The sequence below is a fragment of the Mastacembelus armatus genome, chromosome 13, assembly GCF_900324485.2.
Source record: "Mastacembelus armatus chromosome 13, fMasArm1.2, whole genome shotgun sequence".
In the NCBI taxonomy this organism is placed as follows: domain Eukaryota; kingdom Metazoa; phylum Chordata; class Actinopteri; order Synbranchiformes; family Mastacembelidae; genus Mastacembelus; species Mastacembelus armatus.
This window is the reverse complement of record NC_046645.1, coordinates 25,005,431-25,077,519: the sequence shown is the minus strand read 5'-3', so window position 1 is coordinate 25,077,519 and position 72,089 is coordinate 25,005,431. Positions and strand designations below refer to the sequence as shown.

Genomic DNA, 72,089 nt, shown 5'->3' with positions numbered 1-72,089 from the left:
GAGGAGGAATTGTATCGCGGGATTTACCCAACATCATCACCGCGTCCCCGAGATGAAGAGCAGTCAGTGGCCTTCGTGAAGATGATGACGCAAGCTGTGGTGCACCTGCTGTATAGAGCGCTAGCTCAATGCTGGATCGACCGAGAGAAATGGTGCCAAGCCTGCGAGGTTGACTGTTTGTCCCAGGAAAACCACGAGTGTCTTTACGGGTTCCCTGCAGAATTCATGGAGCGTCGTGTCGACTTCGTTATGGAGAAACTGTGGACGGCGCGATTCATTCCTGCTCTCTCAGCATACCTGCGCAAAAATGGCATGGTTGTTGAAAATGCCAGAATCGCGGGGGCTGCCAAGGTTATTCTGCAAAACCAGAAGACTTCAGAGAAGCGTATCAAAGGTGAAGAAGTCTGGGGCTTCAAGAATTTTGCTGAAATTGAAAATCTGTCAGTCCTCGTGGACACCTGGGCAGCAGGGCTAGTGTGAAAACAGCATTGTATAATGCCTATCCGTTGTTGTCATTAAATACTTTTGTTATTGTCTTTTTTCATTAAATATTTGTGAAGCTTTCCATCATTATCTGTTTTCATTAAACGCCTCTGTATTCATTAAATATCTGTGAAGCTCTCCATCATTATCTGTTTTTGATGTTTGTTCATTAAACGTTTCTGTATTCATTCATTAAGCATTATGGTATATATGTTTTATCATATAACACTGTCTGGGTACCATGCTGATGATGATGATGTGAATAAAAAACATGAGCTTTGAAAAGAAACTAGTCATTATTTTACACAATGGAGGGGGTGATGCACAGAATTTATCATGATCCGTCCCACCCCGGTGGTCTATCAGGTATTAATAAGCTGTGCAATGCAGTTAGAGCAGACGTAGGGGCTAATCCTGCATTATCTGATGTCCAAAAATATTTATGGGAACAAGATGCATACAGTTTACACGCACCCAGCAGGAAAAATTTCCACAGACAACGAGTGCTGGTGGGAGGGATCGACCGCCAGCATCAGTGCGATCTTGTGGACATGTCCGAATATGTTGCAGAGAACGATAAAGTGCGCTATCTATTAATGTGCATCGATGTATTTTCAAAATACGCCTGGGTTCGGTGTCTAACATCAAAGAGCGGGCCTGCTGTAGCTAGCGCAATAAGAGCATACTGGATGAAGGTAGGGTGCCACTTAGGCTGCAGGCTGACCATGGGACAGAGTTTCACAACCGTCACTTTAAACAGTTTTTGAAAAAGCACGACATTGTGCTTTTCTCTACATACAACGAAACTAAAGCCTCCATTGTGGAGAGGTTTAACAGAACGTTTAAAGGGCGGATGTGGCGCTATTTAACAGATGTTAATTCACGAAATATATTGATAAAATAGATGATCTGGTGAGGTCATATAACTCGGCGTATCACAGGTCAATTAAAAGATCTCCAGTATCTGTGAACAGAGAAAATGAGAAAGAGGTGATCAAGGCACTGTACAAGACCAAGGATGAAATCCACCCGCAAACATTCAAATTTGAGATAGGCGACACAGTGAGGATTTTAAAACACAGAGGGGTTTTCAGGAAGGGCTACCACCAAACATTCACAGATGAAATTTTCACTATAAAAGGACGCCGTACGACAACCCCCGCTGTGTACACACTTCAGGATTCATCTGATGAGACTGTGAAAGGGGCATTTTATCACCAAGAGCTCCAGCCTGTGATTGTAGATCCAGACAAGCCCTATAAGATAGAGGAAATAAGAGCCAGACGCCGTGGCAAGTTTCTGATAAAATGGCTCGGATGGCCTGAGAAATTTAACACCTGGGTGGATGCCAGAGATATCCAGAACATCTGAGAGAGATAAACACCATAGGACACAATGGTCACACCGTAATCAAGAGCGCCCCGGCGCCACCACCCCACACCACTGTCATATATCAAATGTTAGGAGAGGTGGATTAACACCTACTGTGATTTAAAGGCTTGAGGGATCAAAAGGAACATTTGTAAACAGTAGAGTGTCAACATCGAGAAGCGTCGGACTGTGACCTTCCATGTAACACTCCCAAGAAATGCATCGACAAAATTATATCCCAACAACAAGATTTGGAGTTACAGAGTACAGTTAGCCAGACCGATACAGTTGGACGACATGTATGAAGTTTGGCTTTCAGAGATCCAGTACCCTGCGACGTGGCTGAGCTTCCCCAAAGATGATGCATCTACAGTGGGTACGGAAAGTATTCAGACCCCTTTAAATTTTTCACTTTTTGTGTCATTGCAGCCATTTGCCAAAATCAAAAAAGTTCATTTTATTTCTCATTAATGTACACTCAGCACCCCATCTTGACAGAAAAAAACCAGAAATGTAGAAATTTTTGCAAATTTATTAAAAAAGAAAAACTGAAATATCACATGGTCATAAGTATTCAGACCCTTTGCAGTGACACTCATGCTGGACTCACATGCTGTCCATTTCTTCTGATCCTCCTTGAGATGGTTCTGCTCCTTCCCTGGAGTCCAGCTGTGTTTAATTAAACTGATTGGACTTGATTAGGAAAGGCACACACCTGTCTATATAAGACCTTATAGCTCACAGTGCATGTCAGAGCAAATGAGAATCATGAGGTCGCAGGAACTGCCCAAGGAGCTCAGAGACAGAATTGTGGCAAGGCACAGATCTGGCCAAGGTTACAAAAGAATGTCTGCAGCACTCAAGGTTCCTAAGAGCACAGTGGCCTCCATAATGCTCAATGGAAAAAGTTTGGGATGACCAGAACTCTTCCTAGACCTGGCCGTCCAGCAAAACTGAGCAATCGTGGGAGAAGAGCCTTGGTGAGAGAGGTAAAGAAGAACCCAAAGATCACTGTGGCTGAGCTCCAGAGATGCAGTAGGGAGATGGGAGAAAGTTCCACAAAGTCAACTATCACTGCAGCCCTCCACCAGTCGGGGCTTTATGGCAGAGTGGCCCGATGGAAGCCTCTCCTCAGTGCAAGACACATGAAAGCCTGCATAGAGTTTGCCAAAAAACACATGAAGGACTCCCAGACTATGAGAAATAAGATTCTCTGGTCTGATGAGACCAAGATTGAACTTTTTGGAGTTAATTGTAAGCGGTATGTGTGGAGAAAACCAGGCACTGCTCATCACCTGCCCAATACAATCCCTACGGTGAAACATGGTGGTGGGAGCATCATGTTGTGGGGGTGTTTTTCAGCTGCAGGGACAGGACAACTGGTTGTAATTGAAGGAAAGATGAATGCGGCCAAGTACAGAGATATCCTGGAAGAAAACCTCTTCCAGAGTGCTCAGGACCTCAGACTGGGCCGAAGGTTCACCTTTCAACAGGACAATGACCCTAAGCACACAGCTAAAATAACAAAGGAGTGGCTTCGGAACAACTCTGTGACTGTTCTTGACTGGCCCAGCCAGAGCCCTGACCTAAACCCAGTTGAGCATCTCTGGAGAGACCTGAAAATTGCTGTCCACCAACGTTCACCATCCAACCTGACAGAACTGGAGAGGATCTGCAAGGAAGAATGGCAGAGGATCCCCAAATCCAGGTGTGAAAAACTTGTTGCATCATTCCCAAGAAGACTCATGGCTGTACTAGCTCAAAAGGGTGCTTCTACTCAATACTGAGCACAGGGTCTGAATACTTATGACCATGTGATATTTCAGTTTTTCTTTTTTAATAAATTTGCAAAAATTTCTACATTTCTGGTTTTTTTCTGTCAAGATGGGGTGCTGAGTGTACATTAATGAGAAATAAAATGAACTTTTTTGATTTTGGCAAATGGCTGCAATGACACAAAGAGTGAAAAATTTAAAGGGGTCTGAATACTTTCCGTACCCACTGTATATTGATAAGAGCCCCTAGAACCGGGAAGGAAAATACACTCACAATTCCTGTAGGACACTATGACAGTGTAGACAGAGTAACACAGAAATTCAACAATGCGTGCGCGCTAGACGGAAGCACTGTGTTTATAAAAATGCGCTACAATTCCAAATATCTGGTGCTGAAGGACTGGTGCTGAAATTTAAAGGCCGGCTTGCTAGGATACTGGGCTTTGATCCGGATGAAGCAGCGCATAGTATCCCATCCTGGGCGAGAATATTTACAGCACCACACCCCACGGATATTCATGCAGGATTGTATAATATTTTTGTATATACAGACATTATCGAACATCAGCTGGTGGGGGACACGTGTGCACCATTACTCAGATGCGTTAATATAACAGCAGAGAAACGAGGGAAGATACACACAGTCCACTTTGACAAGCCCGACTATACGCACCTCGCCAAGCACCGGATCGATTGCATAGAGCTCTCGTTGAAAAACGACCAGGACGAACACGTCCAGTTTCGCTTTGGAAAGGTTATTGTGAAATTACATTTCCGCCCCGTGAGACCATGACGAGGTGCACATGCACGCCCGATAACGGCGACAGACTGCTGAGATATTATCAGAATCAGGCCGGTGGCGAGTTGCACGGTTTTGCCGGTGCACACACCCAATATGGAAACGGTCTCGGCGGGTTATTCCGGAATCTGTTTAGATGGGCAGTACCGCTGCTCAGAAACGGCTTTAATCTAGCGAAACCACATTTAAAATCAGCCGCTGCTAATATCGCAGGAAATGTGATGAGTAATATTTCACGCAAGTTGATGAATGGGAGACAGGAGGGGGGTGGTGTTGCTGTATATGCGTCTCGGGGCCTTAAACACCCTCCTGGGGAGCCGGCTACAGCTCACAGTCAGACCAAAAAGAAGCGCAAAACACCGAGCGGGTCTGTCAGACGGAGCAGAAAGTCTCCAGCTGTCAAGCAGCGCAGATCAAGATCTAACAGCAGAAGTGCGACTAAAGACATATTTTAACAATGTCGCTCATTCACAGCCAGTCTGCTGAATGTGTAAAGACGGAGCTGGATCTGTGCCGTGTACACAGACGAGCATCGAAAAATATACATTTATTGAAATCCCCCCGGTTTCTGCGATTAACGATACGGCACCTATTGATTTTTTCATCTCATACAGTGGTGAAGATTACCTTGATCTAAATGATACTCATTTGTATTTACGCGTGAAAATCACAAATCCCAACGGGACAAACATTGGAAACGGTGTAGACGTGGGGTTTGTGAATTATCCAGGATGCACACTGTTTTCGCAGGTGGATGTGATGCTAGGTGACAGATTAATCACCCAGGCATCAAACACATATCCTTATAGGGGCATGATTGAATGCTTAATAAATTATGGTAGGGACACACTGGAGTCCCAGTTCAGCACCGCTCTATTTGTGAAAGATACATGCGGACATATGAATAACACATATAACACACCCTGAACGGTGAAAACAGGGGCTTAGGGGCCAGAGGCCGCTATACATAAAAAAACAGCAGGATTGTGGAATTAATTGCACCGGTACACGTGGACCTGTTTTTTCAGGAAAAATTCCTGCTAAACGGACTCGACATTTCCATGAAATTCATAAGGGCGAAAGACGAATTCTGCCTGATGGCTGCACCCAACACACAATTCTGTGTTAAAATCCTGAGCGCCAGTCTTTTTGTGAAAAAGGTCACACTTTCACCTCAGATCCAACTCACACACAGCCGAGTGCTGCAGCATGCTAACGCAAAATACAGCATCGACAGAGTGGCGCTGAAAACACACTCGATTCCTCCCGGAACCCGGGTGTGCTGTCAGGACAATCTCTATCTGGGCCACATTCCTAAATTTGTCATCCTGGGGTTCGTCGACAACGAAGGCTATACAGGGAGTTTCACCAGAAACCCGTTTAATTTTGAACATATGGACCTAGAGTATTTATGTCTCTATGCTGACGGTCAGGCCCACCCCGCTAAGGCGCTTCAGCCACACTTTCCCCGGGGACAGTACGCGCGCAAATATTATCAGCTAATCCAGACAACCGGACACCATCTTAAAGACAGGTCGCTGTCCATTACACGGGAAGATTTCGGTCAGGGGTACGCCCTCTTCTGCTTTAACCTGGAGCCTGATGGCGGTGGAGGGGCGAATGTGTCTTTAATCAAAACCGGAAATGTCCGACTGGAAGCGAGGTTCCGGACGCAGTCTACGATTCAGTTATTATATACAGACAGGTGCTGGTAGACTATTATTGAGACATGAACATGATCGAATTGACTGGCGCTGCTAAAAAGATAATCGGCGACAGAAACTATTTTGTGGGTGTGAAGCCCTGTGACCATCTGACCAGACTCAAAATAACCAAACGTCCTGCCGCGCTGATTGTAAACACCGATCCTTCCACCTTGCCAGGGGAGCACTGGCTGGCCATATAATTGACAAGTGGCCGGCGAGCATATTTTTTTGACAGCTTCGGGCACGCCCCCGACAAATTCAATCCCCATATAAACACATTCAGCAGGATAGTAAATATTTCAAAAAATACATTCAACAGGTCAGAAAACATTTCAAAAATAAATTCAGCAGGATAGTAAATATTTCAAAAATACATTCAACAGGTCAGAAAACATTTCAAAAATAAATTCAGCAGGATAGTAAATATTTCAAAAAATACATTCATCAGGACAGTAAAATATTTCAAAAAATACATTCATCAGGACAGTAAATATTTCAAAAATACATTCATCAGGTCAGAAAATATTTCAAAAATACATTCATCAGGACAACAAATACATTCAATATGGTGGTGACATCACAAACACATCTCACATTGACAGTAGCCCTGCAAATACAGCCACAGATGACAAATACATTTAGCATGTCAGGAATTTATTACAAACACACTCAATATGGAAAGTACATTCAATATGTCAGATCATCATCATTACAAATAACAGGGCAGAATAGTCTTAAATGAGTCAGTATTGAGCCCAGGGCACAGAGGAATGTTTGTGACGTGCAGCCCTTATGGGCCTTGGTGGTGCTGTGACAGTTCTGCTTTTCTTTTCACTGGTGTATGAGGAGCTAGATTCTAGCTTATCTTTACCTGTCTTATACTCCTGTATGACCCGTCGTGCCAGGGTGTTTGATACTGCTGATAATGGTACATTCAGATCTGCAAGTGTTTTTAGAAACTGCTCCCAACCGTGAAGAGTCGGAGACCCTGAGACGCGATGGGATGCAGTGACTCTTTTAATTAAATCATATAGGTGTGTGCCTCTGATCGTCTGATTGTTGATTCTGACTTCACCCTGGGCTGACCATGAAAACACATCTGGTGATCTAGACAGTGCAGACATGATGTGCTCTGCATTTTTTCTCTGTCTCTTGGGAACATGTTTCAGCACCTCGTCAGCCACCAAATCACGCACCCTACTCTCATCACCAGGTGCTCTCACACTCTCATCACCACGATCACTACCTCCTGCAGACCCTTGCAGCGACAAAGTCAACACACTCTTTTCACGCTCGCCCTGTCTCACTAGTGTGAGATACCTCTGTAGAATCCCTGCATACTTTTTGGCCTTCTCATGCATATCAAGCTCTTGGTCATATAAAACAGCAGTCATCTCCCGGTCAAGGTCATTCTGAGCAGTCTGTCTTATGTTACCTCTGGCATGGTTTTGCTTTAACATCTCCAGCTGGTGATGCAGTACAAGATACATTTTCTGAGCATGCTCCATATCTATCTATTGGTGATGAGGCTGGTGATTGCAGGTAAGGCTGTTCCTAACAGTGGGATGAGGAAACCTCCTGACTGATTGATAAGCTTCCTCTTCCTGATGCCTGATGGTTTCCTGTCAGCTACAAGTCTGATTACAGATTTGCGCTTTTTCAGCTGTGAATACTGCTTGTCACTCAGAGGAATACTTTCCTTTAACACATTGAGGGCAATCTCACACAGAGCGGTAATAAAGTCCTTGTCACAGCTGTTTATGATAGCACGTCGTTGCCTTGTTGCTGATTTATACACGAGCTCCAACAATGGTAGATTTCTACGCATACGGTGAGACATTGTCACTTACCCCGTCTGGGGATGTACACAACTTGCTGGGTAGAGAGCAGGTTAGTTCTAAGTCTCAGATGGTCAGGTGTCTTTGCTTTATAATCAATTAGCAAGTACCCGTATGGTGCACTTGTGGCATCACTGAATGCCTCTAAAAAGTATTTTGGTATTTTGTGACACCTGGTATCTGTCACGAGGGTTTTTCAAAAAAAACTAGATAATTGGTGTTTAAGCTAATAGTACCGCTGGCTTTACCCTGTATGAACAAATTATGTACTAGATAGATGCAGCTCAGATTTCTGTGATGCACATGTTTCGTGAATACATTCTGCACCTCCAAATTACCGCTGGCATCATTCATCAAATCATCAATAACCAGGAGGTGGTTTTTGTCTGGAGGCAAAAGGGTGTCATCACATAGTGACTCAGGCAGCCCGTTGACAAAATTTATGTCAATAATCTTTAGGAGTTGATCGTACGCTGCCTGCCAGCACGAATAGATGTAGACAATATTATCGATTCTGTGTGAAATAAGACTCTGTGCATTCTCAATGAGTGTTTTGACAAAGACAGTCTTCCCGCTATTAGAGGGCCCGCTTACAATCATGCTAAAAGGGTGCATTACACGCCCATCAAATTCCATCTTAGTATCCATAAGGCAATGTTCTGTAGTCAGGCAGGACCCTGCGTTTGTTGTAGACTACACGAACTTTCTTTGAGACACTGACATTCTGTAAATGGAACTTTCTCTTATCACGTCTGATGGTGTCAGTCTCTGTGATGATGTGCTTGTCTGATTGCTGATCAGCCACAAATGATTTAACAAGCCCTGCTAGAGACTCCTGAGTCACAGCAGATGTGTTAGCTGAATTCAGAGTTACCCCTTTACATTTCACAAGTCTCTTCCCTCTCTGAGTGTGGTAAGCATAGCATTTGGGTCCACCTGAGACAAACTCTGTGATAAAATCATCCTCCCCATCATCATCAACACACAGCTCGTCTGTCAAGTCACCTAGGTAAGGGCCTAGACTCGGCATCCACTCACCGGGTCTAGATGTGAAAATGACAGAATCAGTATCACAGTACAGTACACGCTCCTGCAACTTGTCCAATAGGTCGTATAGCATGAGTCTGGCGTGGGTAGTTGTCACAGCCCCAATAAACACATTCACATCACTGGCTCTGCCGTCTCGGTCATCGCTATGACGCCACTGAACCATAGCTACTTCATCAGATATGAAGCAAAACTGTCTGACATCAAAATGGTCACTAAACATGAGCTCTGTGAATCGCTCAGCCTCAGTGATCAACTCACATGTGCCCATATTGGTCCTCATGCTGAAACACCCCCACAACGAGTTTAGCAGCAGCTTGTTACAGCTCCTGACTGCTTTATTGACCATAATCTTGTCAGGATTTAGTCTTATACCTTCATGGGCTTCGTAGTCCCGGACATACTCCTGCTTTTCCTCCTCTGTCTTGACATTTTTGGGGTACCCAGAGGCCTCCTGTTTACATTTCAAAAAGGTTTTAACATATTCCCGAAATAATGTGTTAGTCTTTTTCGGAAAATGCCACACTTCATCAATGCTCACAAGCTGGTAGCCCTTCTCAATAGCTTTTTCAAGCTCGAAGGACACCCATGTCCCCGTCAGCTGTCTCTCACAGTCGGTGTGACTGCAGGGACTGTCCTGATTCAGCTCCTCGCAGCACTTGCGACAGAGGGGGAACATGAGCTTGTGATGGCACCTGTATGGCAAAACAGGATGGTACAGACCTCTAGGGGGCAAAACAGTACACTTGACAAAGCCAAAATAATTTTCAATGCTGTCAAAATTGCCTACAATTATCTCGGGATGGCCAATTGGATAATCTTTCTTAGCCTGGACGGTAGGATACAGGCTTGTGAAATCATAGTAATGCACTTTTTCTCCCTCTGCACACTCTGTCACATGCAAGAGCTTCATAGCATTTGTCCTCCCGCCGAATAGTGCATTCCTAGGATTCAGACGCTCAGGCTTCTTGTAGTCTGCAAGAAAGGCCCTGATGTCTGGATCTGTCTGCTTTATCAGATTCCACTCACACTCCCACATCACAACCACACTGACACCATGACGGAGCTGTAGGGCTTCAACCTTGGTGTTAAACTGTGCGTAGAGCCCTACATTATTCTCGGAAGCAGATTCTGAGAAGCATTTTATACACCTGTGATAATAGCAGCCTTCAAATTCAAAACATGTGTTTGAGGCAGCATCAAATCCATCAATACAGTAGGAGCCAATCTTGTGTTCACCACCTCTCAGAGCATGTCTGATCACCCTCTTTTCAGAATAGGCCACGTATTCGAGCCATTGCACAGACACATCTGAGAATGCTTTATTACATTCCAGATACATCCCATCATAGGTGAGCGGCAGTGTGTCCTGAGGCAGGAAGAGCTTCTTAAAAACACCCATACAACTTGATGCCAGAGTCGTGAACGCAAAAGGGTCAGTCTCTGTACACTGCATGAATGCTGTGCGGTAAATATTGCAGGCCTTGCGTAATACCGCAACATCATTTCGACAATAATAAGCCAGCTCAGCCTGCATTTTAAAAGTAGCATCTTTAACTCCATTATACCACTGCATGAATTTCACTTGCGCACTCTGAGGCATCTTGTCATACCCATAATGCTCTTCAACAGTGTTGAATTTGTGAGGAAAGTACCCTTTGGCCATGTCTTCAAAGCCTAAGGTGGCAGGTGTTTTAGCCAGACTCATAGGCAGAAAGCTGTATGAATCGATCCACCGCTGTATGTAGTCCTCGTCATACATCATAATGACTCGGCTACCTTTCATGATGACTACGGGAGTAATGCGTTGCCTCACGAGATACTCGAGCACGACATAACTGTCAAAACCTGCTGCATTATGCGCTATGAACGTGTACCCCTTGTACCTGTTGCGTCTAAACTGCCTGATAAATGCTGCCACACAACCAGCACCGGTGTAACAAAACGGGTACGGGTCAGCCTTTTCATCCATCTCCATGGCACAGACATAATTTGCTTCATGTCTCCCATCACGGTATCTGGTTTCAAAGTCATACAGGATGTATTTTTCAGGGGGTTCCTCCTCTTCCTCTTAAGGCAGCAGCGGCTGGATAGGGCACTGATGCACCATGTCCCCTCTAAGAGCACCGCAGTGTCTAGGGCTCTCTCTACATATCCTGTAAATTTTTCCACACCCCTCACAATATTTAACTGTAGCGCAGGGAATCATATTGTGTTTAGGGTCAGGTAATTTGTGATTCTGGAAGCACAGCATTGATTTACAAATGCGCTTGCATACATCACATTTGATTGTGGGGCCAGGTTGCTGTTCACATGTGGTGAAGCATACATTACACCTGTGTAGGCAATTATGCAGCAAGGGTGTCTCGTATGTGTTATAACAAAGTTCACAGACATACGAGCCACCAAAAAAAACCTTTAAGGTTGGTTATCAGGTAATAGTGCTCAGCATGTAGATAAAGCCAGATGGTGCGGGGGTGTGGGGATCCATGTGTCTGGAAACAGATTGGCCGTTTTCTAACAGTACCACCGCCGCCGTGATGAAAAATGATTATCTTTGCTTCTATTTCCCTCTCAAATCTAGTGACATCACTAAAACCCACCTGCTGTTTGGTGGAAAGACCTACAGATTCCTGTAGTTCTTTAGCTCTGTGTAATATTTCCAGAGCCCCCATTGAGGGATTTTCTGCTCTGATAATGCACATACTGAAACATAAATTGTTGTCTGAGGTGTCATTATCAGGATCATACAAATGCTTTCCCTTCCTAGACAGAATTTCACTATAAGGCACACTCCCAAGCTTGAGCCGGGTGCCTCCACCCCTGCCTTCCTGCGCCACGCTGACCACAAACTCTAGGTCCCCGTCTGACAATGAATCGTCATTGCTCTGGATCGCTTGAGCCACTTCATCAATGAAGGTGTCGACGCCATAAGCATTACTGGGCCTCAAAACCACCTGCACATCGCTAACCAGGGAGGGCCCCCTCAACACCACATTCACACTACCAGCTTGTGATACATCAATAGCCCTATTTATAACACTGGTTAGACGTTCCCTAACAAGCGCAGGAATCTGTTCAGGGCGAGTATTGATGTTAATGTCTCTAAAGTGTATAGGCTGTCTCAATTCTAAAGCATCAAATGTCGGAATATCCCTGACTATAATTAAACCGGCACCATGCTGAGGACCATCAGGACTGGAGGGAGTGTTAACAGTAGACCCATCTGTCAGAGGAGGGTCTGAGATCAGTGAACCAGCCACAGAGGCCTGCTGCCCCTGCAGCAGGTGAGGAGGCTCTGAATCAGCATCACCACTACGAGCATCAACATCAGCATCAGCATCACCACCACGAGCATCACCACCACGAGCATCAACATCAGCATCAGCATCACCACCACGAGCATCACCACCACGAGCATCAACATCAGCATCAGCATCACCACCACGAGCATCAACCTCAGCATCAGCATCAGCATCAGCATCACATAGCATACAATGATCATATGGATCCGCAGCAGGTACTAGGGTCTGCTGTCCCTGCTCGTATGTAGGACTAGTGACATGCATCAGATAAGTAGGCTCTGAATCAGCATCAACAACAACATCAGCTACGTCATCATCATCATCTGCAATGTCACATACAGCCCTCTAATCGTATGCTTGCTGAACACTGCAACACCGGGGACATCAGGCGACAGAGCGTTTAGCCGCGCCGCCCTGTGGAAGAAGGCCAATTCTTCTCTTGAGCTGCACAAACTTTTGGCTTGTGTTTTCAGCCTATCTGTCAAAATCTGTGGTGCTTAATGAGGCATTGAGATATTCTGTTTTTGGTGGTGGATGGATGTTCATCATGTTCATGAACTGTGTGTTTTTGGCACGCATCTCAACAGCCCAGCGTGAGAATTGATCATGTGTCATTGCTTTCATTGTTGGACCATTATCAGCAGCAGCACCGCTAAACATGTTATCACACCCTGCCATTTTTGTCTAGAGAGGCGGAATACAGAGTTTGTGCGTCTGTTATGCAGTCGGCTAACACGGGTACTGCATGTGTAAAATACGATTCTAGACGTGTGAGTTTTGTGTCATTGTGCTTCACTGCATCACAGAGATTTGACAATAGTTCTAACACTGCTTGGTTTACCAGGGCCGGCCAATGGTGATAAACCATTGGCCGGTGTGCTAGCATCTGATGCACCACCAGCAGGTGCTACATCTGATGCACCACCAGCAGGTGCTACAGCAGAATCAATATCTAGAGCTGACACACCGCTAATCTCTGAAGCCACAGAATAACAATCACTGTCTGACTCACTATCTGATGAGGAACAAGTCTCAGAGTCACTAGTGTATGCAGCATCAGCTGACCACTTAAGCATAGAAATCTGTTTGCCTCCCTTCCGGACTGGATCAACAGGAGGAGGAGTTAGGAGGACCCTCTAGCAACTTAAGCATAGAGCGTAGCGTCCTCCACCTGAGGACACGTGAGCTGTGGCTCCACCTGTTGCTGCTCCAGAAAGCGTGTGGCGGCTGCAGTCTCCGCAGCCCACTCCGACCCCCACAGCTCGCTCTCCTTATCGACCACCGGTGTCACTGTAACACAAGTATCGGTCTTCTTCTGCTCCTCCTTCTTCTTCTTCTTCTTTGCAGATCTTGCAGGGGCGGCTCTCAGTCTCTTGGCTCAGCGACTCTCGAGCGGCTGGCTAGCACAGGGCCGCTGGGGCTTCCTCTTGTCCCTCCGCTCACCGAGCTCTCGACACCCGCTACATTACCAGATTGAATAAAAGATAATAAGCTACACATCCCCGATAATACAATACTATTTTAAATATAAACCCACCATCACATGCATACTCACCCTGACTGTTTATTCTGGTTAAAATAGCGTGCTCTCTGCGTCTCTTTAAAGACAGACGGCCTCTTTGCGGCCCTCCAGGATTTTCTGTAAAGCACACATTTTGTAAAAAACCACAACTTTCTGCTAACTTTCTGATCCTGCATTAAAACAGGGATACATGTAGGAATAACTCTCACCTTTATCACGCAGGTGTGCACCACCACGTTTATCCGACTCAGCGATGGTCCCTGTTGAGCGGACCCATATTTCCATTAGAATCACCTCAGTAACAGCATCACCCCGAGATAAAACATATTATAAAAAATATCATCATCATCAACAGCCTCTTCTGCCATAAAAGCCTATGGTAAAGCAAAAGCAGCCCGAGCTCAATTAGCCTATGCAGAAAGAGAAGCCGACATGATGAAACAAAGAGCAGACTTGGAAGCTAGCCTTCATCTTCTGCAGTGCCAAAGAGCTGTTGCTGCAGCTGAAGCTGAAGCTACAGTTTATGAGGAAGAGGAAGTGGAAGTCAGGGAGTTCAGCAGAGAACCCTCCATCAAAGCTGAACCTTCTAATCAGGAAAGTTCACAAGGTACACAAGACTTTGCACGATATCTCATCCAAAAAGAAATGGTGAGTGCTGGTCTTCTGCAATTCGATGACAAGCCGGAGAACTATTGGGCATGGAGGGCCTCTTTTCGAAGTGCGAAAGGATTTGAGGATTTGAATCTCTCACCTAGGGAAGAACTGGATCTGTTAACAAGGTGGCTTGGACCCAAGTCTTCAGAACAGGCAAAGAGAATTCATGCAGTACACACCCTCGCTCCCTCAGCAGGTGTTGATACTGTTTGGCAATGACTCGAGGAGTGCTATGGGACAGCTGATGTCATCAAAGAAAAAAATTGAGGACTTCCCGTGGCTGACCAGTAAGGATAATGTCAAACTCAGAGAGTTAAGTGACATTCTCCTAGAACTGGACTGTGCTAAGTGGGACGGGGCTTTACTGGCATATCTGGATACAGCTCGAGGGGTCAAACAAATAGTAGAAAAACGTCCTTTTAACCTCCAGGAAAAATGGACAACTGTTGTGTTATGACCTTAGGGGTCATTATGTGTGAATTTGTGCTATGTTGTTGGTTGTTAGTTCTCTCCTCCCCAGTCTGTGTATGTGCGTATGTATGTGTGGAAGGAGTGGGAGTGGACTACCCGTGGAGCACCGTGATTGGTCGGTTCAAGCGGACCTGACGATCCTGATTGGCTTAACCTTCCGGGATGAGGATAAGAAGCTGGGACCAAGTCCCGGAAGAGAGCTCTTCTCCGATCTCTGCCGCTCCCAAATCAGCAGTAGTCGTATGATCATCGTGATAGTGGAAAGCCATTTTTTTTAAACCGTTTTGTAAATCGCTTCGTAGTGGAAAGATGGTAGTGATTTATTTTGAGTAGGGATGTTTTGATAATCCACACACTGTATATAGTGAGCACTATTCGTTTACTTGTTATTCAGTAGGAAGAAGCCCAGGTATTTTGTTTTCATTTTTCTCCTGTTGATTTGGTTAGGAGACCAGGGAAGGAAACCTGTGATTTTTTTTTTTTTTTTGTTGATTTTCTTTTGTTAGGAAACGTGGGGCTATTATAGCGTTTTTGTTGATAGTTATTTCGGGCTTCGCCGTTCTGTTTCAGTTTCTGTTTTGTGTATTTGAAAATAAATGATTTACGTTAAAGAGTTTTAGTCGTGAGGGTTTGTTGAGAGCGGGAGAGTTTTAGAGGAACACGCACATCATGTTACGTACCGGTAACCCCTAGGCTGGTCGTAATATACAGGGTGGGCCATTTATATGGATACACCTTAATAAAATGGGAATGGTTGGTGATATTAACGTCCTGTTTGTGGCACATTAGTATATGTGAGGGGGCAAACTTTTCAAGATGGGTGGTGACTATGGTGGCCATTTGGAAGTCGGCCATCTTGGATCCAACTTTTGTTTTTTCAATAGGAAGAGGGTCATGTGACACATCAAACTTATTGGGAATTTCACAAGAAAAACAATGGTGTGCTTGGTTTTAACGTAACTTTATTCTTTCATGAGTTATTTACAAGTTTCTGACCACTTATAAAGTGGAGGAGTTTAAGTATCTCGGGGTCTTGTTCACGAGTGAGGGAAGGACGGAACGTGAGATTGACAGATGGATCGGGGCATTGGCAGCAGTAATGCGGTCGGTGTACCGGTCCGTTGTGGTGAAGAAGGAGCTAAGCCAGAAGGCGAAGCTCTCGATTTACCGGTCAATCTACGTTCCTACTCTCACCTATGGTCATGAGCTCTGGGTCATGACCGAAAGAACAAAGCAGATGACTAAAATATGACTAAAACTAAAATTGCATTTTAGTCAAAAGACTATGACTAAAACTAAATTAAAATCCATCCATCCATCTTCTATACCCGCTTTTTCCTGGCTCAGGGTCACGGGGATCTGCTGGAGCCTATCCCAGCTCTCTCTCGGGTGGAAGGCAGGGGTACACCCTGGACAGGTCACCAGTCTGTCGCAGGGCCACATATAGACACACAAAGACAGACAACCACACACACTCACACTCACTCCTACGGGCAATTTTAGAGTCACCAATCAACCTAACATGCATGTTTTTGGACTGTGGGAGGAAACCGGAGTACCCGGAGTAAACCCACGCAAGCACAGGGAGAACATGCAAACTCCACACAGAAAGGCCGGGATGCGAACCCACGACCTTCTTGCTGTGAGGCAACAGTGCTAACCACTCAGCCACCATGCTGCCCTAAATTAAAATCTGCTGTCAAAATTAACACTGGTCTGCAGAACCGAAGGAAGTGGACAGAACACAAACCAGATGTCAAAGAAGGGGATGTAGTCTTGTTGAAAGACAACCAAGCTCATAAAAATGAATGTCCAATGGGACTGGTTGTCAAGGCTTTGCCAAACAAGGACAAGAGGGTCTACAAGAGATGGGACAGTTAAAGTGTATCTGAGACCAGTCTCATAGATTGTAGTCCTCCTTTCAGAGACTCGTTAAAAGGTCTCTTGTGGGTTGTTGCCAGAGCATTATTTTCTGTTACTTCTTTTACTTCATTTGGTTAATTCAGTAATGATATAAGGTTATTATATCAAATGGGGAGTGTGCTGTTTTTAATGTCAAATAAAGTAAAGGTGTGTGTGAACTGCAAGTTCTTGAAGGAAAAATGAATCTGGTATATGAGTAGGAGATGTTATATTAGGAACATCTAAGTTAGCAGCTAACTTGTTGCAATGTATGCTAGCAGTTTGACCTGATTATTAAGAATGAATGGTTCATATTTGAGTTTGTATCACAGTTGTATAGTTACAGAAGTGCAGCATGTGCATATGTACTGAATTTATTTTTCCTGTAATGTTTCAGTTTTACATGCTTGGAAAAAGAAACAGGACCACACCAGTAAAAGATAAGGGAACCAAACCTTATGTGTGTTTATTGGAGGATCCTGATAAGTGTTCGCTGGCTGTCTAGCATCTTATGAGGTACGCATTGTGAGGGCAGCTGTTACGGCCCCTGAGGTGCCGTTTGACAATCTTCTGGTAAACCCTTGAAAGTTGGCTAGTGACGTACGAGGTGCGTCAGCTGAGACGCGCCATTCAATCACTGCACCCGGTATATAAAGACTGGAAAAGCTTTACTCAGGCGGTGAACTGGGATTTTATGTGAACAGTTCTCCCACTTCGAAACTCTCTGACTGTTTGTGTAGCTTTACGCTTAGTTTTGTACTTACGTGTGTGTGCAAACGCCATTTGCACGTGTTGAGTACTTTGTGTTAGTAATCGCTGTTTATTGTAAATAATGTCTTTTGTGTTTTGTTTTGTACTTCACTTATGGTAACGTGTTTTGAGGTGATACTTTCATTGTTTGATTGCGAAGTGGTGTTGTCAGTGTTTTCTCACTATTATTGATAGAATAAATGTCACAACAGAAAATTCATTACGTGAGCCGTACCATCTACCTTCATTCTTCCACCTTCCCTTATCCTTTAACCTTATGTGAAGTCTCACTCGGGCTGGGACGTAACATAAATGGGGGCTCGTCCGGGATATCTCGTACGGGATATCTCGTCCGGGATATCTCGTCCAGGATATCTCGTCCAGGATTATCTCGTCCAGGATCTTTAATTTTTCAAAAGCCAATATAATAGTCAATATATGGTCCCGACCGTAATTCATGCCCGATAGAAGGTATGTCCATACTCACATAATTTCTGTTGGTAACATTACTTCTTTAGAATTAAGGTAAAAACAAAATGGAGACTACAGGCATTGTGAAGTGTTTTATCTCTGCACCCTCACTGAAAGTACTGGAGCAATGTAGGAAAGTTGATCTGGTCGAAATTGCCCGGCATTTTTGCATTCCCTTTCCAACACAATCCCGAAAACAAGAAATCAAGCAAATTGTAATTCAACAATTAAGCACACAGGGAATACTCTTAGATGAGGTTAGTACACATAACGTCACTGTTCATACAGAGGTGAGTAAATCAGCACCCGAAGGGGAGTTCCAGGCTGATGCAGTGACGGAAACTGGAGAAAGGGAAGAAGATGGCGCAGATTTGGTGAAGGGATTAAAAACCCCTGTCATGCTGCCTCGATTTAAACCTCATACTTCCACTTCCTCTGATTCTGGTAGTTCACGGGAGAATGCCCGACTCAAGGTGCGTATAGCTCAACTCAAACTGGAGACGCAGAGACGGGAGAAAGAACACCAGGCTGAGCTAGACTTCCGACTGGAGGTCAAGAGGTTGGAAATAGAGGCTGAAACGGCTGTTCGAATCAGACAGCTCGAACTGGCATCACAACAGGACCCCCGGGGTAAGTCTGAAGCTGAAGTTTCACCCAGTGACATTCCCATTTCTCACAAATTTGACTTTGGCACGGCATTGAAATTAGTACCCATATTTTCAGAGAAGGATGTAGATTCTTATTTCATTGCGTTCGAACGCATTGCTACTACACTTAGTTGGCCGCTCGATACATGGCCGCTCCTACTCCAGTGCAGATTGCAGGGAAAGGCACAAGCAGCTCTTGCTTCACTTTCATTTTCGGACAGTCTGAAGTATAAAGCAGTTAAAAATGCTGTTCTTAAAGTGTACGAGTTAGTTCCAGAAGCGTATCGCCAAAAATTTAGAGGATTAAAAAGATCGAGTGCACAAACATATGTGGAGTTTGCTCGAGAGAAAAGCATTTCCTTCGATAAATGGTGTGCTGCTGTTCAAGCTAATGATGATATTTCTCTTCGAGAAATTGTATTGTTGGAAGAGTTTAAACGATGCTTGCCTGACTCGGTTGTCTCATATTTAAATGAAAAACAGACCTTATCTCTGATGGCCGCTGCAACATTGGCTGATGAATATGAGTTAACACATAAATCAAAACCTATGTTTTATTCCTCAGGAAGTAGCCGTCCTCTTCCGGTTCCTAGGTCATCACTCACTGAACGTAATCGCACCCCTAGAGACAATTCAAGTTGTTTCTATTGTCACAAGTCTGGACATCTCATCGCGCAATGTCCGAGTCTTCAGAAAAAAACACAAATGCAAAAATCTTCCCAGGTAAACGGAGCAGGTGTAGCGTGTGCTCATTTATCCTCAACCTCAGGTAAATTTTCGGTTTTCCCTTTACAAGTTCCTGAACCTGATAGCTCTTTCAAACCATTCATTTACGAGGCGACTGTGTCCCTCTCTGATGAAAATACTGATCGTGTTTCAGTTAAGATGCTTCGAGACACTGGTTGTTCAACATCTATGATTCTTGCTAACTCTTTACCATTTTCAGAAAATTCGTCTTGTGGATACTATAGCGTACTGCAAGGTATTGAGATGCAGTATTCGTCCAGACCCATGCACTACGTATATCTAAACTCCTCCTTGGCCACTGGAAGGTTTCCATTTGCAATATGCCCCGCACTTCCTGTAGAGGGTGTTGCTGTACTGTTAGGAAATTATATCGCTGGAGGTAAGGTAACTCCTACCTTAGAAATACTGGACACTCCTATTCTTTCGTCTACCTCGCCTTCTCCTACATTTCCTGTCTGTGCGTTGACTCGAGCTCAAGCTCTTGAGCAGGAAACAAGGGAGGTAGACTTGGCAGACACTGTCCTGCACCCAATTATGCAAAATGATGTTTTACCTGCCGATTGTGTCAATATTCACTCGAAGAAATTAGATAAATCTGTGCCAAGACAAATAGATACTCCAACTATTTTGTCGAAATTTAAATTTCCCATGACTCGTGAAGAGTTTATCAGTGCCCAAACAGCGGATACCACTCTTCAAGTATACTTTGATGCAGTTGTTACAGACGTAAGTAAGGTAACCGAACGTGTTTGTTATTACCTAGATCGTGGTCTATTAGTGCGTAGATGGTCTTCTCCAGCTTCTTCCGGTAAAGGAGATGCTGAAGGTGTGCAGATAGTAGTGCCGACCAAATGCAGAATGCAGGTGTTAAAATTAGCACACGATGATAAATGGTCCAGACACCTAGGGATACGCAAGACATATCAGTTTATACTTAAGTATTTTTACTGGCCTCGTCTCAAAACTGACGTCGTAAAGTACTGTAAAACCTGTCGTGTTTGTCAGATAGCTGGTAAGCCAAATCAGGTGATTCCACCAGTACCTCTGAGTCCAATTTCCGTCACCTGCGAACCGTTTGAACGCATAGTGATTGACTGTGTGGGACCACTACCAAAATCCAAAGGCGGATATCAGTATTTGTTAACGATAATTTGTGTTGCCACACGTTATCCCGAAGCTATCCCTCTGCGTCAGATAACAGCTCCCATTATTGTGAGAGCTCTCACTCACTTCTTTACCACATTTGGGTTACCAAAAATCATACAAACAGATCAGGGGACGAATTTCACGTCCAAATTGTTCAACCAAGTACTTCGTCTATTGGATGTTACACACTCCACCTCGAGTGCCTATCATCCAGAGTCACAGGGCGTATTAGAAAGATGGCATCAGACGCTAAAAGGTATGCTGACAAAATATTGTTTTCAAAACCAAGCTAACTGGCATGAGGGTTTACCTTTCGTTGTTTTCGCTGCTCGTGACGCTGTCCAAGAGTCCTTAGGATTTAGCCCCAATGAGCTTGTGTTTGGACACACGGTACGCAGTCCTTTAAGTCTTACAGGAGAGCTTACTCACTTCTCAAAAACCTCACGAAAGCTTGTTAGACTATGTCAACCGTTTTCAGCACCGACTTCGAGAAGCTCGCACTCTGGCGCAAACGGAATTGGTTGCTGCTCAGGTAAAAATGAAACACAGATACGACAAGAAAGCACAGCCACGGCAATTCGCCGCAGGAGATCAAGTATTGGCATTACTTCCGGTTTCGGGTAGTTCCTTGTCAGCACGTTTTTCAGGGCCCTATACCATTCTAAAACGGATTAACGACACTAATTACCTCATTGAAACCCCTAAACAGCGACGCAAAAGCCATATCAACCTCCTTAAACCTTACTACTCTAGTTCTGATTTGTGTTCACATCCCGTAGCCATCTGTGTTGCACCTCAGCCTAACATGGTAGCATCTCTCTCTTCCCAAGTTCAGGTAGAAAGTCCTCAGCCCAGAGATATCCCATTCAGACCGCGCTTACCCAACTCTGAAGCCAAGCTTCAACTCCCTTCTAAACTCGCTCATCTAGGATTTGAACAAGCTACAGAGATATTACAGCTTGTTGATAGGTTTCCTACTTTATTTGGGGATCATCCAACCCAGACCCATGTGATTAAACATGATATTCAGTTAAAAACCCCAACTCCGATTAAGCAGGTTAAATCCCACGAAACGGCTAATTATGAAAAAGGAAACTGATTACCTGTTAGAATTAGGTTTGGCTAAACCTAGTCAAAGTCCCTGGAGTTCTCCCTGTCTGGTTGAACTTAAACCAGACAAGTCACCTCGGTTTATTACTGACTTTCGTAAAGTTAACTCAATGACCATACCTGACTCGTATCCATTGCCACGTATGGAAGATTGTGTTGACAGTGTGGGACAGTCTAAATTTGTCACCAAACTAGATTTATTGAGAGGTTATTGGCAAGTACCTCTTACGGACCGCGCAGCTGAAATCTGTGCTTTTGTAACCCCTGACTATTTCTTACAGTATACTGTTATGCCATTCGGGTTATGCAACGCCCCCGCTACTTTTCAACGCTTGATAGATACAGTCCTTAGAGATGTAGACAATTGCAAGGCTTATCTTGATGATCTCATAATCTATTCAAATTCATGGACACAGCACGTTCAAACTCTCACTACTGTATTTGGTAGGTTAGCTCAAGCCTCTCTTACTTTGAACTTAGCAAAATGTCAGTTTGGAGAAGGGACGGTTACTTACCTAGGTAAAACAGTAGGTCAAGGCCAAGTCAAACCAGTAGACTCAAAAATTCAGGTCATCCAGAAATTTCCTATTCCGTGCACTAGGCGTGCATTGAGACAATTCCTGGGTCTAGCAGGCTACTACAGATGCTTTTGTAAAAATTTCTCGTCTGTAGTAAAACCTTTGACGAGTTTACTTAGCCCCAAGACTGTATTTAAGTGGTCGAATGAATGCAACGTTGCTTTTGAACGTGTCAAGTTTTTGTTGTGTCATGCTCCAGTCCTTTCAGCTCCAGATTACCAGAAACCATTCCAGCTGGAGGTTGATGCCAGCGCTGTTGGCATTGGAGCCGTGTTGTTGCAGAAGGATGACCAAGGCCTCTGCCATCCTATCTCCTTCTATTCGAAGAAGTTTACACAGGCACAATACAACTACTCAACGATTGAAAAAGAGACGCTCGCTCTTGTCCTCGCACTACAACATTTTGAAGTTTACCTCGGATCAAGCTCTGTTCCCATCGAAGTGTACACTGACCACAACCCATTGACTTTTCTTTCCCGTATGTACAATCACAACCAGCGATTAATGCGCTGGGCGTTGATAATCCAGGAATTCACGTTGAACATCCATCACAAGAAAGGAGCGGACAACATCATTGCTGATGCACTGTCTCGGTCACCCATACCTTGACTTTCACTACTATTCAACCAGTGGATGAGTATGGATTTCCCCTGTTTATTTTTTTTTTCACAGGTGAAATTTTATGGGGGAGGGTGTTACGGCCCCTGAGGTGCCGTTTGACAATCTTCTGGTAAACCCTTGAAAGTTGGCTAGTGACGTACGAGGTGCGTCAGCTGAGACGCGCCATTCAATCACTGCACCCGGTATATAAAGACCGGAAAAGCTTTACTCAGGCGGTGAACTGGGATTTTATGTGAACAGTTCTCCCACTTCGAAACTCTCTGACTGTTTGTGTAGCTTTACGCTTAGTTTTGTACTTACGTGTGTGTGCAAACGCCATTTGCACGTGTTGAGTACTTTGTGTTAGTAATCGCTGTTTATTGTAAATAATGTCTTTTGTGTTTTGTTTTGTACTTCACTTATGGTAACGTGTTTTGAGGTGATACCTTCATTGTTTGTTTGCGAAATGGTGTTGTCAGTGTTTTCTCACTATTATTGATAGAATAAATGTCACAACAGAAAATTCATTACGTGAGCCGTACCATCTACCTTCATTCTTCCACCTTCCCTTATCCTTTAACCTTATGTGAAGTCTCATTCGGGCTGGGACGTAACACACCTAATCCAGGTATTTAGCAGTAGGAATAGCAGAGATAGTTGGAAAACAAGCAGGGCAGCGGCCCTCAAAGACTGGAGTTTGACACCTGTGAGTTAACTGGTCAGCCGGTTATAGCATTCTATCAGTTACTGTGATAGCTAAGTAGATTGAAATGGCCTCACTGAAACTGTTTCATGGCACTAACATAACATTCTGTACCTATGGAAATGTTAGCTACAGTTACTACAGAAAAACTAAGGGCAGTGTTTGCAGTTTCCTGGTTTTCCACATAAATTGGTCATGACTGTTTGACTTCACCGAAGTCACAAATACTAACAATATTTTTATGTTAATAAAACAGTCAAGTCTGAAATAGTCAACACACCCAATAAACATAAAAAGTGACAGTGGAAAAAGTAATGGCACCAGAGTTTTAATAGCTGATTGAAACACCTTTGGCTCTCGAGGTCATTTCACAGCACCTCTTTTTTTTTTTTTTTTTTGTACCTCTCTCAGCATGTTGATGTGCCTTTGGAGGGATCGTGGTTGGATACTCACTTCTATGGAGAGTAGCTGCAGCAACAATACTGCACATTATCAATCTGTGCAATTATGGCTCCCCACTATGGCAGCCAAGCAGTGTGCCAGGTTACATTACATCACATTTCATAGATATTTTGCACTGCTTTGTACCTTACTCACTGCATCTCTGGTCAGCACTGCAATGTCCTTAATTATGCCCTTTGTCTTGTATATTGTCTAATGTATTGTTTGGACACATGCACCTGTCATGTGTAGTTCTTGAACACTCAAATAATTGTAGAATTTCAATTCAATTCAATTCAATTTTATTTGTATAGCGCCAAATCACAATACAAATCATCTCAAGGCACTTTACAAAAACTAAAACTAAAAACCCAACAATTCCCTTATGAGCAAGCACTTGGCGACAGTGGAGAGGAAAAAACTCCCTTTAACGGAAGAAAAAAACCTCCAGCAGAACCGGGCTCAGTTTGGGCGGCCATCTGCCTCGACCGGTTGGGGTGAGTGGATAGAGCAGAGAGAAAAGAACAGCAAAAATAAACAACAAATAGACACTGCAAGTTGGTGGGGCCAGTAACTGCACATCAGCGATATACAGCTCCAGGACCAGGGACACCTGCAGAAGGTACAGAGAGAGAGAGAGAGAGAGGGAGGGAGAGAGCACAAACTAGGGGAGAGAGAGAGCACAAGGTTAGTAACATTCAATGGTGGAATATACATGAGGTGGGAGAGAAGGGGGGGGGGGGGGGGGGGTAGGGTAGGGGAGCTCAGTGCACCGATGGTCCTCGGGCAGTCTAGGCCTATAGCAGCATAACTAACTAAGGGATGGTTCAGGGTTGCCTGAAGCCAGCCCTAACTATTTGTGTTGTTCTTTGTAGCACCTGGAGGAACACTGCTTCACTTCTTTATGTACAGGTGAAATGACAATAAAAAGTCCTTGAACTTTGAAGCCAAGTACCAAATCATCTCCATTTATGGACGGTATGGCTAACTGTGGTCTGATGAATATCTGAAATCTGTGAGATTACACAGTATGCCTTTCCAGCTACTGTACATGTAAATCAACTCTTCATCTCTTTTTTGCTGATGTTGTTTGTAAATAGTACATTGATACTGTTTGAATGTTTTTATAAGCTGAGATGGTTCAGAACCACACCTGCATTCTCAATTAATTGAGAAGACTTTAAAGTTGCTAACACCTGGGTCCAGTTGACATTAGTCGCATCAGAAGCGTAGTATTGCCATTACTTTGTGTGTTTAATTTGCTTTGCTGGAAAGACGAAAGTTTGTGACCGTGTTTCTTCAAAATATTTCAGCAATTCAGCTTGATATTTGTGACTTTGGTGAAGATCAGATCATAATTCATGACCAATTTAGGCTGAAATTTAAAATTTGAATTTCAAATTACAAAAGCATAACTGCATAACATTAGTGCTTTTCTGATTGACTTGGCTTTTCAGGGTTCCCAAAAACTAAATGGAAAACAGGAATGGACAGCAGCACTAAAGATAAAGGACTTTGTCCCCAGTGACCACTCAGTTGTCTGCAGTTGTTATATGTATATGTCTTCTAACAGTAGGAGTTTACATTTTATTAACCATGATACTTTGACATAAACTACGTATTTTAGACAATTTCAGTCCATACAGCACAGGGTTAAAGAGTGGTTGGCAAGTGACACAATATAATGATAAAAAAATGCGCAGCATATTGGGCACGCTGCTCATATTAAACCTGCTCTGAATTATTTCAAAGAAAGTCCCAAAGGAGAAGTTGAGCAGAGAAGCAAGGTGAGGTGTGCAGGTACTGACAGCTTTCTGTCTGGTCTGTTTAGAACCAGAAAAACACACTTTAAGAATCTTAATATACGTGTAAAGGATTAAACTTAAAGGACCAATTATTATAATAACTGTGTAAACAATTCCATAGATGTTGTTGACAGTGGTGTCAAAACAGGCCAGTTTGACAATAGGATAATTGTCACAGTAAACTTTGTTAATGGTGTTTCCACAGAGGTGTAAAGGGGCGCTCAGAGATATTTTGACAGCAACTTCAGCAAATGGATATAACCATGTTATAGCAAGAAGTTTGGCAACTTGGGTAAATGTCATACGTGTGTTATATTGTAGAGGATAACAGATAGAGAGGTACCTGTCATAAGACATGACGGCTAAGTTTAAAAATTCCACACTTCCATATGTATACAAACAGAAAACCTGCAGGAAACAAAAGGGAACAGACACAGTGTGAATGTCAGAGAGGATCTGAACCAGAAGGAATGGAAACAACCCTGTACTACCATACAGATCATTTACAAACAGGCTGCACAGAAACATGTACATGGGCTCATGTAAGCTTTTGTTCACACAGATCACCACTATCAGCAGCACATTAGAAAAAATAATTAAAACATATAAAGACATAATAATTATGAAATATAAATATTTAAGACGCCCAGTGTCAAAGTAGGCAGTGAGTGTGAAATAAGAGACCCGTGTAAAATTTGCCATGATCCTATTTAGTTATTGAGATTCAGTAGAATGTGAGCTGAGACATTACAGAACAGTCTATGTCACTGTGTGTAACATTCACCTGCTGTAGTCAAACTGAGCCCTCCCCCCTCCAACTGAACCCAAAGTCTGCCTCTACTTCTTATAAACCTTTCACTACAGCAGCCTGAGCTCACTGTCCCAGGACTCGCTGATTCATAGCATCTGATGTCACCTGTCAGGAGAATGTCCAACAATCCAGAATGCATCACTCTGAAAACTGTTTCATTCGATTCATAAATTAAGTCTCATGCTGTCAAACTTAAACTGTCTCATCTTAAAAAAATATAGTATTTGTCAAACATAAACTCCACAAAATTTATTTTAGTCAACTCCTGCCTCTCTGTTTAGATGCCGGAGATAAGCTAGCAGCAGGATAAGCTGACGGACTCTCTGAATCCTCGCATCAAGCATGACTCTTGCCACAGCACCAAAGAAGAGTCATAACGTCTCTGGGCAAAGCACATAGCAACCATACTGCATAGCAACCGTAGTGCATAGCAACCATAGTGCATAGCAACGGCCCACCTGCTTGTCCGCCAATATCGTTAGCATTTTGGAGTGGCCTGGGACGGAGTCAAATTCCTGAATCAATGTTTCAGTCTGCCCCTTGTGTGAGCTCCATTGTGTCTTCTGCTGTGGCTGCATGTGTTAAAACAACTCCAGACTGTCTCTGGACATGATTCGTACGAAACTGTCAGAACATATATTCAATCCACACTGACTCCGACCTGCGTCAAGTCACCTAAACAGCGTTGTGTGTGTGGCGTCTTTACCATCAGATTGGCAGACATAGGGGCTAAAATAAAATAAAATAAAATAAAATAAACCAGGTCAAATACAGAGATGAAGCATAAAAAACCTGAATGAAATCATGACAATAAAGTGCATGTCAGTATGCTTACATTCAAATTCACTATAACATGGAAAAAGTGCGCCTCAGTTCACACAGAGAAGATCACAGTCAGTTGTTTTCAAGTCTTTTGTTACTGAAATAAAATGTTGAATTTGGTGCCACAGAAGACAACAAAAAGGCTGCCCAGTATATTTTACTGGACTCACACTCAGGTGTTTTTAGCAACTGAAATAATCGAGTGCTAAGTCATGACTGCAGTAGGCTTATGCTTTCTTTGATAGGAGATCGGCTGCAGTTAGTTTATTACATTAAAGAATATATATATGTTATATATACAAAGTGCATGTACTGCTACGACTGTTATGTATCTGTAAGTTGGGATAATATAAATCAGTTGCATTGTGTTCACCATTACCCTGAAGCCTGGGTTTTCAACACAATAAGGGCACAGATCTTGGGAGAAGAAAAAATGTACCCCCTAATCTGTAATCTTCTGTGAACAAGCAGAGGTGGATGTAAGGTGGCGTTTGCCTCGGCTCCACAGGCTTTGTGGAGAATGATAACTTTTCAGCATGGTGTCTTGTAGATGAACCCACAAGTTGGTTGTGTTGTCTGAATGTCATATTGAAACACGGGAATGCTTGCAAACGACTTTTGTTTTGGCCCACCTGCTACATTGGCTGGGGAAGATACAGTAAGCCCTTATGGCCAGAGGGAGTATCGGTATTAGGGGCTGAAATATCGATATTTTACTGCTTAAATAATATATATATATATCTAATTATCGATTCTTTTTTTCACAGCCCTATTCTGATACATGTTCAGAAGCTCACAGGACAGTTTCCTTCACTACCTTATATGGGAGGCCTTGCTGCAGAGGAAGTGAAGATACTATCTCCTGAGCTTTTCCCATCAGCTTACAAAATTTAACAAAACTGTCCATTCTTTGGCAAGATCAGTGTTATAGCTGTTCCTTTTAAAACACCAAAATATTTGTGTACTCCAACCTCACAGAATGCACAGAGTAGGGCAATAACCTGGCTAATGTTAGACTTCTTACATGTTAGCTGTTTGTCCAGACAAGTTTCTGAGTGCTTCCATCTATAAGACTTTTAACCAAATCTCTTTCTCCATGCAAACGTCCAGCCTCTGGAGTTGCAATTGGAGCTCATGCCTTTATTCTGTCATCCTTCTCTCCTGCCTCTGAGAGACACACCTTATGCTGGTGTCTAGAGAACCTTCCCATCTCCAAAGAGAATGGCTCAAAGTAAGGCATGGTGGAGCATCCTGCATTCCTTGACGACCGCACCCACCTTGAGGTGGTACTGGATTGTAATGGAACATAACCAAAACCGAGTCAAGTTGAGCCGAACAGTGCTAAAACTGTATAATGGAAAAGTGGAAAGAGACTCCTAACTCGACTAGCTTCACCACATAATAAAAGAACACAGAAGTGAGAAGCTATGTTAAGCAAATCAACTTTGTGATATTTGATTTCTCAATGCCATGTTATTTCAGAAAAACCCATCCTGAAAAAAAACCCATCCAAAAAAAACAAAAAAAATCAACTCTGGCCAAAGTGACCACAGTGACCAAACAGCTGTGAGACAAGTATCGCAGACAAGCTGCTACTGATTGCTTATTGTAATGTCTTGAGGATGTTAAGTAGCATAACACATGGGCTGGATCAAAAGTCCATATTAAGTGATTTATTGCCCAATATTTACAAGGCACAAACAAGGGTCAAGGAATCTGGATATATAGTTGGTATCAAACAAAGACAGAAAAAAAAAACAAGCAAAACTAAAAAATAAAACAGCAAAAACCTGCCTGTTTAATGCTACAAAACAGTGTTTGCCAAAAGTGCACCAACCCCTAAACTGATCCTCTTTCCTTGAAGATTAAAAAATTTGATGTTATTAATCAATATTCACATATGTTTTCTAACAGTAGGAGCTGAACTTTTACCAAAGAGAAGACTTTTACATAAACTATGTATTTTAGACAATTTCAGTCCATACAGCACAGGGTTAAAGAGTGGTTGGCAAGTGAGAAAATATAATGATAAAAAAATGCGCATCATATTGGGCATGCTGCTCATATTAAACCTGCTCTGAATTATTTCAAAGAAAGTCCCAAAGGAGAAGTTGAGCAGGGAAGCAAGGTGAGGTGTGCAGGTACTGACAGCTTTCTGTCTGGTCTGTTTAGAACCAGAAAAACACACTTTAAGAATCTTAATATACGTGTAAAGGATTAAACTTAAAGGACCAATTATTATAATAACTGTGTAAACAATTCCATAGATGTTGTTGACAGTGGTGTCAAAACAGGCCAGTTTGACAATAGGATAATTGTCACAGTAAACTTTGTTAATGGTGTTTCCACAGAGGTGTAAAGAGGCGCTCAGAGATGTCATGACAGCAACTTCAGCAAATGGATATAACCATGTTATAGCAAGAAGTTTGGCAACTTGGGTAAATGTCATACGTGTGTTATATTGTAGAGGATAACAGATAGAGAGGTACCTGTCATAAGACATGACGGCTAAGTTTAAAAATTCCACACTTCCATATGTATACAAACAGAAAACCTGCAGGAAACAAAAGGGAACAGACACAGTGTGAATGTCAGAGAGGATCTGAACCAGAAGGAATGGAAACAACCCTGTACTACCATACAGCTGATTTACAAACAGGCTGCACAGAAACATGTACATGGGCTCATGTAAGCTTTTGTTCACACAGATCACCACTATCAGCAGCACATTAGAAAAAATAATTAAAACATATAAAGACATAATAATTATGAAATATAAATATTTAAGACGCCCAGTGTCAAAGTAGGCAGTGAGTGTGAAATAAGAGACCCGTGTAAAATTTGCCATGATCCTATTTAGTTATTGAGATTCAGTAGAATGTGAGCTGAGACATTACAGAACAGTCTATGTCACTGTGTGTAACATTCACCTGCTGTAGTCAAACTGAGCCCTCCCCCCTCCAACTGAACCCAAAGTCTGCCTCTACTTCTTATAAACCTTTCACTACAGCAGCCTGAGCTCACTGTCCCAGGACTCGCTGATTCATAGCATCTGATGTCACCTGTCAGGAGAACTTCCGATCAATCATCATTGATAAAACCTTTTCTCAACATGAAAAATGAAATACAGTAACACCTAAACCCATATTAGTTGTCTTATAAACTAATCATAGTCAGAGCAGTTGTCTTTTGGTCTAATCAGCTGTGACAGCTGTAATTCTTATTGTTTTATGGATTTTCTCCCCGCTTCAGCTGTGGACTAAAGATTGTTGCACAACAAACCACACCAGCCTTCAGAAACTCCTGCAGGTTAAACTGAACTAACCAATCACTTTTAATGCAGGCTCACTCTGACAGGATGCATAGGTTGAAATGTTGAAGTGTTGAAAAACACAGGGGACAGTCATTTCCCTTGTTTTGGTATAGGAAATACAATATATAATATAATAATATAATATAATATAGGACTAAGCCTTTACTGTTCACTGTAGTGAACAGTTTGAAAATGACTGAAATTCAGCTCATTTAACAATACACTAAGGTGACCCCAGTTAAGCTCTGGTAGTAAACTAGTTTCTGTGATGGCAAAGGCTGCAGCATTAGCTGTGTTCATTTATTGCAGGTATAGGAAGCATCTGCTGAATTTTATCTCTAATAGTTGTGATTTTATTTGTGAAGAAACTAAAATTCATCACTGCTGAGAGCTAAGGGAACACTGGGCTCAACAGAGCTGTGACTTTCTGTCAGCCTGGCTACAGTGCTGAAAAGAAAAGAAAAGAATTTCCTAACCCTAACCAAGATGTTTTATTTCCTAAACCTTATTGAAACGTTTTATTTGCGAAACCTAATCTAACCAACGTTTTAATACTTAAATATAACCGAGCAATTGTCATGCTTACATTTAAAGACATAACTTACATAATGTATGTTATGACAATGAGGATCTGTAGGATGAAAAAGACCTACTGAATCTTCCAGTAGGTTCCAGTAGATGAGTAGAGACCTACTGACCCATAACTATAGTCTGAAGGGAAGCACATGACAACGTTCCAAACGGGTGAATTGAATGACTAGGTATGATACTACTGTAACACAGAGTAGTTGTATTTACTATTTTGTTATTAATTGATCAGAATGACGCTGAACATGGTTTAAAAGACTTTTAAAACTTTTTGTAACTCTAAGGAAACTTTACCAATATTGCTATAAAATAACTGATAATTTACCTTTACAGTGACTTGGGTGGTTATTCCTGGTTCCTTTAATTTTCTATATCATAAATACTTTGGTGGCAGAACAGAAAGGTCTTGACGCTCACAAAAGGAAACATATCCAAAGTTCAAAATGATGTTCAAAAAAATAAAGAACTGTTTATTTTAGATGGTGAACAAATAGAAGCATCCAGAATTATTTTTAGAACAAAAAACAAGATTCTGAGGATAACTAAAGGATTGTTTAACAAAGAAAGTGGATGCGAACTGTGAGTGAGGTCAAGACTGTCTGACCACACCCCCAAAGTGGCATCCTCTGCTTTTATGTTCTTCCCCGCCTCTATCCCAGTTTCCACCACTAGATAAGCTTCTCAGTAGAGAAAGACATTAAATCAAATCTTTGGCTCCTACAGTAACGGTACAGGCACAATGCCTGGCTGCTGTGGTCATAGGGCCAGGAAACATTTATTTGTGTTTTAACTGGAGAACAGTAAAAAAATCACATATTTCAGTGTTTCATTTCTTGTCCTAACCTTGACCTATTTTTCCAGGTTCTCGGACTTTATTTGAGTAGAACAATGTCAGTCAGTAATCAGGGGAGGGCACTGAGAATAAGATGGAAGTGTCTTGTTATTGCTCTTGTGAGCTGAACTGTCTATAAAGCTACAGATCATTCTCCGTGCAGCCGACAGACATGACTACAGCAGTTTGCAGCACAACAGGTGAAAAATGACAAACTATATAAGGGCTCTAAACATGTACCGTGACCAGATTTAAAGGAGAGTAAATGGTAAGTTTGTGCTGCATGTGATGTTTCCCACTCTGTGAATTGATGAAGATTTTGAAGAAAATGATGCTGAGTGCTAGCGTAAAGCTTGGGAAGTGTTAGGATGTCATGATGTTACCTCTGAACAGCCAGTTCATTGCAGGGTAAAAAAGCAGATAGTTCTTTTGTCAATTGAGAGAATTATGGTAAATTCAACTGTTTCCTATTTCATTCTTAGTTTGTATACACATGTAGGAGTTTTGAGATATTTTTATTTCATCATGACTGTATTGTTGTATATTATAATTGTTATTGTCAACATATCACTGATTGTGGTGATCTGTGTGAACAGAAGCTTACATGAGCCCATGTACATGTTTCTGTGCAGCCTGTTTGTAAATGATCTATATGGTAGTACAGGGTTGTTTCCATTCCTTCTGGTTCAGATCCTCTCTGACATTCACACTGTGTCTGTTCCCTTTTGTTTCCTGCAGGTTTTCTGTTTATACTCTTATGGAAACATAGAGTTTTGTAACTTGGCCCTCATGTCTTATGATCGTTACCTTGCTATCTGTTATCCTCTACAATATAACAGACGTATGACATTTAACAAGGTGATTATCTTAACCATTGTGATATGGTTGTACTCTTTTATCAGATGTCTTATTACTTTATCATTAAGCCTTCAGTTAACATTGTGTGGAAACATCATAAACAGTTTATATTGCAGTAACTACCTAATGGTTAAGTTGGCCTGTTCTGACACTAAAGTCTACAACATTTATGGAATTTTTGCTGCTACTACATCCATCTTAGTCCCTCTGCTTCCAATCCTTTTCTCTTACATGAAAATTCTTAAAGTGTGTTTTTCTGGTTCTAAACAGACCAGACAGAAAGCTGTCAGTACCTGCACACCTCACCTTGTTTCTCTCCTAAACTTCTCTTTTGGTTGTTTCTTTGAGATACTTCAGAGCAGATTTGATATGACCCGTTTACCCAGTGTGTTACGAATCCTTGTGTCTCTGTATTTTGGAGTACTACAGCCACTTTTAAATCCTTTCATTTATGGAGTGCAAACGTCAAAAATACGAAATACATGTAAAAATATTTTCTGTTATAAGAAGTTAAGACAAAAACTTTTCAGTAAATAATTTAATATCCTGCACTGAAATATTTTCTTGCTTCAGAAAAAAAGTGTGAATTATAAATGTTGCTGTAGTGTCACAGGATTTAATGCAAAGTAAAGAAGTCAGGAATTTTTATTTTTTAATTTTATGTCATAAATAGTTGAACATTTTGAACACAAAAAAGCAGGACCAGGCTCAGGGAAAATAAAACAATTTTAAGTGGAGGTAAAAGCAGATAAGGAGATGAAGTGACTATTACTCTGCTATTGTCATCACCATCATTCTTTGTCTTTAGACAAGAGTGTATCAAACAGAACTGAACCTTGAAACACGAAACAATAAAGTACTTTTTTTAAATGAAGAAACATCTGAAAATGTTTTTAATCAGTCATTCTATCACTTTTGGTCAAGGCTTGATGTGTGTATAACTGAGCCCTAGACCTATATTTTTAGAACTCTGCTCGAAAATTGCCCATAATGAAATATCTCTGCAACCACAAGGTCTATTTGAATACTTTTGGTGTCATATTAAAGGGAAAAATCGAGAGATTTGTTCAGATCTTTGTTCTTTGTTCAGATGTGTAAATATCAGTTTATGTTACTGGTGAGGAGTAAATGAAGATGGTACACAGCACAAATTAAAAATTTTCAGCCTTGCCTAAAAAAAAAAAACACTTTCAGGATGAGTATATTTTCAGAATGATGCAGTGGCAGCTCTAAACCTCAATGAAATCAAAATAAAACACATTAACATTATTTCTGCAATACTATTAATATTGTTCTGATAAAGTGAAGCAGAACAAAATTAGAGAGATTTTAATACAGACAGCTTAGGCAAGGTTTCCAAAATGACCATGTTGGTACAGTTTGGCACATTTGTGCCATTTGTATTTTCTCACGTAAAAAAACTACATATTTCATTTGTATATCACTAATGGTATTCAATACTTTCAAAATCAAAATTAAGTGAAAAGTGTCAAATCTGTGACTTCAAACTGTCACCCTTGCGCATCATTGTGCGTAATTCTAGGTTTCTTGATACTTCCCTTTATGTGAATACGCAGGGATCTATATCTGCAACTTGGTGGGTTTGAGTGATTAGCACCTTGTTCGAATTGTTAGAGCCAACAGAATGACGCTACACTCGCCATAATGACATTGACAGCACAGTCAACCAATCAGAATCGGATTGGATTTGGACTGTCGATTTACCTGTAAAATACATTTTTTCACAGCAGGTAAGAAAAATTTGACAGTTAGCGTCTGGCCAAGGGATTTCTGCTGTTGTGTTTTGGTTTCTATCTCTCGGATACTTTGTTGTACTGTGTTTTTACACACATCTTCAGAATCTGCTTTCATTTGAGGTGTATTTTGTGTGTTTTGCATAGAGTGCCATAGCAGTAGAGCTAGAAATGTGGCGAGCGGGTTGAGACAGCAGTGCTGTGTGAAGTTTGTTTAGTAATTCAGTTATCATTTTAGTTTTGTTTGGAGCATGTAAAAAAGGTTTATATAGTCTTGTAGCCCAGATACTGCTGTTTAATCTGATGTGGAACATCGCTGTAGTCTTTCAGTATTAGTGCATTGTTTCATGCTGTGTTTACTAACTGGTCCTTAAAGTCCTTAAATTTGGGGACCCACGGGCTCAAATGCCTTTTACCTTTAGGGGTCGACGAACGAACCACTGCGTTTTGTGGCAGCGCATTATCTCCTGATAACACTGAAACAAATTTAAATTACTCCGTCAGTTTTGATTGTACAGATAAGAGCAATATATCATTCGAATCTGTGAAGGGTCTAGTTTTATTTGTATACAATCATAATAACAAAACTCTGTGCTTTTGTAAAATAAGAAAGCAGACAGGGTTTAATAGGGTTGGAACCTGCATTTAATTCAATATTAGATTCAATTGGTTTCACTCAAATGTTTCAATGTTGCTTCAATCTGTTTCAGTCACACCCTTGATCTTGTTCTGACCTATGGCATCGAAATTGAACATTTAATAGTTTTTCCCCAAAATCCTGTTTTGTCAGATCATTCTTTAATAACTTTTGAATTTAAGATGATGGATCATGCAGCGTCTGGAAGAAAATTCCACTACAGCAGATGTTTATCTGACTACGCTGTTAATAAATTTAAGAAAATGATTCCATCTTTATTTACATCTATGCCATGTGCCAACACAGTGGAGGGCAGCTGCTTGAACAATTTCAAGATTTTCAGGTTTTGTACAGAAACAGCACTGTTAAAAGTCACCAACAATCTTCTCTTAGCCTCAGATAATGGACTTGTTTCTATACTTGTCCTCCTGGACCTTAGTGCTGCATTTGACACCACTGACCAAAGCATCTTATTACAGAGACTGGAGCATGTGACTGGTATCAGAGGAACAGTAAGCCCATTTATCGGACAGATTCCAGTTTGTTCATGTCCACGATGAACCTGCCACACGCACAAAAAAATGCTGATTCAGCATTCACACCATTGTTATCCTAATCTTCATTATTATTGTTAGTGGGAGTGCTGAAGCAGCATTCACACTAATAAAGGTTTTGCGCTTCAGCTTTTTTCAAATTTTTCGTCTCTTCTTGTGTCAACTTTCAGCTATATAAACAATTTATATATTAAAGTAGTAGAGATTTTTGTCTTCTTTCAGGTAATGCTATTCTCATTTTGATAGGACCTATGGTTTTTCCACCAGGTGGCCAAACCCGCAGAGAGTGACTGCTCAATCTCTCATTCACTCCCATTATAAAAGAGCTCCAGGTGAGAAACTCAAATGAAGGCTGTTTCTAACTCGCCACCAATCGTTCATTTTTTGGAATATCTTCACAAAAAGTGGATCCGTCTCTTCGATGAAGCCTCCTGACACTGTTAATGAAAGAATTATTTTGATAGGTCTTTTTCTGTTTTTCTGTATCCCTCCATTTTGTGAGGTGAAGTTTTGTCAGATTCTCCATTCTGCGTGTGTAAAGCACTGTGTCACTGTCACTCCACCTCCTACTCTGTCCAACCAGTGTTAATTTTGACAGCAGATTTTAATTTAGTTTTAGTCATAGTCTTTTGACTAAAATGCAATTTTAGTTTTAGTCATATTTTAGTCATCTGCTTTGTTTTAGTTTTAGTCGAATAAATAAAAGGCAAAGGCAAATAGCATAAGAAAATCAACTGTAGATTTAGTCGACTAAAATCTATTGGGTTAAATATTCTAAATTAAAATTAAATGAAAAACAAGTTTCATTAAATATTTCCATAAAAGACCAAAAATTAGATATGCATCGTTTATAACTTGCATATGACATTCTTCATTCTTTAAAGCAAAAGGTCAACTCCAAAATATTTAAGAGAAAAACTGTATTTAGCAGTAATGCCATTGTATCAAAGATGAAACTGACCCATATATCTTCTCTTTGTTTTCTCCAGCTGTTGCCATTTCATTATAGTTTAAGTCAGACAGAAACCCAGTGTAGGCTATGATGATGTCGTGTACTCGCGCATCCCACGTCACTAGGTGGATCAGTTACTTTTCAAATGTGTGTCTAAGAAGATTAATTCTGATTGGATCTTTTCTAAAAACGTCCCTCACTCACATTTTCGTCTCGTTATTATTACTTTTTATTTAGTTTTTGTCGCCATCACTTAATTTTTATTTAGTTAATGTCTCGTTTTCGTCAGTGAAAACTTGTCATTGACGAAAATTATAACAAAAATACTTTGTCAACGAAATTAACACTGCTGGGCAACATAGCAACAGCTCACAAAGCAGTGGATGAGACAACAGCTGCCTGTGGTTGGTAATTAAGAATAATGGGCTCCCTAATGTCTGCTGTTACACATGGGGACCATTCTGAGCTATTTAGAGCAAGTGACTCTGTGGCTATTTTAAATATCAGCCATGGTGTCATCTCCCAGCAGGTCATGTTCGGACTTTCACAATAAAAGTCTTGTCATTAATAGGAAGATATTACATTTTTTTGCAAAGTATAAGGAACATTCAAAATAAAGTCCAGATTCTAGTGTATGGTCCTATGAGTTTCCTGCAGCTTTGTCCTTTCAAAGTAAAAGCCTTTTTATAGCATTTTCTCAAAGTAAAAGTACATACAGTTCGTATTTCTCGATTATTCCAACTGCGTCAGGCGATTCAAAACGTGCTTCGGTGACGCAGTTTGCATCAAACTTTTTGCGGCAGTCGGCAATCCCAATGCAATTTCTTCAGAAATTACATTGGGATTTCGACCCTTGTCTCTCTGTGTAAGTCTGGTGTGTCCCCGTGGTGTGTGTGACCCCAGACCTTCGACCCTTGTCTCTCTGTGTAAGCCTGGTGTGTCCCCGAGGTGTGTGTGACCCCAGGCCTTTGACCCTTGTTCATTTGTGTGAGCCTGGTGTGTCCCCGAGGTGTGTGTGTGACCCCAGGCCTTTGACCATGTTTGTTTCCCCTTGGTATGTGTGACCTTGACCCTCTTGTCTCGTCTCCTTGGTTTGTGTGGTTTCATCCCTCTCGCTGGTGTACCTATGTCTCTTGGGTTCTACGTTCATGTTTTGGGTTTCCTTTGAGTTTTGTGTTTTTCTGAATAAACTTCGTTTTTGAACTTGAGTACCAGAGTGGGCAATCCTTGGTCCGAACTTCTAACCCCCCCAGCACCAATCCCGGGGTCCCGTGACTTCCGGGAGGGTCTTATTTTGGCGAAGCCAGCAGGATCTCCTAGCCCCTCACTTGCGCCAACTTGGTATTATTAGTTAATTGTTTTCACCTGTTCTGTGCTTACCTTCCAGATAAGTACCGTGCACCTGTCCAGAGACAACCGCCAGATTGTCTGCCGTTACTCCTAGATCACCAGTCGTCCCGGTCTAGTCCAAGACCTGATCTTTCCTCAGTCTTCCTGGAGATCCCGAATCCTGGCCTGCTCGCTGTTCTTTTCGTCCCCTGGACACTCAGTTTGGGAATCCTTCCTTTTCGTCCTGAGGACAAGGTACCCAGTGACTTTTTGTTTTCCCCGTTGGTTCCTTCGCTACAAGGAAAGCCGGAGAGGAGTTATTATTTTTTCCCAACTCTTAAGTTCCCCGGAGTTGCTAAACGAAGAGGGGTTTTTTCTGTTGTTCCCTTCCTAAAAGGACTGACCTACTAGTACTGCCGAGTAAGTGTGGTTGTGACTCTTTGTTTCTGACCCGGCAGAGCGCTTTAGTAGCAATTTCCTGTTTTTTCCCCACGTATCCTGAGCCGGAGTGTTGGAGCCCTCTTCCCTCCTCCGCCGTTTCTACCTCAGAGTAGTCTCCCTGCACAACGCTGGATTCCGAGACCAGGAGGATCAGTTACCTGTCTCCTAGCTCCATCTACTGGTCACAACTCCCACGCACCTGGTTCTCAATAAAAGAAGCAAACACGTTACCCTTCTGACTCTGTGTTCTGTGTGTGGCCCAGTGTGCTCCTGACCTGTTTACCTGAGTTATGACACAATTGGACCACAGTTCGAGGCTGAGGATTTTCAGCAAGGACTGGATCTGAACTCCGGACATCTCAGCACTCACGGGACGTCCCAAACCAAAAAGGTAAGCAGAAACCTGTTGTTCTAATGAACCGAATTCTGTGTATTGGCAATCATTAAATTATAAGTGAGTGTTGTGAAGGTCAGGACTGAATGATCAAAATTTTGATCGTATTGGTTGAAATTAAGAGTGTTGCATTGAGGAATCATGTTTTGAGATTTTCAAGTAAAGAAAGAATAAAGAAAAGTAGTAATATGAGTAAGCGTTAAACTGCCCAATAACAATAGTTTATCGAACATAGAAAATTGACTTGGGATAGGATCATAGATTAGATTAACTTAATTTTAATGCAGCTGGAGCGTTGTTGTAACTCTATATCAACCTGGTCTTGCATTCCTTGAGAATTTAAAGTTTGCCAGTAACTTGATTGAAAACAAAGTGTACACTATGAATTTCCATGCCGGTTAACTAAGGTTTCCTTTAAGTACATTAAACCTGTTGTTATAGTGTAAAAGTTGCAAAGCGCACATGAAACAACCGAACTCAGTGGCCGTGTGGGCACAAGTTTGGTTGTAATGGCAAATTGATTAAAGTTTAAAATTGCATGGGCGAACGCCAATAAGTATCCTGGGAAAAGGAACTTTGTCTGATGCAGTACCACAGTTCAAAACTCGACAATATGGAAACTGGACAAGCAGGATGCACAAGATACCTGGTAGCCTTAGCCTTAGGCAATCGCAAAAACAAGCCACATTGTAATGTGCCATGAGCTAACAGTGAACACGGACCACGGAGTAGTGGCCTTCTTCCTGCTTCTGAAGAGTGCAGACGCTTTTCTGCTTGCTCCTGCTTCTGCCAGCTTTAATTTGCTTTTATTCCTTTTTATTTCATTTATTTTTACCTAATGATTTTATGATACACTTTTTTACCCCTTTTTTAACTGCATCTGGAATTTTAGTGAGGATTTTATTTTTCTTTTTAACACTTAATCTGACCTATTGAGGGACTACAACCATGGATTGTTTTCAACATGAATATTTCAACACGTCTGGAAAAGAAAACACATTGTGCCAAAACTGCCGGATATATCTTCAGAAAATCAATGTGTTACAAATGAAGATTCTTGCTCTGGAATCTGAAAGAGGACTTCAAGACACGCTTCTGTTCAGACCCAGTGGTAAGAAGCCGAAACCTACTATCAATAATAAGTGCTATGTTGACCAAAACGCTACTCTGAACCTGGACGATACAGTGTCTTTCCCAAAACTTTCAAAAGTGGGAATTGATCAAAATGAAGTGGCCTGCCAAGCCAAAGCGTCACAGAATTAGAAGAATGGTGGCACCCCAGGACCACATGTAGCATCAACAAACATACAGCTCAGTAACAGGTTTCAACCACTGTCTGAACTAAATCTTATTGAGCAAGAAATGTCTGCTATGACTGAAAACCAAAAAAGCAATAACTTTAAAAACAGGAGCCATGGAGCCAGTCAGAGAAACAGATACAAAGAACCTGTGACAAATGTGAAGGACAGAGATATCCTTCTGCTTGGAGACGGTGCTATTAGTGACATAAACAACAGCAGAATTATTACATGCAGCTACCCAAGTGCCACGGTCACTGATATATCAGCTCTCCTCCCCCAGGTCATCTCAAAACACCATGGAGTCAAACAGCTGATCCTGCATGTGGGTGCCGTGGACACCAGAAAGGGAGAATCACAGGTTTTAAAACAGGACTTCTCTAAATTATTAGAGAAACTTGACAAACTGAAAATCCAGTCATTTGTCAGTGGACCTCTCCCAAACATCGACAGGAGGATTAATAAATTCAGTCGGCTGCTTGCATTGAACACATGGCTGTCCAAGGCCTGTGAGATAAGAAGAGTGCACTTCATTGATAACTGTTTTGGCAACGCGACGACCTGTTCAAGGAAAGGGCCCATATTTGAGCAGGAGTGGAGTGAGACGGTTAATGGATAACCTCCTCCACTCTCTGAGACACCACACTGGGTCTGGATGGCCGTCTGAACAGCTAAAGGCTCCTCTGAGAGAAGAGAGGAGTGAAGTAAACACTCACACCACACCAGCAACGGACCCCTCATCAGCTAAGGATCCCCCCTCAACAGCACCTTCAATGGTGCCCCCTCCACTGCCCTGGGCCCCCCCAGCTGCATCCGCATCCTCTGCAGACTCATCACTGACCATCCCATCCCCGGCTTCACCAATGAGATTTCCAAATCATTTGGAAACCTTGGTGAAATCAGGAATTAAAATGGTGCCTCTGACCCCTAACTGGGCAAGGTCATGGGTATTATCATCAACGCCAGTCAACTCATCCCCCCAGCAAACACGTGTCTTTCCTCAGAGCACCCCTGTCAGACCCCCCGCACCTGCTCCCGGACCAAAGATCCTGACTAGCATCAATGCTGCTATCAGTAACTAGGACACCCAGGGCCTCTGCTGTTCTAGGACTTATAGCCATAATAAACCACTTATCAACCTGAGGCCCAGGGAGAGAACACTCTCCCCTAGTGCTATAGCTCCAGTCAAAACACGCAGTGGCTAAAACAGTGACAGACTGTCCAATCAGAGAAATCTAATTCAAATCCCTTGTAGACAGATAATCTCAGGTCCTACTCAAACTAATTTGAAAGTTGCAGTGCTCAATGTCAGATCTCTATGTAACAAATCATTTTTAATCAATAATTTTATCTCCTCTTATAATCTTGATTTTATGTTTTTAACAGAAACATGGTTAGATATCAGGACAGGCAGTTCTTATTGAATCCACCCCACCTAATTTTACATTTCCATCAGAAACACGAGAAAACAAAAGGTGTCTGTGCCTTTTTTAGGAATAATATGGTTACCCACAGGTTGTCATTTATCATTTGAGTATGTATCTTTTAAAATGGAGCAAAAATTATCTCCCTCTATACTTTTTATTATCCTCTACAAACCTCCCCAATGCTGTCAAAATTTTATTGATGAATTTACTGAGATGCTTTCAGTTGTTGTATGCTAAAGAACTTTCTGCCGTCCTTGAAACGTATGGCTTCAGCCAGCACGTTAGGGAGCCGACCCATATCAGAGGTCACACTCTGGACCTTGTCATTACTAAGGGTGTTCAATTCAATTCAATTCAATTTTATTTGTATAGCGCCAAATCACAATACAAATCATCTCAAGGCACTTTACAAAAACTAACGCTTCTAATATCACTGTGATTGATGTTGCTTTGTCTGATCATTTTTGTGTCTTTTTTGATTTGTCCATAATTCCCAAAGATGCAACTGGACCTACACTTGTTCAGAAAAGACACAGTCGTCCTGTCCCTGCAGCTGAAAAACACCCCCACAACATGATGCTCCCACCACCATGTTTCACTGTAGGGATTGTATTGGGCAGGAGATGAGCAGTGCCTGGTTTTCTCCACACATACCGCTTAGAATTAACGCCAGAACGTTCAATCTTGGTCTCATCAGACCAGAGAATCTTATTTCTCATAGTCTGGGAGTCCTTCGTGTGTTTTTTGGTAAACTCTATGCGGGCTTTCATGTGTCTTGCACTGAGGAGAGGCTTCCGTCGGGCCCCTCTGCCATAAAGCCCCGACTGGTGGAGGGCTGCAGTGACAGTTGACTTTGTGGAACTTTCTCCCATCTCCCTACTGCATCTCTGGAGCTCAGCCACAGTGATCTTTGGGTTCTTCTTTACCTCTCTCACCAAGGCTCTTCTCCCACGATTGCTCAGTTTGGCTGGACGGCCAGGTCTAGGAAGAGTTCTGGTCGCCCCAAACTTCTTCCATTTGAGGATTATGGAGGCCACTGTGCTCTTAGGAACCTTGAGTGCTGCAGAAATTCTTTTGTAACCTTGGCCAGATCTGTGCCTTGCCACAATTCTGTCTCTGAGCTCCTTGGGCAGTTCCTTCGACCTCATGATTCTCATTTGCTCTGACATGCACTGTGAGCTGTAAGGTCTTATATAGACAGGTGTGTGCCTTTCCTAATCAAGTCCAATCAGTTTAATTAAACACAGCTGGATTCCAATGAAGGAGCAGAACCATCTCAAAGAGGATCAGAAGAAATGGACAGCATGTGAGTTAAATATGAGTGTCACTGCAAAGGGTCTGAATACTTATGACCATGTGATATTTCAGTTTTACTTTTTTAATAAATTTGCAAAAATTTCTACATTTCTGTTTTTTTCTGTCAAGATGGGGTGCTGAGTGCTAATGAGAAATAAAATTATTTTTTTTGATTTTGGCAAATGGCTGCAATGACACAAAGAGTGAAAAATTTAAAGGGGTCTGAATACTTTCCGTACCTACTGTAGGTTTGAAAATACCACTTTCTCTCATGTTGAAAATTTGTTGAATTCATATACTTCAAGTGTTCTAAATGTCATAGATGTGATTGCACCCGTTAAGGATAAATTAATCAGGAACAGGCAAAAGCCACCGTGGAGAAATGATGACTCGGTCAGGGCACAGAAAAGGGAGTGCCGGAAGGCCGAACAAAGATGGCGTAAATCAAAGCTCCAGGTTCATTATGACATTTATAAGCAGATGTTGTGTGTGTTCAATGAAACTCTACGTAGAAAGAGAGAAATGTATTTTTCTGAAATCATCAACAACAGTAGTAACAACTCACGTGTCCTGTTTGCTACAGTGAGTAGGTTGACAAACCCTCCATCTCCATTGCCATTGGAACTAATTTCAACATCTAAATGTAATGAATTTGCATTATTTTTTAATGACAAGATTCAGGGTATTAAACAAACAATAAATTGCACAAGGCAGATACCAAATCTGTAGCCATCCAGGAAACACTTGGTAGAACTGAAACACTTTACACCAGTAAATGACATAACAGTTGAAGAGACCATCTCAAGTCTGAGCTCATCCACCTATTGCCTTGATGTTTTACCGACTAAGTTTCTGAAATCAGTACTAGGCAGTTTGTTACCATAACTCACTCAATTAGTTAATAACTCATTACAGTCTGGAACATTTCCAAGGGCTTTGAAAATTGCTGTCATCAAGCCTCTCCTGAAGAAGAGCAGTCTCGATGGCATGGTACTGAACAACTACTGGCCCATATCAAACCTGCCGTTTTTAGGCAAAATCATTGAAAAAGTTGTTTACCAACAACTTACTGACTTTCTCAACTGCTTTGATGATTTTCAGTCAGGATTTAGGCCCCATCACAACACTGAAACTGCCCTCATCAAGGTGACATTCGTCTGAACACCGACGCTGGCAGAGTCTCTGTCTTAGTACTGCTGGATCTAAGTGCTGCTTTTGACACAGTGGACCATGTGATCCTGTCACAAAGGTTAGAGGACTGGATAGGCATCTCTGGTACTGCCCTTAAATGGTTTAAGTCCTATCTTGAAGACAGGAAGTATTTCATTGAAGTTGGTAACTGTGTCTCAGACCAAATGGTGTTGACATGTGGGGTCCCCCAAGGGTCCATCTTGGGACCCCTTTTGTTCAATCTTTACATGTTTCCTTTAGGCCAGTTAATACGCAGCAATAATGTGTCATACTATAACTATACAGATGACACTCAGATTTACATTTCACTCACAGCTGGTGAATATGGACCAGTCGACTCACTGTGCAGCTGTATTGAACAGATCACTCTGTGGATGCAAAACAACTCTCTCCAAATAAACAGTGACAAGACTGAAATAATCATCTTTGGGTCTCAGAAACAAAGAGAAAGTGTCAGCAGTCACCTCAAGTCTCTTTCTCTAAAATTTAAAATTTAGAAATCTAGGGGTAATCATGGACTCAGACTTGAATTTTAACAGCCACGTTAAATCGATAACATCGTCAGCATTTTACCATCTCAAAAACATTGCCAGAATCAAAGGGATCATGTCTAAACCAGACTTGGAAAGACTCATCCATGCTTTTATCTCTAGCAGGTTAGATTACTGTAACGGCCTGTTCACAGGGCTCTCAAAACGAGCTGTAAGGCAGCTACAGTACATTCAGAACACTGCTGCTCGGGTCCTGACTAGAACCAGGAAGTACAACCGCATTACTCCTGTTCTCACATCTCTGCACTGGCTTCCTATCTCTGAGAATAGACTTCAAAACAGCACTGCTTGTGTACAAGTCTCTTCATGGCTCAGCACCACATTACATCTCTGACATGCTGATGCCATATGAACCATCTCGAACTCTGAGAACATCAGGGACAGGCCTCGTGCCCAGAGTCAGGACTAAACAGGGAGAAGCAGCGTTTCAGTTATATGCAGCTAAAACCTGGAATAGTCTTCCTGATGATGTTAGACAAGCCTCATCTCTGGCAATGTTTAAGTCCAAGCTAAAAACCTTTTGTTGGTTCTACTCAAACATTTAACAAGAGACACGTTGCATCTTTTCAGGCTGGGATCAGCTCGTGGCTGCAAGAAGACGTCTCTTCTTGGGTTTGTGGCTGCAGCCCCGAGCTTCACACAGACTTCTTTATTTATAGCAAACAAGGTTACACAATAGTTGCACAGAAGACCTTTAACATATATCACGTTCGCTTTAGAAACAAGGAAACTGGCTTTTGTCCCTATAGATTCATGAAGTTCAAACAGGGGGGCACTTGGTGTCACAAGTTCCTTGCCCCTGAGCGGGTCTGTTTCACTTCCTAAACGCATACATTCTTTCAACATATGCACAACTGACATGTGTTGAGCGGTCAACATTCAAAGCAGTCAAAAGTTCAATTACTCAACAAGATCACATGTACATTTACTTATAGCAGTGAGTAAATTCTATGATAAACAATTTAGACTTTTGATCCTAACACCTTTCTTTTTAGTGTGGCATATAACATATGACCAGACTAGCCCTGACAGTGTTTTATCCAAACTGATCTATCTGCACTCATTCCTTTAATATTAATTTTTAACTTTTTATTATTATTCATTTTTTCTTTTTTAAAACTGTCTTGTCACTACTTTTGTCCAGTTGGGGGAGACAATCGGACTCATGGTCAGTACTCTAAGTTGATTAGGTTGGGAACCTTTGATCTAAAGCCAATTGGGTCAGGGACTCAGGGGTTAGGAACCGTGGCACTTTAGTGTTATCCTTAGAATACGGGTCTAAACAGCTGTAGACTTAAATAAGGGGTTTGGAACCTCCAGCTGTAGTCTACTCGATCCTAGACGTAAGAGTCCGGGACTCAGGATCGTCTCCGCAGATAGTCTGTGTTGAGGTCCTTTTAGTCCATCAGGGATGGGACAAACTGAAAGTAGGGGACCCACAAATATGGGTCAGCGTGGTCCGATAGTCGATATCATAAGGGGCAAATATGGTGACAAAGTGGTGGCATGCATTTTTTATTCTTGCTTATGCATTTTTAACCTGTCTTTTATTTCTGTAAAGCACTTTGAATTACTCTGTGTATGAATTGTGGTATATAAATAAACTTGCCTTGCCTTGCCTTTGTTAGGATTTTACCAAGATTGTTTGGCGCTCATAAATACTGACAACGAGTGAGGTAGAGAACAATTAAAGTTTATTGAAAATAACGAAGGATGGATCTGGTGGAAGATCTGGGAATAACGCCGACTGGATCTAAAATGACACAGACAGTCAATTAAATCGGGACAGAGTTTGGGACGGAGAATAAGTGTTAATTTACTGATTACCTAGACTGCTCCCTAGGTTCCTCGGGAGCTAGCGTAATCATCTACCACAGAAAACTAAGGCGATCAGGGACACAGATGAATGGGGAAAACTAAAACACTTCTTAACTTCCCTTAGTTGTGGTCTTCTTATTTTCGGGCTCCTTGTCGCGACGATCTAGGACGTTCCCTTATTGTCCCTCATTCATAACTGTAGAAACTCAAATCTTCAAGTCCCAACAGAACAGTTTCCCTCATATTCCAGCAGAACAACTCCACTGTCAAAAGTCACAGTCGCTGTGTCAGGTACAAAAATTGACTTCCTCAATACTTGTTATTTGCGGGGAGCGTTAAGGACTCAATCCTCCTCTTCAGCATCCACATAAGAGAAGAATGGATATTAAGCTACTTATCTCCTTCTCCGGTCAGGTAATGACATCCACAGATACGTCGTAGTAATCCGTACTGAATCCAGGTGAAGTAGTTCCTCTTCATCACACGGTTCGTACAGGTCAAAAGCAGATCTCTAGAAGACACACATCTGTACTAGTAAAAACAGGGATAATCGCACTTCGGGTTTAAAGGCAAGTTCAAAAGAAATCTCAGAGCTTGAGTTCGATCAAGTGGCAGGAGAGTGTCAACACAAGGGTTAACCACAATCTGGCAAGGAGCACAGTGCCCTGGTCTGCTTAAAACATGCAGCGGGCAGGTGCAGTGAATCAACTGATTATTTCAGAATAGCAAACAGTCTAAAGTCAGCAGGGGGCAGTGTTGGACCAGTCACCTCTCGGAATCCTGACAGCCTTGCCTTAGGCTCCAACGCACTCACCTTCTCAACAGCAAGAAAAACAAAGATCTCTGAAATCCTACTGCAGCCACATATCTCATTCTATACTGAAGGAGTGAAAATGGCAAGGGGCTTACACATGGATACAAGACAACCACATGACTGTGCTGAAATAGCCAAAAAAGATGTGAAGCTGAGAACTGATTTGGATGCAGAACCACTGGACAGTCAAGCAAGTCTTCACTCTGATCCTCTCTATGGAGTTTATGCCGCGGAGCGGGCACTGGCGTGAAACTCACCCGTGGTGGGCTGCATGGTGCAGAAGTAGGATAGCTGGCCATATTTAGATTTGAAGGAGTGACAGGTGAAAGAGAACGACTCATTGGATGTTGCTGCTCCATTTGAATTCGCAGCTACTCCATCTGCTTTTTGAGCTGAGAGATTTCTCGCTCATACTGTTCATTTTGATTCTGAAATGAGTCTCTCATGTTGTACAAACCTCAACGTTTGGCGAAGCTCATTTTCCTTCCTTATGATGTCAGACACAACTTCACATTCCTCATCAGACCAATGCAATGGACTGTTATCATCGAAACCAGGTAACAAAGGAGTGACACCTGTTGCACCTTCTTCTGCATTGTTGGCAGCAGATGGTCTGACAGTTGAAATGAGTGGTGACCTGGGTTGATAATGTGGAGCAAGTCTTCACTCCGGTGTAACCGGTGAGGTCGTACTCATCATAAGGTACAGGAAGGGCTGTGTTCCTTCTGACGCACACACTTGGCTTATCCTCTGCATACTGTACCATCTTCTTTATCTTTAGCAAGTGCTGTGATCCGGCTCGAAGGACCATGAAAAAATGGTAGGCTTTTCAACGCTTCACCATAAGAACGTTATTTTCCGGTTGGAAGACACACCCACCCAAGATTGGACAATAAGTGAAAAGGCAGTTCAGAGGAATAATTCAGGAACACCACTCAGTTGGCTTGGTTTCTTTATTATGATAAGTTGTGACTGTAACTTTGTGTTTGGGTGTTGTGGTTTTTCTATAATAAAGCAGATAACAATAATAAGTATGACACATCGAACATCAATACAAACTGTCAGTAAAACAGAACAATAATGTGATTGAACAAGTCACAGTCAAATGGACCCTGCCCGGTGCAGGTTGTGACCTAACACCTCATCACGTGTTGCGCTGCTGCGCTTCTCTGACACTCTGAGGCAGGGAATTATGCATCGACTAATAAACCCGTTTTAGCCGAGTAAAGAATAATACCAATCCAAACAACTCAATAAAGTGCGGCTAAATATCAAGCACGTCAACGGTAACATCTCTGAATAACTAAAACTTTGATAAACAGATGAATACGTTTGGCATTAATAAAGTCACACACATCTACGGCAGCATTCTGAACACACCGGCATATAGTAATGCCTGAAAGCACCATCGGTTGGCGGAACAGGTAAACATCCACTACTTACGTGTCATGAACGCACAACAGTTGAACAATCAACAATGATAAACCTTTAAGCCAGTGTAAAGTTCAGTCCATCTTTTATGCTCCCGATGAGATTCTCTCTTGTCTCTGTGCAGGGAGGGGGAAGGGATGTGCCTGCGCAGCAGCTGCATTTTGATTGGCTCACACAGAATCTCTGTATGTGTACGTGAATTAACTCAGAGGAGGGATGAAACACAAAGGAGCAGAGTTAGTTTATGGCCTTTTTAACACACCACATGAGTTGCTTGCTGGGAGGCCAATGCCAGGACCACCCAGAGAGGGAGGTCATATGCCCTGTCTGGATGAATGGCAAGTAAGTTGTGATGATTACATGACTGCTCTGACTAATTTGATTCGAGTTTTGTCCACCCAGGTGCAGTTGGCTGAGGCAGAAGTGACGCCCACCCACATTATCATGGCTAGATCCACTCCAAAGCCATGATGGGAGAATGAATTGGGCAGAATGGGAGGCAGAGCCTTTAGCTATCAAGCTCCTCTCCTGTGGAACCAGCTCTCAGCCTGGGTTCAGGAGGCAGACACTCTCTGTACTTTTAAGGCTAGACTTAAAACCTTCCTCTTTGACAAAGCATATAGTTAGGGCTGGCTTCAGGCAACCCTGAACCATCCCTTAGTTAGTTATGCTGCTATAGGCCTAGACTGCCCAAGGACCATTGGTGCACTGAGCTCCCCTACCCTACCCGCCCCCCCCTCCCCCTTCTCTCCGACCTCATGTATATTCCACCATTGAATGTTACTAACCTTGTGCTCTCTCTCTCCCCTAGTTTGTGCTCTCTCCCTCCCTCTCTCTCTCTCTCTCTCTCTCTGTACCTTCTGCAGGTGTCCCTGGTCCTGGAGCTGTTTATCGCTGATGTGCAGTTACTGGCCCCACCAACTTGCAGTGTCTATTTGTTGTTTATTGTTGCTGTTCCTTTCTCTCTGCTCTATCCACTCACCCCAACCGGTCGAGGCAGATGGCCGCCCAAACTGAGCCCGGTTCTGCTGGAGGTTTTTTTCTTCCGTTAAAGGGAGTTTTTTTCCTCTCCACTGTCGCCAAGTGCTTGCTCATAAGGGAATTGTTGGGTTTTTAGTTTTAGTTTTTGTAAAGTGCCTTGAGATGATTTGTATTGTGATTTGGCGCTATACAAATAAATTGAATTGAATGATGGCAGTATTACAAAGGCTTGAGCAAGTCTCACTGCTCTTTCTGAGGAGTTGGCGGAGAACTCAGGAATTGATGGTCCATGGGGTGCATGGTTTGATTCCCATTTTGGCAAGTATAAAAATTTGTTCATGTCTCTTTTCATCTCTATTGCATGCTTCCTGGCTATTATTGTCCTTTGTGGGTGTTGCTGCATCCCATGTTTGAGAACCCTGATTAACCACTTAAGTTAATCAGTTACATTAGTTACAACCTTTACCAAAGAGCAACAAGACGTTAAAGGACAGCAAATGCCACTATTGCAGTACCATGATTCACAAGGGGAGATGAAGAGTTAGAGGAGACCCTGGTTGAATAAAAGTGAATTGCTTGTGTCAGGTTTACGCTACACTGACATGGTTCTTTTCCCTGAAGGCAATGAAACACACGACAACTTTGTACCGAGTATCAGTCTGCAAGTGAAAACGCCTCAGTTGCAAACGGAGAGAAGAGACTTTCTTCTCTCCCCATGCGACTTTCACCCTTCTCTCCCTCCTTTCACTTAGCAGTCCTTTATTTGTATAGTGGGGAACAAAACCAGACACAGGATACTTGGGTGCAATAAAACTTCAGTTCATCATGGGTTATAAGGTTATGGAGGTCAGCTGGAGAAACAGACCTCTCACATAAACATCCTGTCTTCAGATCTAATTCCACAATGGCAACCTTTAAACTTTTGTCCTTATAACCCTAACAGCTTGCATTAATTTCACAAACATTCATTCCACTAGAGGAAAGCCCTACCACTTGCATAATGCTACTAATATTTTGTTATTGTTTGAGAAGCCAATGCTAATCTACACATTGTTCACACCTTTCGGTGTGAAAGGAGGGATTTGTAGGGATTAAAAGTTATTATATGCTTGTATCAACTGCTTGCAAAAGAAAGTGACCTTGAGTTCAGCATAGTGTGAGTAGGAACAAAGATAGAGAGGCAGACATGGCTACATTCAGAAACCATTGTCTTAGAAACATGTGTTACAAGTCAGATAACCTCAGTATGAGGAGTACCTAGAAACGGTCAGTAAAGAATTCTTAAGATTTCACAGATGGGCGCTGTCGCATGGGACTGGCTGAAGAAAGTGCCAAGAGGCTGGGACTGGCCTGAGCACCAACGAAGGGAGAGCTAAGTCTAAACCACGGTTACTCCCCACCAATATAGACCAATCAGATAGTCACACATTTTCATACAAAAGTTTGTGTAATGCTAAGTCTCTTCTCTTTGGAAAGTTGGTTGCAGCTAACTGCTTGCAGACTGCGATTTTCTGAACAAGGAGAGGTCCATGTACATGTAGATGATTCTTCAATGCAAATAAATTACTAAATTGCGATACTGTGATGAGTCCTTATTGCAGAAAACGAACACGCTTACAAAAGTAGTAGTAGATTTTTGTCTTCTTTCAGGTAATGCTATTCTCATTTTGATAGGACCTACGGGTTTTCCACCAGGTGGCCAAACCCACAGAGAGTGACTGCTTAATCTCTCATTCACTCCCATTATAAAACACATACAGGAGTTCTGGTGAAAAACACAAATGAAGGCTGTTTCTAATCAGTGTGAAGTTTTGTCAGCTTCTGCATTCTGCGTGTGTAAAGCGCTGTGTCACTGTCACGCCCCCTCCCACTCTGGGCTCAGGTCACCATAGCTACAGCTCACACAGCAATAGCAGGACAACAGTTGCCTGTGGTTGGTAATTAGACTGACTGGCTGCCTAATGTCCACTGCTGTTACACATGGGAACTATTCTCAGTGTCAGCCATATTTTCTCCAAGCAGGACATGATAACACTTTCACAATAAAAGTCTGCAGTTATTTACAGGAAGTGACTGCACCTTTCTGAAGTATAGTGAGTATTCCAAATTAAAATACAGCATTTAATGGAAGGTCATGTGAGTGCACCACAGCATGCTACACTTTCAGAATAAAAGCCTTTGTTCTGGATTTTTTCAAAGTAAAAGCCAAGAAATAATAAAATGAGCTTAAAGTGGACTTTGGCTATTGGCATACAGCTTTAGATACGGACTTAGGATGTTTTCAATGTCAGCCATGGTGTCTTCTCCCAGGTGGCCATGTCTGACCTTTCATAATAAAAGTCTACAGTTATTTGTAAGAAGTTATTACACCTTTGTAAAGTGTAATGAATATTCAAAATAAAGTTAAGATTGTAATCTAAGATCTCCTGCAGCACATTGTCCCTTCAAAATAAAAGCCTTTCTAAAGCATTTTTTCAAAATAAAAGCCCTGAAACAGCAAAATAACCTTAAAATGGACTTTTGTAATTGGCATACAGCTTCAGGCACCAACTGAGGCAATTTTAAATGTCAGGCATGGTGTCTTCTTTAGGATGACATGGTCAGACTTTCAAATTAAAAGTCTATAGTTATTTGCAGGAAGTGAATGCATCCTTCTAAACTATGATAAATATTCATACTTAACATTAAGATTTTAACTCAAGGTCATATGACTGTCCTGCAACATGCCTTTCTTTCAAAATAAAAGCCTCCTGATTGTATGATTTCAAAATAAAAGCCAATAAAGACAAATATGAGCAAATATCAACTTTGTGTATTGAGATGCAGCTTTAGGCACCCACTGAAAACATTTTAAAGTCAGCACTGTTGTCTTCTCATAGCCAGACATGTTTGTCTTTTCAGAATAAAAGTCTACAGTTATTTACAAGAAGTTATTGCAACGTTCCCAAGTATAATAAATATTAAAAATTCAAAAGTTCAGATCTTAACACAAGGTCATGAATCACATGCAGCATGCTTTCTTTTCAAAGTAAAAGCCTTTTAATTACATGGTCCCAACATAAAACCCAGGAAATGCTGACATATGCTCTTTTACAGTACCTTTTTTCACTTCCAAGCTTTTCAGCTATGCACATCACATTATTCTTCATTCATACTGCTTTCATTCCTTCATTTCCTCCCTTTTTTCAGTTATTCCTTCTTTTTACTCTTCGAAGAAAACCTTCCTTCTGATACTCCTTCTTTGGTTACACATCCTTTACCTTCTGTACTTTTCAGCAATGTTCATCTGTTTTTAAACTTCACTATACAGTCTTTCTACAGTTTTGTGTTTTTGTTGTTTCATTCTTTAACTCATATATAATTCCTTCAGTTCTTCCTTCTTTCTCTATCTTACTGTGTTCCTTCACTACACTGTCTTCTTTCATATTAGTTTAACACTTCTTTCTTTAGCAATTATATGCCAGTTATTTATAGGAAGTTATTAGACCTTAGTAAAGTATAATGAATATTCAAAATAAAGTTAAGATTGTAATCTAAGATCACGCAAGTCTCCTGCAGAACTTTGTTATTTCAAAATAAAAGCCTTTTTATAGGCTTATTTCAAAATAAAAGTCAACAAACGCTAATATGAGCTTAAACTGGACTTTGGCTATTGGCATACATATTTTACTTTTAAACTCAGAGGTCACATGAGTCTCCTGCAGCACTATGCCTTTTCAAAAATAAAAGCCTTTTTATGACATAGCTTCAAAATAAAAGCAAAGAAATACTAGTATGTGCTCATCTTCAGCACATTCTTTCCCTTCCAGCCTTTTTAGCAATGCACATCATTTCATTCTGTTTTCATACTTTTTTCAATTAAATCATCTCAAGGCACTTCACAACCACTAAAAACCTTATGAGCAAGAACTTGGCAACAGTGGAAAGGAAAAACTCCCTTTAACGGAAGAAAAAACCTCCAGCAGAACCGGGCTCAGGGGAGGGTTAAGGGTAGGGGAGCTCAGTGCACCGATGGTCCTCGGGCAGTCTAGGCCTATAGCAGCATAACTAAGGGATGGTTCAAGGTTACCTGAAGCCAGCCCTAAATATACAGTGGGTACGGAAAGTATTCAGACCCCTTTAAAATTTTCACTCTTTGTGTCATTGCAGCCATTTGCCAAAATCAAAAAAGTTCATTTTATTTCTCATTAATGTACACTCAGCACCCCATCTTGACAGAAAAAAGCAAAAATGTAGAAATTTTTACAAATTTATTAAAAAAGAAAAACTGAAATATCACATGGTCATAAGCATTCAGACCCTTTGCAGTGACACTCATATTTAACTCACATGCTGTCCATTTCTTCTAATCCTCCTTGAGATGGTTCTGCTCCTTCATTGGAGTCCAGCTGTGTTTAATTAAACTGATTGGACTTGATTAGGAAAGGCACACACCTGTCTATATAAGACCTTACAGCTCACAGTGCATGTCAGAGCAAATGAGAATCATGAGATCAAAGGAACTGCCCAAGGAGCTCAGAGACAGAATTGTGGCAAGGCACAGATCTGGCCAAGGTTACAAAAGAATTTCTGCAGCACTCAAGGTTCCTAAGAGCACAGTGGCCTCCATAATCCTCAAATGGAAGAAGTTTGGGGCGACCAGAACTCTTCCTAGACCTGACCGTCCAGCCAAACTGAGCAATCGTGGGAGAAGAGCCTTGGTGAGAGGTAAAGAAGAACCCAAAGATCACTGTGGCTGAGCTCCAGAGATGCAGTAGGGAGATGGGAGAAAGTTCCACAAAGTCAACTATCACTGCAGCCCTCCACTAGTCGGGGCTTTATGGCAGAGGGGCCCGACGGAAGCCTCAGTGCAAGACACATGAAAGCCCGCATAGAGTTTGCCAAAAAACACACGAAGGACTCCCAGACTATGAGAAATAAGATTCTCTGGTCTGATGAGACCAAGATTGAACGTTTTGGCGTTAATTCTAAGCGGTATGTGTGGAGAAAACCAGGCACTGCTCATCACCTGCCCAATACAATCCCTACAGTGAAACATGGTGGTGGGAGCATCATGTTGTCGGGGTGTTTTTCAGCTGCAGGGACAGGACGACTGGTTGCAATTGAAGGAAAAATGAATGCGGCCAAGTACAGAGATATCCTGGAAGAAAACCTCTTCCAGAGTGCTCAGGACCTCAGACTGGGCCGAAGGTTCACCTTTCAACAGGACAATGACCCTACGCACACAGCTAAAATAACAAAGGAGTGGATTCGGAACAACTCTGTGACCGTTCTTGACTGGCCCAGCCAGAGCCCTGACCTAAACCCAATTGAGCATCTCTGGAGAGACCTGAAAATGGCTGTCCACCAACGTCCACCATCCAACCTGACAGAACTGGAGAGGATCTGCAAGGAAGAATGACAGAGGATCCCCAAATTCAGCTGTGAAAAACTTCATCATTCCCAAGAAGACTCATGGCTGTACTAGCTCAAAAGGGTGCTTCTACTCAATACTTATGACCATGTGATATTTCAGTTTTTCTTTTTTAATAAATTTGCAAAAATTTCTGTCAAGATGGGGTGCTGAGTGTACATTAATGAGAAATAAAATGAACTTTTTTGATTTTGGCAAATGGCTGCAATGACACAAAGAGTGAAAAATTTAAAGGGGTCTAAATACTTTCCGTACCCACTGTATATGTTTTGTGAAAGAGGAAGCTTTTAAGTCTAGCCTTAAACGTACAGAGAGTGTCTGCCTCCTGAACCCAGACTGGGAGCTGGTTCCACAGGAGAGGAGCTTGATAGCTAAAGGCTCTGCCTCCCATTTTTGGAGCTTGATCATGAAGAGATTTGTATGTGAGGAGAATGTGTGTGTGTTTTATGTGTGAGTTAAAGGACATGTCCTGGTCAAAAATAACTCCAAGGTTTTTCACAGTAGTGCTGGAGGCCAGTGCTATGCCATCTAAAGTAGCTATAATTTTAGAAAAGTTATTTCTGAGGTTTTTAGGCCCAAATACAATAACCTCTGTTTTCTCTGAATTTAAAATTAGAAAGTTAATATTAATATTGATTAAGAACAGAGGGACCTGATGTAATAAAAACCTCTTCAAAAAGTCGGGGGGGAACAGCAACACATGAAAAATTTCAACTGAGGGTTTCAACAGACCAACAATCTCCTGCAACTGAGACATATTGACAGGCTCAAACTGATGAAAAGCAGCAGAGCAAGGGACAGGCACTTATGGGTCAAAAACAGGAGATGAGATTTGGGCCCTCATAAAGGTGACCTTTCCGATAAAAAAGGGAAGAAAGTTTTCGCAGCTTTCAAATTAGGCCTTAAAAAAGGCAGTCTGAGGAGCATTAAGAAGTGTGTCAATAGTCTTAAACAATGCACAAGGTTTGTGATGGTTTAAAAAAATAATGTTTGAAAAGTGTTTCCTTTTAGCCTCTTTTACTGCAGACTGATAACAATGCAAAAGTGGTTCTTAACAGTTGAAAGGATACATGCAATTTATCCTTCTTCCACTTGTGTTCAACTGTACAGCACTCGCGTCTCACAGCGCAGGTCTCATTATTTAGCCAGGCCTCAGATTTGATCTTGGGCTTCCTGGTTTTGAATGGAGCCACAGCATCCAGTACATTTTGGTAGGTGGAATGTAACCAGGCGTTGGGCTGGTCTGTATTGGCGAGCGTAGGCTTAGGGATGGCACAGTTCCTATTGTAGTACGCAGAGAACTGAGCAGCAGTGGAGGGGTTACTAATTGGGGAAAGTCACAAGGAAAAGATTTAAGGGCAGATCATGTGTTAAGGGATATCAGTGACCGCTGACAGAAAAGTAGAATTCACATGCACAAATGTTTTACTGACCAGTACAACTAATGGCTTCCATTCTGAGGGGTCTGAAGGGACGTCATTATCGTCCTCAGCCCTCTGTGGACTGGTGAAACCACTGCTGAGATCTACTTGGTCTGATTAGTCTCACTGGTCAACAGCCCAGGTTGTAATTTGCCTCAGAGGGAATTAGTGGAAACAGTGGCTGAAGTAAAGATAGCTCAGGGACAAACATGTTGACACTGAAATGACCTTTGACCTGAGGGACTGTATTAATGAGCTATAGTGTCCTCATTAGTTACAGGTGAGAATAAAGTTTGTGTTTTAAGTTTGCAATCATTTGTAATTTCAATAAAAACTGATGAAAAATATTTGTTGTAAAGACTCAAAACTAGAAAAGTAATGCTGTGAATACAATTTAATAGTGAATACAAACTAAATAACGTCAAAGAGGGTTGAATGGACGAGACGTAATGAGCAGCTTCACACAAAGTCTTAATGTATGACCTGCAGCATGTGTGGAATCATATGATTCTAACACTGATTTAGCGGCTTGACCTGTTGCTAGTGTTAATAAGATGCAGCTTCCATTCAGTAACTTTCAGTCTCTGTCACCTGACATTAGATTAGACAAGAAGATCCAAACATTTGCTGAGAGACAAAAGGAAAATGCAGCTTCAGTTGGGTATCTTTGTCCAGCAATCCAAAGGAATAAGTTGGTTCCAGGATGAATGTGTGGACCATTGAAATCTTCCTCATTATGTTGGCTAAATAAATCTCTGTGTTCGTGTTCTTCTGTTTCTACGCCAAATCCGGTCATCAGGGCCTCACATCACATACATCACAGCTCATGAGCACAAACACACAGAAAAAAGCAAGGGATTTAGTACCTTACCTACAGCACAGGAAGTGGTTAGGAAGCTCACCTGAAGCTGCAGGTTTTCTCTTTGCACAGGGACAGCTCAGCCGATCAACAGCAGCAGCAGCTGGAACACTTTTCCTGATGAAAACATTAAAAAAAAAAACATAAAAATGTTAATAATGCATCAAACGTCTGCTTCCATTATCACAGTTTTCATGATTCTCAGCTCTGCAGAACTCTAAAGTATTAGTTAGTACTGGTTAGTCTTTGAAACACTCCAACCATTTATAAAGAACAGTGTAATTCTGTAATTCATTTATCAACAACCACACACAAACACAAAATACTCCTAAATATATATCAACATTCAGAATAGGTTTACAGGTCCAGTGACTTTTAAAATCAAAGCTTTTTATGAATTTTCATAAAACTATGTCAGCATCTGAATGTTCAGCAGGATTTAAAACTATTCACATCAGAAAACTTTAGATAAAGCCACTTTTGTGGAGCAGGAGACACAAAGTTTCTTTAGCAGATGTTTAAAGTGGTCTTTTGGGATTTTGTAAAACCTATACCTTTAAGATTAAGACAGACAGACAGACAGACAGATAGATAGATAGGCAGACAGACAGACAGACAGACAGACAGGCAGATAGATAGATAGATAGATAGATAGATAGATAGATAGATAGATAGATAGATAGATAGATAGATAGATAGATAGATAGATATCTGTCTGTGATGTTATTCATGGATGTTATTCCTCTGTGCTGTAATGCTGCCACCTGCTGGTCAGAAACATGTACAGCTCTCTCCAATACCTGAGAAGGTGCAAAGGAAAGACAGATGATAGACAGACAGACAGACAGACAGATAGATAGACCGACAGATAGATATAGATAGATGTCTGTGATGTTATTCATGGATGTTGCTGTATGCTGCCACCTGCTGGTCAGAAACATGTACAGCTCTGTCTGATACCTGAGAAGGTGCAAAGGAAAAACAGTCTGTCATTTGTAGAGTGACAAAACAAGACTGTTAGTCAGTGAATTTTTAACCATGTTAGCAGTCAATCCTCCACTTTGCTTTGGCTGCTGATTAGCTGATGTTAAACTGCAGCGTGTTAGCTTTGTCACTGATCCCTTTTTTAAAGAAAACATTCATTAACATGGGAGTAAATTAAACCTTTATTCAAGAAATGATACATCCTTATTTATGAACAGTTTGATATACAGTGAAAAAAATTATCATGCACAGTCAGAAACCTCACACTGAGTCTGTCACTGACCATAACAAATTTGATCCAAATGGTCATAAATAAAAATCAGCTGCTGTCCAGGTCTGTCAGTTTGTTGTGATCCTTTAGGTGAAACACAGTGAAACCTTCAGAATCAGGAGACCAGCTCCTGTTTCTGCAAGTCCTGAATGTCCTCACCTACTCCTGCAAAGAACCTCAGAGACCTTTAACCAAATCAACATCCTCAGGCCTCCATTGTCTTTTTACCTTGTCTTGGTGTTACCATTTACCAGTTACTGGATCAGGAAATCTGATTGAGATCAAAGCCTCTTTTGCAAAAGAGACCTGAGAACAAAACACAATAAAACAAGAAAATTCAGTCAAACAAGCATCACACACTCACACATATTGGTCTTTCTGTGGTTATAAGGACCCACAAACACACACACACAGACACATTAATTATAACAGATATTATCAGCAATATCAGCTAGTAAAGCTGTAAAGAGGAGTGCAGCTCATTCCAGTAATAAGGTGTTACTGGAAACCAGTATGTCCCAGAACAAAGTTGGTATGATGAACTGTTAAACCAGTCTCTTTGTGACCTGGTGTGACGGTTCTGAGCTTCAAACTTTAATAGCAGTTTCTTACAGATGAAGACACATGGTGATGATGCCTTCTCATATAACCCAACCTGTACTCTGGAGAAGGCCTGGTTGCTTTGCAGTGGTGGCATAAAAGATGATGTCGTCAGCATAGAAATAGACCTTGCAGTGCTGATTTGGAAAATAAATATTTCTTATGTACATATTAAGAAACATTGAGCTTTATATTGATCCTGAGGAACGGATTTACCAACCAGCTGGGAACATGGTTTGAGAGCATCTGCAACAACAGTTTGAACTCTACCAGAGAGACAGTTTTGACCCAGTTATATGCAGAAACATCAACACCTGCAGAAATGTGCTCAACAGCATTAGTTAGTCCTGGACAAACCTACAAAGAGTGCAGCACGGTCCTGCTTTTTATCAGCTGGGTTAACGTAGTCCTCAACAGAAACTGCAGCAGTTATTGTGCTATGAGCAGGACTAAAACCTAACTGCTGAGGCTGAAGGACATTATTATCATCCAGTTGTGAGTTGTGAGTTGATTGATGACTATAGGATCTTGGACGGACAGGACTACTGGGATACAGGTCAATAGTTTGTTAAATACTTTGATGACAGAAACACCTGAACAGTCTTCCACACTGAGGGGAGTTTGCCTGAAATAATAGCTGAACTGAAAAAATACAATAGATGCAAGGACAACAGGGTATGTCGGTCAAACCAGTCCCCACCACAAAACCTTCTTATGGTTATCAATACATTAAACAGCTCTGTAACAGGGAGCCAAAGCAGAGTCAGTGTTCACACAGCTACACACTAACTTTGGCCTAAACCCAGGATGGTCGCATCCATTTCCTCTTCATCTTTATCCTGATCCTGGTTTACCTCTCAGCGCTGATCTTGTACCGCAGCACAAAGTAAGCGATGAGCCTCAGGGAGAAGAAGAAGATGGCAAGGATGATAAAGTCCAGGTAGAGTTTGGCATCCAACATGTCCAGCTCCTTCAGGATGGCCTCTGACTTCTGGAAGTGACATGTTTGGTCTTCATCACAGTGAAGATCCTCTCGATCCAGACCATAGATGGACAGGATAACACCCTCAAAACCATATCTGAAACACAACAATAGGGTCAGCTCCTTTGAGGGTCAGATCAGGGCTGATTTATGGACTAGGTTGACAAGTTAGAAATAAAAATGTCATTTTTTCATCTATTTCAGTGAATTAATGTGGAAATTTGAATTTCACGTTTTGTCAAATAAATCTAAAGTAGGTTTTCTCTACAAAGCAATTTTACCTAATCTGTACTTTAAAGTGACTTAAATTTACAGTTACATGTAAACTGAGTAGTGGTTGCGTCACTTGGTTGAAGTTAAAGTCAGCCTTAAATTTATGGTCAGTTCATGGGTTTTAATGGGTTTTCTGCATGGATCAGTGTGGGACAAAAGTCAGTCTTGTGGTGTAAATGAACAAATGTCTTCCTTTTATTTAATCAGGTTTTACATAAATTGGCTTTTTTCTTAAAAAAGCTGTAATTCATGCAGAAAACCTACTAAATCTTCTATCTTCCTTAATTACCTTTCAATTTTTCCAAAAAAATATAATTGCACCAAAACTAATGAGGAAATTCATGATATTTGGGAGCAACACTGAAAGTTGAGTTTCACAATAAAGAAAACACCTGCAGTGTTGAATTATTCAGCGTCCCCACCTGACGTAGGAGATGTAGGATATCCACTGCAGGTACCAGGGGATGGTGTCAAAACTGACGAAGAACCCAGAGAACAACAGAACTGGGATCGCTGTGACCGGACCCACGAATGTCGCTACCTGCAGGAAACACACACAAGTCGACAGGTAAACAGACCTGTCAACGAGGCCACATAAGTGAGTCTTCAGACGGTAGTGACCTGCAGTGAGGTAGAGGCCGCTCCGATCAGCAGACCCAGACTCTGAGCCACCAGAGACGTCAGGACCCCCAGAGACAGAAAAAGGAAGAACCGGCCAGCGTCTGGAGGCTGAGCAGTCATCCAATATACAATACTGCAGTACACCAGGGGGAATACCACCTGTACAACAGAGTATTAACAACCAAATCTGTCAGAAGATTCAGAACCTTTAAAATTAGATTTGTGAATTTGTAGCTGTAAACTCTTATCATCTGGTCCTCACTTTACTTTTACTTTACTGGCCTGGACGTTTAGTTTTCTGTCTGTTTTGTGGAACAAAAAGTTTATTTGGAATTTTCTTCATTTATATTTCAGCTTGTCTATTTGACCTTGTCTATCTATTTGGCCTAATTACAACCATTGCATTGTGAATGTGAGTTTGTGTCTGTCTCTGTGTGTCAGCCCTTTAGTCACTTTGACTCTGTTTTCATGTTTATACAGACTGACACCCCAGATTTCCTGGACAGAGCATCATTGAAGTGTTATCTAATCTAATATAGCTAGTTCCGTGGCCACTCTCGCGACCAATGGGTGTCCAGCAAAGATGACTTCTAGTACAGAACACAGAACGTGCAGGAAATTCCAAGCAAGAGCTAAAAGCTTAAAGGAATCACTGGAGCTGGTCCCATCCCTGTTCTTGAGTCCACCACTCACACATCTTGATGCATGGCTGCCTGGAGCACAGAGTCCAGGACAGGACACAGAGGAAGCTGCTGCTCTCCAGAAAACATCACTGCACCTGGAGTTTGTCAAAGAGCAGCTTGGCTCTCCACAGTTGTCCTGGGAAATGGTTAGTGGACTGCTGGGGTTGGTCTGAGGTTGGATGTTTGCGAAGAACGTGCAGCACCACACTGGTGTGAACATTGTGCAGGTATGGTCCACATCTACAGGACTACCTGGTTTGAAGTTACTGCTGCCAAAGGACATTCAACCAGATATTAAATACAAGGGTTCACTTACTTTTCCTCCAGCACTGTGAAGGTTTCAGGTTCAGTGAAGGTTCAGTAATTAATAACATAAATAAAAAATAACGTAAATTAATAACATTTAAAAATGTCTGTGTGATATTTTAGGCATGATAGTATCTTTAAATGTTAAAATGTTCTAAAGGTTATAAAACTCATTTTAGGTGAAAAACTCTAAGCACAGTTTTATAAAATGTCTTCGTCAATAGGTCAGTAGGGTTCAGTAAAGCTGCGGGTCATCTGAAAAAAGGTTACCTGGAAGGGAACATCAGCCATGGTTTTGGCCAGGTAGTAGGTCTTCAGACTGTACCAGTAGTTCAGATGTTCCCTCAGAAAAACTCCCATCTCCAGAGGAACTGAAACACACCACCACACATTTTCCACAGTTACCGGTTAGCATGAAATTCATTTTCACCAGTTCACACAGCTTCCCTCTTAAAAATCACAAAGCTTTTCATCAGTGTTGCTCTGAAAATAAAAGTGGTAACAACTCACATGTGAGCACTGTGGGCATCAGAGCAGCAAACATGAGGAACAACATGGAGAAGAACAGGAACCCTGAGTTACTGAGAACTTTCTTGGCCTCGTTCCCAATGCCCAGGTACAACAGACCAATCAGAACGCCGATCCCAATGTGAGACGAGATCCTCAGATGAGTCAGCACCTGCCAACCAATGAGAACACTTCTTACTGCATGTGCATTTCTTGCCTCAGCCTGGGGTTTCACCCCGCAGTGAGTGGAAACCTCCACTGGGTGGAGCTGCGTGTTCTCACCGAGTCTCTGAGGATGTTGAGGAAGGTTCTTTTGAACAGGATGGAGAACTGTGTCATGGAGCTTGCTGAGAAACTGTGGCAACCTTCAGGCGTTGAGCTCTCCTGAGAACAAGTTAAAAATATATGAAGTTTAGAATGGAGATGGTGAAGGTTCGGTATCTGCATTAAAACATAACCCAGCTGGATTCCCAAATACAAACTAAAACTAAAGCAAAAGAGAAAACAAAACATTGAAATATGACACTTTACCACAAAAAAGACTGAGTGTATTTAAATAAAACCAAAGCTTGGTCTGAACAGCTAAAGGTCTGTTGCAGAATGCTTCTTTAGTGTTCCATGCTGAACTGAATATTAGAACCACAGTTTGGTGAAAGGAGATTCAGGTGATGCAAAATCACAGTAATTTCTGGATATTAAACTGAGAAAAAAACAGTTACACATTTTACCTCCTCGGTGCGCTGCCATAGGAACGGGTGGTGGTTTGTGTCTCCGTTCAGCTCGCTCTGATAATCCTTATCACACTTCCTGTCCTGAATGGCCTTCACCAGTCTGAGCATCTGGTCCCCGTGCTCTCCAGACGCCACCTCCATCACTTAGGAGCAGAGGATGGTCAGAGACACTGAAGGCAGCAAGTGGGGGTGGATTTAGTTTGGCCGATTCTTACCAAAGTCTGCAGGGTTGTGATAGGTGGGACAGTTGAGTCCAAGGTCTCTCAGATAAGGAACCAGGCTGGCGACTTTTCCCCTGTAGATACATTGACCCTGACTGAGCACGTACAGCTGAAACACAGAAACATGGAACATCCTGACATCCTGTGTTTTGTCTCAGGTTCTGAGTAAAACCAGAACAAAACAGGGACCAGTGCAAGGACACACACGGACCGACAGATGATGATGATAATGATGATGTGCAGCTGAGGAAGGTTAAATTTAAAGTAAGCAGCTCATGTAAGCAGCTCACGTGCCTCAGGACAGTGTTTGAGGACTTGGATTTGCCCTGAATGGAACCATAACCCAGATGTGGGGGCCTCACCTTGTCGAAGAGCTCGAACAGTTTGGCGCTGGGCTGGTGGATGGTGCAGATGACGGTTCGTCCTCCCTGAGCTAGAGCTTTCAGCAGAGACACCACCTGGAAACAGGACGAGCTGTCCAGCCCGCTGAGAAACAGAACAATCGAGTTGCACCGTTTTCCTGCAGTGTTTGCTGGATATTTTTACACTTTTTCCACAACTGTGATGATTTTCAGAGTGACAGAAAATTAATCGGGACTGTCGGTCTGGATCAGGAGTTCTGATGAGGCCCCAGTGAAGTGAACTGTGATCAACATAATCCACAGTTTTCTGACTCAATAATCAATAAGAAAAACAAATATTGCTGGTGAAAATGAGACATATTCAGTTTTTGTTGAAAATATTTTGATGAAAACCCTAACCCTGATGAATAAAGGCGAACCAAAGAAAACCTGGACCCAGGTTTCTGACCTGGTGGGTTCATCGAAGAACATGACTGGAGGATTATTGACGAGCTCCAGAGCGATCGCCAGTCTCTTCCTCTGGCCCCCTGACAGGTGAGATGTCCTTGTCTTAGCACAGTCCAGTAAACCCAGAGCCATCAGGATCTCCTGGACCTAAACACACAAAGACCACAGACCTTGTTTTACCATCTGATATCAGTCCAGCAGCAGAAATTAGTTTGGGTCAGCACTCACCATCTCCCTGCGAGCCTCCACCTTCTCCTGCAGCTTCAGGTTGGCTGAAACCTGCAGGAAGAAACATACTTTACCACTGTCCCACTGATCCAGGACTGGATCATAGTCTGAAACAGACAGTAGTGGACTGACTATATGACCAGTGACTGACAGCAGGCCTCAGGACTACACACCAGTGACATGTTAACTCTCTAAAGTTCTTCAGCGATTAAAAGCAAACCATCAGATCTGAGAATGGGGATCTACTGGGTCTCCGGTCCGTACCGTCATGGCCTCGTGCACGGTGAGGTGAGGCAGCAGCATGTCGTCCTGCATGATGTAACAGGAAACCTTCCGGAAGGAGCGCAGATCTCGGGGCTGACCGTTGATCAGAATCTCTCCCTTCATCCCGGTCTCTCTGGGATCAAGACATATCGATACAGGCTGCTGATACAGACATGCAGATACAGATACGCCGATACGGTCATGCCGATACAGACATGCCGATATAGACACGCCAATACAGACATGCTGACAAGGTCATACCAAGGTCACGCCGATACGGTCGCGCCGATACAGGACCTGACTTTAGTTGTCCACAGTTCCTAAGTGTACATGGTGCAACTTCATTCAGTCAATCTGAAATTTGATTTTAAAAACCTCTGAAACCTGGTGAGCTGTGAACTCTGCTGCATGTCCTCCCCTCCTGGAAGATTTCTTCTCTGTTCATCTCCCTGTTGATTTGATGTTGTTTAACTTTTAAAGGCTCATTTTGACTTTTCTTGCCATCTCACCTGTACCCGGCCAGAATATTCATCAGCGTGGACTTCCCAGCTCCTGAGGGACCCATGATGGCCACCAGGTCCCCGCTGGTGAACTTCCCAGAGATGCCTTTGAGCAGCGTTTTGTAACCTGAAACGGAACAGAAACAATCAGTGTGCAGGTTCCCAGCCCCTCAGAAAAGAGCTCTTTGTTCTCGAGCCCACGAGTCAAGTTTCAGACCGGTTTGGAGATTTTTCACTGATGAAGGTTTTTCGTTTACTCTGATGATCACTTGGTCAGACTCATCATCTGTTACCTGACGCCCTGTGTCTCAGTTTTGGGGTTACCGTGGAAACCAAAGGCAGGTCTGGGGATGATGAGGAGGATCAAGGTAACCTGCAGTAACCACTTCACTGTTTATCTGCTGATGAGATTATCAGGTTTAATCTGATTGAATCAGACCTAATCCTCCCTGACTGACAGTAACCTGCACTGCATTGATACCCACTGTAATGCAGTAATAAACATTATACTGCAGTAATAACCACCCACATTCATCAGTAAAATGCTGTTTACACATGACGACATGAATAATAATAAATAATAATAAAATGTCTGTCACTTTTTCAGTTTTCTTTCAGCATTTTCTTTAGTAAATTTAACAATCACTCAGACAATTTACTAGAGGACTTCTTTATAGTATATTAGTATTAGTATTGGTATTATTACTATTAGTATTAGGGTGTTATGTTACCTCTGTGCTGACTGGCAGGTAAACCCTCAGCAGAGCAGCAGCTGTTTGAAACACTGACTCAGATTAGTGACAATGAACTGCAGTAACCTCAGTACCAGACTGCAGACAGCTGATGGAGCTGCACTCGAGGAATACCCACAATGCATCACGACAGAGAGAATCACCTCTTATCTCATGATAACTCATCCATGGGTTTTCACACCTGTGATTCAGCCCTGAGTGAACATGATGAGGGGGAGTGAACTCCCTAATGTGAACCAGAACAAAGATCAGGAAAAGACTCTGACAGCGTCTCATTACAGACACAAGAAAACAGCAGCTCGGAGAGAACAGAATTGAGTGCAGGGCCCTATCCATGTTTCATAGTACTATAATGTAATACTACAGTGTAGTACTAGAGTGTAGTACAGTAAAAATTACCACGAGTAGCTGCTCATTCTACGAGCTCACCTTTACTTCAGACTGTGGTCTGTGTCTGAGCTGCTGCTCTCCAAAGAGGCCAATTAACAGACTGTCTGAATCTTAACGGCAAAGATAAATGAGCTGCTGATTTTGACTGATTCATCTGTTTTATGTTTCAGCACCACCACTCAAACATCCAGAGGTTCATAGTGTCGACACACTGCAGGAGATCGATCACTATACGGTACATCCATTCACCGAGCACTGGTGGCTGCAGTGCAGTGACACAAGTCAGCGGCTTCAGGTCAGGTTCACCACAAACATCAGACCGTCGGAATATTTTTTTTCCTGAGAAAAGTGGAAAAGCAAAAGCCGTGAGCTCGGGGAGGATGTGAAGTCAGAGCACAGTGACCTGACAGGAGCTGACAGGAAGTGCTCACTGCTCTTTACAAACTGCTGTAGAAATAAAATGTGAAATAAAGTGAACTTGAGTTGGGTTCTTTCACAGGAACTCTTACAAAAGCTGTGTGAGGCATGATCAGGTTTCTGGTTTGAGAGTGAACACACCTGAATTCTTTGTTCATGCAGCCTTTTCTTTCTTTGTCTTGAAAAGCTGAAACATGAGACAAGCTTTTCTGTCCTGGATGTGGTTTTAGTGGTACAACTGTCGGACTTGTCAATGGAACACAAAACATTCAGTGCAATGTTTTTAACCCTTTAAGGACATTTTTTTTTACAGTTTTGCTTGAAAGCACAACTTTAAGGCAAACTTTTAAACACAAAACGTCCCTGAATGCCAACAGGCTCCATCTGTTCAATCACAGTCTGACCCTTTGCTGTTGTTGATTTATTTGTTTGTATTTTCCCACTGTGCCAAGCAACTGACCTGCTTCTAAGCTGACCTGCTGCTATTTACAGCAGGAGACCCTGACTGAGATTAACAGATTACAGGCTGATAATCCACAGAAACACACAGCATCAGGACCAGAGCCCGCTCACGCTAAACCGTTGTTTGTGGAGCCAGAATTTTAACATTGTTAAAAGTGAAAGGTCCAAAAACACTTGGCTGTGTGTGAAGTCATCATGTCGGGTGGTTTTCTAAATTTTTCCCAGTTTTAATAAAACTGAACAAGGTTTTCGGCTCCAAAAGTGACAGCTAAAATGGAGGAAACAGAAAAAACAAATCGACACTAAAGAGCAAAACTGTGCCCACATCCCAGCTACTGTTTTCCCTCCACTGACTCCTGATGTTCCCACAGTGTGAACAGACCAAACCAGATGTTCTCAGACCAGATCTAGTCCATCTCCATATGTGGTCCTAGAGCTGATTCCTATCTGATGTGTGAGTGTGCGAGCGCCGTCAGAACGGTCAGATCAGAATCCATGTCGTTGTTTTAACGTCTTCCTCCTCTGCACATGTCGCCTGTCTTCATCATTCAGTGGGGGAAACATCAACATGGAGGAGGGGGGGCAGTGGAGAGACCAGGACACTTCACATTGGTTGGACATTTATGGAGAAGCTTCTGATGGAGCCAAACTGGAAGGAACATATGGGAACCCAGCAGCTTTGGAGGAAACTGTGCACAAATGACGTTGTTCTTCACATTTCAGTTCAGTCTGTGCATGGTGGCAGTTTAGGAGCTCAGGGTGTTCACACCGGAGCCTGGTACATATCCCTGGCTGACATGGATCAAACAGCAGATCTGATGGGAACAGCAGGATGTTCTGGGATGTGGACACAGCTATATTTCTCTACTTTCTGTTTTCACTGCCTCACTGAAACCTCACTGATAAACATTCATCTAAAAAGTGCTGATGTCCACCTGAGGACAGGAGGACTTAAAAATGTTGGGCTGCTCCTTTAAAACCAATTGGCTCAGTGGGGTCTACACCCCCCTACCAGATGTGCTTCACTACCTTTCTTCCGCCACCAGGGTCCCTCTCTGACTGAGTATGAGACGTCTTTGAACTCGATGTTGACCGCCGGTCTCCGTGGTAAGGACGAGAACCTCTGGGCCTCAGTCAGGTTGTTGTCCACCTTCTTCAGGTGTCCCTGCAGCAGTGGTGTCTGCTGGCTACCCATCTGCCGCTTGTTGACCACCTCATCCATACAAACACACACCGTCCGGGGGTCCAACATCAAGTCCGGAGGTCCATTAGTGTTCTGAAGGTCAGATCAGAGAGAGAGTCAGTAGAACCTAAACAACCCCTAACTGATCAGTTCTCTAATGGCATCAGATATTCTTGATGTCATTTAACAACAATTCATATTTTTTATCAGTTTGGAACTACCTTTCCCAGATGTTTTGCCTTACATTCAGTGATTTGGCTGTGAGCTACAACATCAGCCTCATGTTTCTGTTCACATTTAGTCAAGTTGTCTCCAGCAGCAGCAGCAGAACTGACTGTTATCAGCTGCTGTTTGCAGTGAAGCCATGGACGTACAGACAACTGTCCCTGGATCACTGTGAGACTGAAGGAAACTGAAAAACAGCAGGACTCTGAATGAGGTTCTTCAGTCTCTGTTTCCTCTGGTTTCTAAGTGGATTTCTGGAAGTTGATTGAGGAGGAACGTCAGAAATGGTGAGATCCTCAGAAAGTGGAGGACACACTGAATCACATCCACATGTGTTTCATGTCAGAATTCTGGACATTTCTCCACAAAGTCAGCAAAGTTTTCAGAGCACATTGTTCAGATTAGAGAACAGCTCAAATGAACAGAGACCAACAGCAGCAATGAAAGTGGTTTAGGTCTCAAAAACCAGCTGCAGACGTCGCTGTTAGCAGAGAGATGCTCCAGTGGAAAAAGAGACTGGTCTGGTTTTTGGAAAAAGACAGGCCTCCCATTGTTGGTAAGGAAGACTCATGTGAGCCAGGTCAGCAATGGAGGTCTACGGCACTGACCGATAAGCTGAACCAGGTTCTGGATTCACACACATTCATTGGCGCTGTCAGTCTCTGGATGGGATCTGGACTCAGTGACACACACACTGAGATGGTCTATCACCAGGTTTGTGATTCATTTCAATTCACAATTTTCAAACACAGAAAAAATAAATCGACAACAACAGGTGTCAAGTGTAGAACAAAACAATTATTTCACTAGTTGACAGAACATGAATCAAAAATAATTGTTTATCTCTTGACTCCACCTTTTCTATCTGAAACCCCTTTAAACGATCTGATCATATGAAACATCAGCAGACAAAATCACACAACACCGGCTGGTATCACAGAGGGAAGCACCAGGTCTTGAGTGAACTGCTCAGCTTCAGCACTATATGGGTTTACCATGTTGATGGACCTGTTCCAGGCTTTGGTACAGATATACACAGAACTGGAGGCCTATACCAGATCTAGCTTCCTGACCTGATGTGGCCCCAAAGAGAGGGGGGCATCAGGACACGCTGTCATAAATCCTCAGCTACAAGACGAGCTGTACTGAGGACTAAGGCTGTCCTGTTGGACCCGATGCTCAGCATTTGTTGTCAGATTATCTGTCAGCTGCTTCTGTTGTCATGTGTGTAGGACTGCGTGTGAGCATCCTGCTCCCATATGGGACTCTAATCTGCAGCAGGTCACTGACCGAGCTTAGTCACCGAGTTGCAGAACAGCCTGATAAACATCATCATCATCATCAGTCACTCATGTAGCGCTCACATGATCACCTTCATCTTTCCCATCATAAACCACCACATCACAAAGACTCTCCCCAGGAACACAACCACGTCTGAAATTACTTTGTCACCAAATTATGTCCATCAAACGTCCTTTATGAGTCCAGTATATGTCTCCACTGCAGTGTGTGTCCACTATGTGCCATTTATGTACCTCTAATGTCTCCAGTATGTGTTCACTATATGTCCCCGATATCTAAACTGTGTCCAGTCATTAACAATTTTATTTATTCAGTCAGTCTCCACTCTGTACCCAGTATGTGCCAGGTCCAGCCCCAGCAGGGGGCCCTTAGTACTCACCATGATGATGGAGTTGGTGACGGTGGGGTTGTGGACGGACCAGGCGGCCATGAGACAGGCCATGGCCGAGAGACAGCGACTCTCTGACACTCCCTCACACACATCTCATCCCGTCTCACCGACACACACCAGCCCAAGCTGATGACCACACCTCTGCCCGGAGCAACTGGTCCCGCCCCCATCAGCTAGTTCTGCCCAGTCACTCTGTGGAAGAACAAACATTGTGAACTGTTTAAAATCTGACTCTGAAGTTAATGCCCAAACATTCAGTAAATAACATTTTTACCTGAGCCACAGGTGGTGCAGTTTATTAGGAACCCCTGTGTCGGACTGAGTCGCTTTATTAGGAACCCCTGTGTCGGACTGAGTCGGTTTATTAGGAACCCCTGTGTCGGACTGAGTCGGTTTATTAGGAACCCCTGTGTCGGACTGAGTCGCTTTATTGGGAACCCCTGTGTCGGACTGAGTCGCTTTATTGGGAACCCCTGTGTCGGACCCAGTCAGTGTATTAGGAACAGTTTGTTTAATGAATACACCAACAAACTACTGAGCTTAGTCCAGCACTGGCCCACCTGAACCAACTCAGCAGTTTATTGGGTCTTTTCTTAATTATGTTATTTTACCTGAGGACTGTGATGAATCCACACACAGGATGTCATGTAGGTCACTGAGGGACTTGTGGAATTGTGGACCGCAGAAACCTCCAGGAACCAGGTGTGAGGCACAGAAACCTGCAGAGAAACACCTCAAACTCACCTCTGATCTGACAGGATCCAGAGCAGAGCAGATTTTCTGGATCAGATGCAGGTCTGGAGCCCTGAGGAATCCTCATGGCCATTTCTAATTGATGACCTGGTTTAGGATTCAGTCTTACCTCAGCTTTGCACTGTACTCTTTATTTTTCTATACTGAGGTGCTTTAACTAATTAATTTCCCTGTGGGATCAATAAAGTTTGGTCATATCTTCACTTTTAAATCCTTTACCAAGTGCAGATTATTTTCAAAAGGTAAAAAGTTATTTAACATCTGTCTCCTGCTGACTGAACCATGTCCCATGTCAAACCTGTTAAATCTTCACACCTACCAATAAAGCTGATGTCGCAGAATCATCATGTGCAGAAAAGTTGCTTTAAATGTAAAATATGTAAATTGTGTGACTTGTTTTTATAACTTTATCACCTTCTGTTACCTGCAGATCTGTTATGTGTTTTGCCTTCTCTGCTGTGGTGAAATGATACAGCAGTGCCCCCTGCTGGGAAACCTGCAGACCAACAACAAACCCGATCCACATGAAGACAGAGGAAAGCAGCACAGAAACATCCATAAGAAATGTAGGATTTTCC

At 42.3% G+C, this 72,089-nt stretch overlaps 4 protein-coding genes across 5 annotated transcripts; 1 reads left to right on the top strand and 3 right to left on the bottom strand.

Moving 5' to 3' along the window:
• Window positions 1-25,646: 25,646 nt before the first annotated feature.
• Window positions 25,647-26,573, bottom strand: LOC113144934 (olfactory receptor 11A1-like). Its single transcript, XM_026331263.1, has one exon. The coding sequence runs from the start codon at window positions 26,571-26,573 to the stop codon at window positions 25,647-25,649; it is 927 nt and encodes a 308-aa protein (XP_026187048.1).
• Window positions 26,574-29,398: 2,825 nt separating this feature from the next.
• LOC113134993 (olfactory receptor 11A1-like) lies at window positions 29,399-30,352 on the bottom strand. Its single transcript, XM_026314625.1, has one exon. It carries the CDS (start codon window positions 30,350-30,352, stop codon window positions 29,399-29,401), a length of 954 nt encoding a protein of 317 aa, XP_026170410.1.
• A 2,332-nt stretch (window positions 30,353-32,684) lies between these two features.
• LOC113144941 (olfactory receptor 10A6-like) lies at window positions 32,685-42,850 on the top strand (the record flags this gene model as incomplete). Its single annotated transcript, XM_026331275.1, has 2 exons — window positions 32,685-33,573; window positions 42,834-42,850. Coding segments are annotated over exons 1-2 (906 nt in total), but the record flags the coding sequence as incomplete, so codon positions are not given.
• A 16,905-nt stretch (window positions 42,851-59,755) lies between these two features.
• Window positions 59,756-70,936, bottom strand: abcg1 (ATP-binding cassette, sub-family G (WHITE), member 1). Of its 2 annotated transcripts, none has more exons than XM_026331536.1 (15): window positions 70,747-70,936; window positions 68,687-68,933; window positions 65,646-65,763; window positions 65,137-65,269; window positions 64,873-64,923; window positions 64,646-64,791; window positions 64,198-64,321; window positions 63,830-63,944; window positions 63,612-63,757; window positions 63,166-63,267; window positions 62,887-63,055; window positions 62,647-62,747; window positions 61,388-61,546; window positions 61,189-61,307; window positions 59,756-60,590 (listed from the first exon to the last, which is right to left on the bottom strand). In XM_026331536.1, exons 1-15 carry the CDS (start codon window positions 70,807-70,809, stop codon window positions 60,362-60,364), a joined length of 2,022 nt encoding a protein of 673 aa, XP_026187321.1. In that variant the 5' UTR covers window positions 70,810-70,936; the 3' UTR covers window positions 59,756-60,361. The 2 variants fall into 2 exon arrangements, with proteins under 2 accessions (XP_026187321.1, XP_033181412.1); XM_033325521.1 differs by having other exon boundaries at window positions 60,494-60,590; window positions 61,159-61,307.
• Between the last annotated feature and the right edge of the window lie 1,153 nt (window positions 70,937-72,089).

What these genes read in the sequence shown, in the direction of transcription:
- LOC113144934 (XM_026331263.1), bottom strand. Translation starts at nt 26,573, where the DNA reads ATGGCAAATTTTACACGGGTCTCTTATTTCACACTCACTGCCTACTTT.
- LOC113134993 (XM_026314625.1), bottom strand. Translation starts at nt 30,352, where the DNA reads ATGGCAAATTTTACACGGGTCTCTTATTTCACACTCACTGCCTACTTT.
- abcg1 (XM_026331536.1), bottom strand. Translation starts at nt 70,809, where the DNA reads ATGGCCTGTCTCATGGCCGCCTGGTCCGTCCACAACCCCACCGTCACC. An exon ending in TGGAGGCTCGCAGGGAGATG is followed by an intron (nt 64,792 to 64,872) that starts GTGAGTGCTGAC and finishes TTGTGTGTTTAG; the next exon opens with GTCCAGGAGATCCTGATGGC. An exon ending in CGGCCTCTACCTCACTGCAG is followed by an intron (nt 61,308 to 61,387) that starts GTCACTACCGTC and finishes TGTTTCCTGCAG; the next exon opens with GTAGCGACATTCGTGGGTCC.